The sequence below is a fragment of the Carcharodon carcharias genome, chromosome 9, assembly GCF_017639515.1.
Source record: "Carcharodon carcharias isolate sCarCar2 chromosome 9, sCarCar2.pri, whole genome shotgun sequence".
NCBI classification, from domain to species: domain Eukaryota; kingdom Metazoa; phylum Chordata; class Chondrichthyes; order Lamniformes; family Lamnidae; genus Carcharodon; species Carcharodon carcharias.
The window spans coordinates 123,960,553-124,032,641 of NC_054475.1; the positions used below are offsets into that span (position 1 = coordinate 123,960,553).

A 72,089-nucleotide genomic window follows, 5' to 3' on the forward strand; every position below is an offset into this window, starting at 1 on the left:
TTGTGAGGCCACTTCACACTCGCTTGGAGGAGGCAGAGAGTACCCAGGGCGCTGGCAGTCGGAAGACTGCTGGGGACAAGGACAATGCTCAGCTGATGGCTGATGATGGACCTCTGAAGTTGCCCATGAGGCAGCAGATGCTGGATGTCCAGCATGGTGTGCAGGAGGATCTGGGGGAGATGCATTCGGGCATGAGTGCCATGGTGCCTGCTGTTGAGGAGTCCCTGTGGAGCACGACCACTGCATTGACCCTCATGGCTGAGCACACTGCCTCTACCATGGAGAGAATGGCGACTCTCATGGAGAGGCTGTGCCATTGGCTCAATCGGGGGTCCCGGGGGATGCACTTGAACCTGCAAGCCCCCACACTGGCAATGACCTTAGTTGGTCAGTGTCAGTGTAGGAGATAGATTGGGCAGCCAGTATCCCAGCTAAGTGCCCGACCATCAACGCTGAGCAGGGAGGTCCAATGCGACCTCACGTTGGCGCATGAGCTGCCTGTCGTCTCTGCAGGCTCCTCTCAGGGCACTCCAGATGATGGCAGCACTGCCTCCACCCCTCTGCCAGTGACCATGGCACCTGATGAGGCTGTGGCGACTGGGGAGATGCCAGCTGTGGTACTCCCAGGCGGGGCCAGCACAGGCTCCACGGGGTAGAGGACAACTGACAAGGTCATCAAGGTCAATAGGACAGCAGGGTCAGCAGGCTGTCTCCAATGCCTGTGCCATGAGAGGGGAGCACCTAGAGGTAGCAATCGCAAATGTAAATGTAAAGCACCTTAAGCACAAGACGGACTTATCACTGGTGATATTTTGTTCCCCCTATTTTGCTTTAAATTTTTTCATGGAGAGATTAAAAACACTGGTTAATGTTCATTTCAACAAGTTTCAAATTCATAACTAAATGAGATGTTATTTTGTGTTATTGGCCTCTGAATGCTTCGTTTGTTCTGTAGGTGCAGGGAAGGTTATTATGTATTGATGGATGTGTGTCTCCTGAAACTTTATTGCAAAGACACAGAATGTATGTTGTTGGCCAAGGAACTGGTCCTCTCTGGGATTGAGTATGGAGCCTAAAGCCCTCATATGTGGTGGTGGTTCTTATTTGGTAGGCTAGCTGAAGGAGCGTTGGGTCAAAGCGTCTGGGTGTACCTGCTTCCCTGGAAATTACCCAGGTCAGCGTCCATGCCCTCAGCCCTCAGACTCATGACTGGACTCATCATCAGTTGCCTGTGCAGCTGCGTCAACATCCTCTTGCTCCACTGGGTCTCACCTTGCCAATGCCAGATTGTGGAGGGCACAGCATTTGACCACTATCAGCCGTTAACCTGAGATTAACTTTTCCATTCACGAATAGTGTTTGTAACGCCATCCCTAACGAAGACATTGAACACACTTGCCTTCAAATAAATTAGTCAAATAGGAATTCCGTTTCGCCAAAGGCTAAGTTAAAGTAGGTGAAAAAAAGATCTTCCAGCTTGAAGATGATGGGAGTTATTGGACTGAATGGCCCAGGCATTGGAAGCGCATTTTGAGAAGACCTATTGTTCTCTCTATTCCTGCCCTTGTGGAGGCATGGCTCCTATTGTATCGCAGCTCGACCTCTGTCCTTGGGTGGTGGAGAGGCATCATGAGCCACCTTTTGAGGGGATAGCCCTTGTCACCCAGCAGCCACCCATCCAGTTGGGCTGGAGCACTGAAGAGCCTCGGCAACTGGAAGTGCCACAGGATATAAGTGTCATGGGAACTGCCTGGGTAACTTGCACAGACTTGCAGAATCTACATCCTGTGGTCACACACTATCTGCACGTTCTTGGAGTGGAATCCCTTCCTGTTGACAAAGGCAAAGGGCTAACCCACTGGCACACCATGGATGGGGGGGAGCCCAGCAATCGCTGCGAAGCCTCTGGCTCACTCAGCCTGACTGGCCTCATCCATACAGTAAAGAATAAATGTCATTATCCACTTGAACAGAGCTCCTGTCACCAGCTTGACGCAACTGTGGACAGCTGATTGGGAGACTCCACAAAGATCCCCCACCGAGCCCTGGAAAGAGCAGGAGGCATAGAAGTTGAGGGCCACTGTGACCTTCAGAACCACTGGCATAGGGTTACCACTCCCACAGTTGGAACTGATCTCAGGCCCAATCATTTGACAGGTGGAGGTCGCTGTCTTCCCTGAGAGATGGAGCCTCCTTCAACTTTGCACCTCAGACATATTGAGGTAGCTGCATTGCCGCCTGTAAACTCTGGCAGCAGGATAGTGGCGTCTTCGGCGGCCCCTTCTACCATGGACTACCTGTTGGCCCTGCCCGCCTTGTGCCTGAGCCTCTCCTCCCACAGGTCCCTCCCCTGGAAGCTGCATTGGGACACCTGGCCTCGTCTCCCTTCTGCCCCTCTCCTCCTCAGAGGAGGTGCCCTCAGTGGAGAACACAATCACCATTACCAGGGTTTTAGAAGACTATCTCTTACCTGGAAGGGCCCACACAGTCTGAATCTCCAGGGGCCTGGAAGACACCAATGAGTCCTGAAATGATGGAGATCTGAAGCAAGATGAAGCTGTCCAGGTCACAGAAGCAACCAGCAGCAAGTTTGATCCAAAGCTCCACATTGTTTACATTGACAATGCCACTGACCCTTCTTATCCCGCCCATGGATGAGCTTTTTCTAATTGTGACTTGCCCTCCTGCCCGTATTGTCCGTGCGATGGCCGAAAAATTGCACTGGCCTCGTAAAGTCGGAGACAATTGGTGTGTCAAGGGCCTTAACTGGCCTCTCGATTAATGGCGGACGTGCCTCCGACTCCATCGCGCGCCCGCCTAGTGAAATAACTCGAGATTGTACGTTGACGTTGGCGCACTCGGCTGACGTCATGGCACGTTATTTCACGCTGGAGCGGGTCGGGTGCACGCCCACCCGCTGAGCGAAAAATTCTGCCCTATGTCTACTGGAGTCTAATCGCGTGGCATTACATTTAGTAGCGTTTAGCTGCACACTGTTCCCCCCATGCCATTCATTGAGGGAATCAGGAGTTTCCTGAACCTCGTTGACCGCACCCTGTGACCTAGACTTCACGGCACTCATATCATCCACATATCTCCAGTATTTGAGGCCAAAGAAGAGAGAGCTTAACCAATCAGGATGAGGAAAGAAACGGGCCATATTAGGGTGCACCGGAGGCATGCCTGCTCTTAATTGAACACTTTCGGATCGATAGCCAGGCACCTGACACACTGTGTGCGGAAAGTGAGGCAATCAGCAATCTTCTGGGAAAGAACCTTGGATACTTTTAACTTTATCAACTTCTTAACCACAACTGCATGATCAACCCTGTGAAATGCCTTTGACAAGTCTATTGTGATAATGTGGATTTAAGTGTTCCTGGCGGGGCCTAAGCTAAACATCAGTGAATGGGATATGGCTGAGTAAGTGCCGCTTGATAGCTCTGTTTATGATGCCTTTCATTACTTTGCTGATGATTGAGAGTAGATTTGGGGCAGTAATTGGCCAGATTGGATTTGTCCTGCTTCTTGTGAACAGGACATACCTGAGCAATTTTCTACTTTCTCATGTATAATTGAGCAAGCAGGATTATTAGGGAAAAAACAGAATAATGGGGCTAAATCAACACAGGCATAATGGTCTCCTGTATGATTCTATATCCAAGGGTATCAAATATGTTTACCTAGAGGAGTACAGTTTTGGTATGAAGCCTGTCACATAGCCACATTGCGACTGAATGAAGAGGCTCAGATTAGGCCTCTGGCCTAACATTAATACTAACATTGACCAAAAGACTGTGAAAAGTCCACTGTTTTTCTCTGGATTGTACCATGGTATCTCCTGCATCACCTGCGAAGACCGATGGAGCCTCAATTCAACATCTTATCTGAAAGAAAACTCTCGGTGCTGCACTGATGTGTCTGTCTGGATTTTCTCCAGGGTGGGACTCAGATGTCAGTGTGCTACTAACTGAGTCAGGGCCACCACCTGCTAACAGCTGAACATGTCACTGTCTGCATTAATAACTCATTTAAATGATTCTGAGAAAGAAATAGATATGGATATTTATAGAACATTTGTTGTTTGCACACACATGCACAATATGATGGGGAAACATTCTAATGTATCTATAATACCATAAGACCATAAGATGTAGGAGCAGAAGTAGGCCATTTGGCCCATCGAGTCTGCTCCGCCATTCAATGAGATCATGGCTGATCTGATGATCCTCATCTCCACTTTCCTGCCTTTTCCCCATAACCCTTGATTCCCTTACTGATTAAAAATCTGTCCATCTCAGCCTTGAATATACCTAATGACCCAGCCTCTACAGCACTCTGTGGTAAAGAATTCCATAGATTCACAACCCTCTGAGAGAAGAAACCCCTCCTCATCTCTGCCTTAAATGGGTGACCCCTTACTCTGAGATTACGCCAAATGGTCCTAGACTCTCCCACAAGGGGAAACAACCTCTTAGCATCTACTCTGTCAAGACCCTTAAGAATCTTGAATGTTTCAATAAGGTCACCTCTCATTCTTCTAAACTCCAATGAGTACAGACCCAACCTACTCAACCTCTCCTCTTAAGAAAATCCCTCCATATCCAGGATCAACCTAATGAACCTTCTCTGGACTGCCTCCAATGCCAGTATATCTTTCCTTAGATAAAGGGACCTAAACGGTTCACAGTATTCTAGGTGTGGTCTAACTAGCGCCTTGTATAGTTTTAGCAAGACTCCCAATTTTTATACTCGATTCCCTTTGAAATAAAGGTCAACATTACATTTGCCTTCCCTATTACCTGTTGAACTTGTATGTTAGCTTTTTGGGATTCAAGCACAAGGACTCCCATATCCCTCTGTGCTGCAGCTTTCTGCAGGCTTTCTCCATTTAAATAATATTCAACTCTTCTTGCTTCCAATGTGCATAACCTCACATTTTCCCACATTATATTCCATCTGCCAAGTTTTTGTCACTCACTTAACCAGCCTATATCCCCCTGCAGACTCCTTGTGTCATCTTCATCACCTATGCCTTCCCACCTATTTTTGTGTCATCTGCAAACTTGATGATAGTACATTCACTTCCCTCATTTAAGTCATTAATATATATTGTAAATAACTGAGGCCCCAGCACTGATCGCTGTGGCACTCCATTAGTTACAGGTTGCCATCCTGAAAATGACCCCCTTATCCCAACTCTCTGTCTTCTATTAGTTAGCCAGTCCTCTATCCATGCTAATATAATACCCCCAACACCATGGGCTCATCTGATTAAGTAGCCTTATGTGCGGTATCTTATCGGACGCCTTTTGGAAATCCAAATATATTACATCTACTGGCTCCCCTGTATCTATCCTGCTTGTTACCTCCTCAAAGCATTCTAAAAAATTTGTTAGGCATAATTTCCTCTTCATGAAGCCGTGCGGACTCTGCTTTATTAGATAATGTATTTCTAAATGCTCTATTACATCCTTTACAATAGACTCCAACATTTTCCCATTTTCTTTATCTTTTCTTTCTTTATCTGTGACTTCTACAAAAAAATAAATAATGCTTTAAACACAATTTCGTACAGCACAAATAGAAGCTAATCGGCCCACTGAGCACTCTGCGCTGTGGTTTGTGAGATCTGTACGCAGCAGCGAAACTTTATCCATCCGACCAGATACTAAGACCCTAAAACCTTAAATCCCACCACCTTAAACTGGGCCAACCTTCATCTAAAATTGAATTTGGATCCAATTGATGATAATTCATGGCAAAAGATGGATTTTCTTTAAGAGAACATTGCAGATGTAGAAGATGGGTCAGGTCAGGGCGTAGGGGGTGGGGAGGTGGGTGGCAGGATTGTGTCAGGTTGGGCCTTGGGGTGGGGAGGGTGGTTGGGTTGGGCTTTGGGGTGGGTGGAGTCTGGTTGAATCTTGGGGGAGGGGACAATGGTTGTGTCGGTCCTCTGGCGTTGGGGTGGGGGGCTGTTCCCTTCGAAATGTAGGCCCTTGGGAATGGGGGAAGTCCCTTGGGAGGGTCAGGGGAAGGTGCGGGTGACCCATGGGGGGTCATAGTCAGGAGGTCATGGGGCGGGTTGTTGGGATGGTGAAGGGAGTCCGGGTGGCAGGGGGTTGCGGGGGGGGTGCGCTGTGGGTGGTCAGTGTGGGCCTGTGCAATAGTTACCCAGAAGTTAGAACAAGTTTTAAGAGGTTTTAATTCTTCTCTGGACTTCTATTTTTTTTCTGGTTAACTATTGATGTAACACAGCCGAAAGCATCCAAAGTTTGCACTGTAAATCAAATTTTTGGTTGGTTGCCAGAGCAGGGCAATTGCCCAGGGGAAGTTTGCACTTCCGGGAAATTACCATGCAAATCTTACCTGTGAATGTCTGGTGGGGGTTCCCCAGTGCATCTTTGGGGTACCCCCACTTCCCCAATATGACGCCTTGAAGCTTAGAAGTTACGGCCCATTAAAACCAGGAAATCACCACTTAGCATCCACCTCTAATGATTAGTAGTTGCACCCCAGAATCACATTTTTTGTCTTTACTGATAGGGTGTGGGCAGCATTGACAACACTAAATTTAATTGTCCACATTGACTGTCCTTGGGAAGGTTCCTTGAATATAACCAAGTGGATTTCGAGGCCTTTTTAGGGACAGTTGAAAGTCAATGACATTGCTGTGGGCCTGAAGGCACATATAATAAGGGTAGCAGATTTTCTTCCCTAAGGGATATTGGTGAACCAGATGGGACTTTATGGGAGCCCAATAGTCCCATTGTTTCCACTACTAATACGAGTTTTTTTATTTCGGATGCATTTAATTAGTTGAATTTAAGTTCCCCAACTGCTGTGGTGAGGCTTGAATTCATGTCTCCAGATCATCAGACTCATGTCTCTAGATTAAAATAAACACGATACTATCATAGTCACATATGAACAGTTGATTGAAATGGTTTGAAGACTCAACTTTGCCTAAAATCAGTAGAGCTTTTTAAATAGGCAAGTACAAGATAGGTACCGATTAACCTGTCTAAAATAGTTAACATGCTGAGTACATGATAAGCGGCGCCATTGTAAGTTGTTCCTGTGGTGCTGGCCGATGGTCAGCCCTCTTGGCTGACATAAACAGTTGCCCGTGATGGTTGTGGACGGTGTAGGTGATGGCAACTGTGCCGCTACATAATCTCTATTCTGGAAAAACCTCATGAAAGGGTGAAACCGCGAGCGATGACTACACTTTACAATGGCATTCAATTAGATAGGTTACAGCTATCCTAAAATTTGACACATGTAAATGATCAAAGGAAATAAAAGAAGTGCTTAACTTTAAAGAGAAATTTACAGGAGAAGTTGTTTGATAAAGCAATAAAATAAGAACAGTGTAAAATTTGTCACACTGGATTTATTGCCCTAAATGGAGTTTCTTGTTGTTCCCCCAGCTTGAACAGCCAGATGCAGAGCTGCAGGCCTGAAAGACCAACTTTAAAAAAAAAACAGGACCCTCAGGCTGAGCATATGTACCACTTTTTTAAAAAGCCAGCCAGGTTAGTTTCATTGAGTTGTTGCACTGCTGTTTCCAAACCTCTGGGGAGTTTTGTGATTCTGGTTGCATTTGAAAAGCCCACCAGAAAACTATGAAGCTGCCTAAATGTCGACAGCAGAGCAGCAACTGAGGGTGTTTTTGCTTGAAAAATAGCAAGTGAAATCTCTATTTTAGAGCCAATTGGATGCTGGAGTTGGTGGGGGGGGTGGTGGGTGGCAGAGATGGTGTAGGGGTGGAGAGATGATTGGGGGAGATTGGGGTATTGGAGGGATGGGGGAGTTTGGGGGATGCTGGAAGTGTGGGGGGAGGCTGGGGGGTGTTGGAGGGGTTGGGAGAGTTTGGTGGGTGTTGGGTAGTGTGTGGGAAGTTGGGGGGAAAAGTTTGGGGGTGTCTTGTAAGGGTGGGGGGAGATTGAGGGAGAAGTTGGAGGGTTGATGGGAATGTTGGAGGCTGTTGGAGGGGTGTGGGGAGGTTGGGGATATTGGAGGGGTGAGGGGTAGGTTGGGAAATGTTGGGGAGGTGGAGTGGCAGGGATGTGAGGGGAGGTGGGATGGCAGGGGTGATGTGGGGTGGAGGTGTCACTTTTTTTGCTGTTGGAGTTTCTTATTCATTAATTACATACTTCCATTTTAGGCTGTAAATTCACAGTGTACACAGCAATTTGTATGACTGTTTCTGGGGGAAGGAGAAGCAATCCAGTTCATGAATTAAGGCCATACTGAATTTATGTACCATGTACCATTCCTCTCTGAAAAATTCAGGACAACAATTCAGTCCACTTTTTTCCTAAAAAGCTACTGTTAGTTGTCTAATTGACAAATTCTGGGCATAGTATCATTAGTGTAAAAGGGGCAGATGCCATTTGTAGTATACTATGGATTGGCACCAGAGAAATCTGAATGGTAAGGCTAAATTAGCTACTGAGCTGAATTGTTTCGTAGATGTCATGATTTCTTTGTAGCCACTTTCTGAACATCAGTTGATTGCTCTGTGATTAATTATCCTTACAGAATCAGCATTGGGCTTCCAATTTCACCATTGCCACAGTCGCTCTGCCCACTACATGCAGATATAATGAAGGAAAGACAAAACCTACATTTATACAAAACCTTTCACAATGTCTTGATCCATTTTACAGCTAATTAAATACTTTTGAGTTGTAGTCACTGGTATAATGTAGTCAATGTTATCAAATGGCAGAGCAGGCTCAAGGGGCCAAATGGCCTACTCTTGTTCTTAATACATGTTCGCATGTCATTCTGGGTGGATGAGATGTGCTGAGTTAGATGGCCTTTGTCATCCATAATTATTTTCCAAACAGAGAATGGAATCATGGCTGGAGTTTTGTTTACTTTGTTGCTAATGGAAGTTTGCTGTGAGTGGGCTTTGTGCTGTGAAATTGCTAGGACTGGAGTGTATAATGGGCTCATAGTGAACCAGTAACCTGTTTTAACCTACACGTAATTGTCAAGGGTCTTTTCTATTGACTTCAACCTTGTCTGCTTACCTATTATCCAACTCTATCTTGGTGCTTTTATGATCTTTTTGAGGAATGAAATATTATGATAAAGTAGTCTTGCGTAGTGGATATTGAAAAAGATTGTAGTGAGAAACATGTAAGGTAGCCAGAATCCCTTATGGAGCCTGACTTATGTTCCAAGCCGTACTCTCAACACAACAGGAATGAGTGACAATGCCAAGTAAATTATTAAACAACAATTTTATTGAATATAGAATAATAAATAATTATAATAATAGTATATAACATTTATAATTGATAATATAAAAAAGTAAAAAGAAAGAAAGATAGCTTTAATGAAAGGAGAAAGCACTTTATATATATCAGAAGAAAAGTACAAACAATAACCCAAATTGGTCTGTTCCTCGACAGCTTCCCAAATGGAAAACCCCAAATTGGTCTGTTCCACGACAGCATCCTAAATTGGTTAAATTCCCCCTTGGTACATACATTACCAAGTTTCTGAAAAGCCTTACACGGGGGTGGACTCTTCCGCCAGTCACGTTGATGTCTCTTCCTTCGTAGTTAGCTATTCCACCCTGGCTACAGCCCCGAATCCTAAAAGAAGTGTCCCTTAAGCCACATTTCTGGATCCACTCCATCACTGAGTCTTTACTCATACTTTCTCAAAACAAAACACTGGAAAAAATGAGTCCTTATCTCCTCACAGGCAAAGCAAGGCTTCATAGACATTGCCATATTCAGGTTTTTATGCATCTTTTGATGGTCTCTCCCATTTACCATCAATCAGGTTGTATGTTCATCAATCTCCTGATTCCACACCATAGTTGACCACCCCATATATAAGGCTATTTTATTGCCCTGGCTTGTAGTTCAAGGGTCATCGAATGTAATAAGGAAAAGGACTTCTGATAAATAAAAGACAACTTTAATTTTAGTAGTCTAGATTGAAAAGGGAAAACTAGGATATAGACCAAATACCAGCTGTGAATGACCAGTATGGAAAACAAGGTCTTGGGAAAACACGTCTGAAGTTAATCATATCACTAGTTTTTAAAAGATTTACCCACGGGATGTGGGCTTCACTGGCTGGGCCAGCATTTATTGCCCATCTCTAGTTGCACTTGAGAAGGTGGTGGTGAGCTGCAGTCTATATGCTGTAGGTACACCCACAGTGCTGTTAGGAAGGGAGTTCCAGGATTTTCATCCAGCCATGGTGAAGGAACACCGATATATTTCCAAGCCAGGGTGGTGGGTGACTTGGAGGGGAACTTCCAGGTGGTGGTGTTCCCATCTATCTGCTGCCCTTGTCCTTCTAGATGGTAGTGATCGTGGGTTTAGAAGGTGCTGTCAGATTACTATTGATTAATTAATCAAAGCACAATCACACTTAGGTTTTAAATCAATGATTACAAAGTAGTATTCAATAAAGATTCACTTAAAAATCAAAAGTAAAGCAGAAATAAAGTGATTGTTGGCTGTAGGCAATCAGCAGGGTCTTCAGACTTGTTGATAAAGAAAATACAGATAAAATTGTGAACCATTCAGCCTTTGTCGACTGACCTCTTAAAAGTTGTGTTGCACAGAGACACCTGAGGACCCCAAATCTTCTTACTGACCGTCGAGACCTATGTTGTTCAGTCATTTCATTCTGTTACTCAGGAGTTATTTGAACTTTCTACCCTGTGAGATTATTGATAAAACAGAATCCAATTACATTCCTTGTATGAAATAATTATATTGAATATATCATGCACCCAGGCAGGAGAAAGTCTTCTAATTCTTCTACAGAATGGAAAAAATCTTGTGCAGTTTCCTGGGTTGCAAGTATTGAATCTTTCCCCCAAATATGAATTTATGATTGCTGTATCCATATGGTGCAATGTGCAGAACATGTTAATGAGGGAAGAGGCAGTCATCAAAATCAGTGTTATCATCTGCACAATGTTACAAATAACCAATGGGATATTTTCCGATCAAAATAACAATAGTGCATGATGCTGATAAAGTAACATTTATACTCTCTGATTTGTTTAATCATCACGGTGCGATCACTTAGAGGATGCACACGAACTATCACTGCATTACATTGTTTTGTTCTTAATATTAATCACTCATGCTGCATGTATATCAGATGATATTTGTAACCTGATGCCAACAATGGATGTTATCATTCTACTAGTACCTTTCTGTGATTGATAAATAGATTGGTGAGTCAACCGGTGAATCGTGAAAGGAGGTAAAATATCATGCAAGATTGAGTGGGGGTTGGGGGTTGTGGAGAATAGGAGGCTTGGAGAGAGGAAAAGTACCAGGGCCCATGATTTTTCTCATTGGCCCTGCAGCAAAGAACCAGGGGCTGGAGCACTTGCTGTCACATGGCATTTGAGAGAGGGCATCTACATTTCCATGTGCAATAGAAAGTGTTAGTAATTTCAAAGGGTCACAAAAATAATTCTGGCCTTTGAAATTACCAGTGATTCATCTGAATTTCTTCTCTTCCCTATTTTACTGGCAATGTTCTCCAGGAGAGACAGTATTGGTAATAATCTGAGAAATAATGTTTCTATATGTGGAGTCATGGTGCAGAAAGAGCTGCCCAAAAGTTGACATTTAGGCTCAAACAATGAGAGGGCTTTGTGTCTAATAAAACTAATGTTTTCTTTGTGAGCAGCCTTGATGATACTGTGCTTTGAACTGAGGGAACAAAAAGCACTGCAAGTACAGATGGAGATCGATTAGTGACAAAAGGAAGCACAGAGACTGGAGAACTAAAGTTTCAGATTTAGCTCAATTGGTGGTTGTGGGCTCAACTGCCACCCCAGAGACATGAGCATTTAATCTAGGCTGACACTCCAGTACAGCACTGAGGGTGTGCTGCATTGTTGGAGGTGGTATCTTTCATATGAAACTTTAAAGTGAGGCCATGTCTGTCCTCTCAGGTGGATGCAAAAGATCCACTATGGTGTTTAAAAAAAAAATCTCCTGTGTGTTCTGACCAACATTTATCCCTTAAACAATATCTAAAACTGGTTATCTGGTCATTATTTCATTGCTGTTTGTGGGATCTGGTTATGCACAAATTGGAACACATGTTTCCCAGATTACAACCATGGCTATACTTCAGTGTAAATAACCTATTTTTTTATTTTCTTGGATTGTGGCCTTAAAATTGAACTGTGGCTGCATGGCTGCACTTGAAAGACATGTTCATTGGAATAGGATGAGGAATATCTACAATGTTGCTATCCTGGATCAGAAGGTGCCATAAGGAAAAGGATGGTGCCGGGAAGGAGTCCTGGACTGGGGAGAACTGCTTGATGACAGCATTTTAACTGGCTCCTGACCAGATAACCAGGGTTTGGTGTGGTAACAGTGCAGGCTGAACAGCTCCTAGCCCGCAAAGAGGGAATACCTGAAACTTCTCTCTCCTGTGTTTGTAAGATTCCAGCAATTCTGCCATAATAGCTAGCTGGCTATCCCTCACATCTCCATAACCTGCTTTCTCTGAAAACCCCTTTCAAGAGGAAAAGAGGAGAAACCATCAGTAGAGACAAAAAGTAAAAGTAAATTTTCCAACTGGTGAACCATAGACTGAAAGTGTTGAGAGACCACCTCACCTCATGTTATCAACAACAAATTGCAAGGAATTTGGAAGACATCAATCAAAATCAGCCCATCTACTCCTGTACTCCGAATTGGTGCTAGTGAATTGTTTTATCTCACCCTTAAAATCCATGTTTTGTATGATTTGTCTGTGTGTGTCTGTCTGTGTGTGTGTGTGTGTGTATGTATAAGGGTTTAAGAAGGGGTAGAGTTTAAGCCATAGAGTTAGAAGTTCTTTTGCCACTAGTTAAAGACAATTTGTTCAATAAACAGTTACTTACTTATTAAGTTTACAAGGCTGGTGCTCGTATTCTGTTGACTTAAATTAAACAACTAGAGAGGATTGGGTCAAACTGGCGGTTTGGTCAAAATTTCACATTTGTCATGGCTCGGGGAACAGTAGGGTTTGATATTACATCGCACTATCCCCAGTGAGTCATGAGATCAACGAGATCTTAATCGGCTGCAAAAGTCTTTTGGGACATCCTGAGGTTGTGAAAGGCACTATATAAATGCAAGCCTTTCTTTATAAGTTGGCCAATATTATCATGGTAGTTCTTGATGAGAAGATCAAGAGAAGGCAAGAGGCCATGTGGAGAATCCAAGAACAGGTACAGGACTAACCATGGCTCCTCTTCTCATCTTCACCCCTCCTCTCCAGGTTTCCACCAATGTCAGGTGCTGTATTTTATTTGCCCTGTCTCCAATATGCAATATTCTATCAGGTACAAAAGCCACTAAAGCTTTTTTCTTATTTATGTTGAAGAGAACATGAATATTAATATTATATACATGTGTTACATTATAGTCAAGCACATGGATTGCACAGATGTTATAAAACAGGGATCCTTCATTCCACTGGCATCAAACTTTTATTTTAAAAAATGGAAACGCTTACGTTAGAGAAATGAACTGTTTGCAATGGACATTTACAGCCAACACTCCAGTTCCATCTGGAGACTATCGAGACCGTAACTCATGATCTCTAATCAGCTAACTGCTTGGTTTCAGTGCAGGATATATAAACAGCCACTTCAGGATGACTTAGCATGGAGTGTGACTTTGAACAGAGTTTGGGGTGATTAAGGAGGTAACAGAGGAGGGGAAACAAGTGCTCTCTTGTTTTTGTCTTATTTAACTTTTCCACCATGTAGGGATTGGTGTTTGCTGTACCACAGGGATAGAAGCTAACTGTTTGGTGAGTCTCTGGTAAGTGGTTAAAGTGTATTCTATTTTTCAAGTTTAAAATGAATACAAACTGGTGGCATGGATGATAAAATATATTTTTAAAAAAGAAAATAAATAGATGAATAATATAATATAATATAGTAAATTAATTAATTAAAAGACATTAAGGATAGCAGGACTGGTGGTGTGTCAAGGCTGCAGCATGTGTGAGTTCCTGGATGACAGTGTAATCTAGGGCAAACATGTCTGTAGTAAATCCTTGCGGCTCGAGGAGCTTTGGCTCAGAGTCATTGAATTGGAGGCTGAGCTGCAGACACTGTGACGCATCAGGGAGGGGGAGAGTTACTTGGATGCTTTGTGCTGGGAGGCAGTAATGCCACTTAGTATAGGGTATTCTGATTTGGTCAGTGGTCAGGGACAGGGGTGTGTGACTGCAACTGAGGCAGGTAAGGGGACCCAAAGGGCAGGAGTGCAGAAGCCCCAGAATTTACAATTTTCCAATAGGTTTGAGGCTCTTTCAGCTTGTTTGGATAAAAGTGAGGGCTGCATGGTGGATGAGCTAACTGACCATGGCACCGTGGTACAGGAAGCCATTAAAGTGGGGAGAGCAAAAAGGAATGTAGTGGTAAGAGGGGACAGTATAGTGAGGGGGATTGACACTGTTTTCTGCAGCAAACAATGAGAATCCAGAAGGCTGTGTTGCCTTCCTGGTATGGGGCAAATGCTTAGGGCTGGAGAGGAACTTGCAGTGGGAGGGGGAGGATCCAGTTGTTGTGGTCAACGTAAGTAGCAATGACATAGTTAGAACAAGGAAACAGGTTCTACATAGTCAGTATGAGGAATTAAGCACTAACTTAAAAAGCAGAACCTCAAAGATAATAATCTCTGGGTTATTACCTGAGGCACATGCAAATTGGCTTTGGGCAAATAAAATTAGAGAGATGAATGCATGGCTCAAAGCCTAGTGTGGGAGAAGTTGGTTCCGGTTTGAGGGGCACTGGCACCAGTACTGGGGGAAGTGGAATGGCCTACACCTGACCCTTCCAGGGACTGATGTTCTAGAATCTGCATAACTAAGGAAGTAGAGAAGGTTTTAAATTAAATAGCAGGAGCAAGAGATCAGATTTGGGAAGATGTGGTAAATCAAAGAGTAGAGACAAGGCAAAAGAGAAAGGTACCAATATGGGAAATGAAAAACAGAACATGACAGGAAGGAATAGAGAGTACAAACCTAATGGTAAAACAACAGTGAAAGCTAGACATTACAAAAATAATATAAGGACAAAATGAAAGGCTCTGTATCTGAATGCATGTAGCATTCAAATAAAACAGATGAACTGATAGCGCAAATAGAAATAAATAGTATGATTTGATAGCCAATGCAGAGACATGGCTGCAGGATGACATTGATTGGGACCTGAATGTTGAAGAGTACATGACTTTGACGAAGGACACAAAGCTAGGAAAACGTGGAGGGTTGGCTCTGTTAATTTAGGCTGGTATTAGCACAGTAGAGAGGGATGACCTAAGTTCAGGAAACCAGGATACAGAAGCGGTGTGGGTCAAGATGAAAAATGTTACAGGCAAGAAATCACTTGTGGGACTGATTGACAGGCACCCTAACTGTAACTACATGGTAGAGTATAAAGGAATAAATAATGGAAGCTTGTCAGAAAGGTACGGTGATAATCATGGGAAATTTTACATTACATATAGACTGGAAAAATCAGACAGACAAAGGTAGCCCAGTTGAAGACTTCATAAAATGTTTTTGGGATAGTTTCTTATAACAGCACTTTCTTGAGCCAACCAGAGAGTAGGCTAAGCTAGATGTGGTATTGTGCAGTGAGACTGGATTAATTGATAATCTCATAGTGAAGGCACTCCGAAGTAGCAGTGATCATAATATGACTGAATTTTGCATTCAGCTTGAGGGAGAGAACAGTGAGTCCAAGGCTAGTATTTTAGCTTTAATAAGGGCAATTATTTGGGAATGAAAGCATAGCTAGCTAAAGTGAACTGGGAAATGAGGTTAAAAGCTAAGTTAATAGAGATGCAATGGCAGACATTTAAGGTGATATTTCAGAATACACAGAATAGATACATTCCAACGAGAAAGAAAAATTCCAAGGGAAGGACCCACCAGCCGTGGTTAACTAAAAAAGTTAAAGACCCTATCAAACTTAAACAAAAAGCCTATAATTGCGCAAAGATGGGTGGCTGGTAGAAGATTGGAAAGAGTATAAAGAACAGCAAAGAATGACAAAAAGACTAATAAGGATGGAAAAATTAAAGTATGGGAGAAAGCTAGTTGGAAATATAACTGAAAAAAGTAGAAGTTACTATAGATACTTAAATAAGAAAAGAATTAACAAAGTGAGTGTTGGTCCTGTAGCAAATGAGTCTGGGGAATTAAGAATGGAAAATAAAGAGATGGCAGATGAATTGAATGGGTATTCTGCATCGGTCTTCACTATAGAGGATACAAATAACAAGCCAGAAATAGTTGTAAATCAGGAACTGGAAAAGAGGGAGGAATTCAGGAAAATTACAATCACCAGCGAAGTGGTACTTTACAAAGTGTTGGAGCTGTGAGCTGACAAATCACAGGGTCCTGATTGGCTTAAAAGTCTTAAAAGAAGTAGCTAGTGAAATAATTGATGTGTTGGTTTTAATTTTCTAAAACTCCCTGGATTCGAGGAAGGTGCCATTAGATTGGAAAATAGCAAATGTAACTCCTTTATTCAAAAAGGGAAAGAGACAGAAAGCAGGAAATTTCAGGCCAGTTAGCTTAACATCTGTCATAGCGAAAATGTTAGAAGCTGTTGTTAAAGATATTATAGCAGGGCACTTAGAAAAATTCAAGGCAATCAGACAGAGTCAACATAATTTTGTGAAAGGGAAATCATGTTTAATCAATTAACTGGAGTTCTTTGAGGAAGTCACATGTGCTGTGGATAAAGGGGAACCAGTGGATGTACTGTATTTAGATTTCCAGAAGGCATTTTGTAAGGTGCCTCATCAAAGGTTATTGTGGAAAATAAAAGCTCATGGTACACGAGATAACTTATTGGCATGGATAGAAGATAGAAGCTAACAGGAAACAGAGGGTAGCTATAAATGGGTCTTTGGCTGGTGGGGCGTAACTAGTGGTGTGCCACAGGGATCAGTGCTGGGGCCTCAACTTTTTACAATTTATATAAATGACTTGTATGAAGGGATTGAAGGTATGGTTGCTAAATTTACTGATTATACAAAGGTAGGTAGGAAAGTAAATTGTGAAGAGGATATGAGGAGACTACAAGAGGACGTAGATAGGTTAAGTGAGTGGGCAAAGATCTGGCAAATGGAGCATAATGTGGGAAAATGTGAAATTGCCCATTTTGGCAGGAAAAATAAAAAAGAAGCATGTTATCTAAATGGTGAGAGATTGCAGAGGGACCTGGGTGTCCTAATGCATGAATCACAAAAGATTTGTATGCAGATATAACAAGTAATTAGGGAAGCTAATAGAATGTTATTGTTTATTGTGAGGGAAATTGATTACAAACGTAGGGAAGTTATGCTTCAGTTGTATAGTGAGACACAGGTGAGAATTCACCTGGGACATTGTGTATGGTATTGGTCTCCTTATTTAAGGAAAGATGTAAGTGCATTAGAAGCAATTCAGAGAAGGTTTAGTAAGCTAATATGAGGAATGGGCATAATTTATTACAAAGAAATATTGGACTGGTTAAGGTTGTACCTGCTGGAGTTTAGAAGAGTAAGAGGTAAATTGATTGAAACATATAAAATCCTGACATGTCTTGATAGGGTTGATGTGGAAAGGATGTTTTCTGTTCAGAATCACAGAATCACAAAGTGCAGAAGAGGCCCTTCGGCCCACTGAGTCTGCACCGACATGTGAGAAACACCTGACCTACCTACCTAATCCTATTTACAGCACTTGGCCCATAGCCTTGAATGTTATGATGTGCCAAGTGCTCATCCAGGTACTTTTTAAAGGATGTGAGGCAACCCGCCTCCACCACCCTCCCAGGCAGTGCATTCCAGACTGTCATGACCCTCTGGGTAAAAAAGTTTTTCCTCACATCCTCCCCTAAACCTCTTGCCCCTCACCTTAAACTTATGTCCCCTTGTCACTGGCCCTTCAACTAAGGGGAACAGCTGTTACCTATGCACCCTGTCCATGCCCCTCATAATTTTGTACACTTTGATCAGGTCGCCCCTCAGTCTTCTCTGCTCCAATGAAAACAACCCAAGTGTATCCAACCTCTCTTTATAACTTAAATCTTTCATCCCAGGCAACATCCTGGTGAATGTCCTCTGCACCCCCTCCAGTGCAATCACATCCTTCCTATAATGTGGCGACCAGAACTGCACACAATACTCCAGCTGTGGCCTCACCAAGGTTCTATACAACTCCAACATGACCTCCCTACTTTTGTAATCTATGCCTTGATTGATAAAGGCAAGTGTCCCATTTGCCTTTTTCACCACCTGACTAACATGCCCCTCCACCTTCAGAGATCTATGGACACACACGCCAAGGTCCCTTTGTTCCTCAGAACTTCCTAGTGTTCATTGAATTATTCCTTGCCAAATTACTCCTTCCAAAGTGTATCACCTCACACTTTTTAGGGTTAAATTCCATCTGCCACTTATCTGCCCATTTGACCATCCCATCTATATCTTCCTGTAGTCCAAGACACTCAGCCTCACTGTTAACCAACCAGCCAATTTTTGTGTCATCCGCAAACTTACTAATCCTCCCCCCCACGTAGTCATCTATGTCGTTTATATAATTGACAAATAATAGGGGATCCAGCACAGATCCCTGTGGTACGCCACTGGACACTGGCTTCCAGTCACTAAAGCATCCTTCTGTCATCACCCTCTGTCTCCTACAACTAAGCCAGTTTTGAATCCACCTTATCAAATTACCCTGTATCCCATGTGCATTTGCCTTCTTTATAAGTCTCCCATGTGAGACCTTGTTAAAGGCTTTGCTGAAATCCATACAAACTACATCAAGTGAACTACCATCATTTACACACCTGGTTACCTCCTTAAAAAATTCAATCAAATTTATTAGGCATGAACTTCACCTGACAAAGCTATGCTGACTATCCCTGATCTAACCTTACATCTCCACGTGGAGATAGATTCTCTCCTTCAGAATTTTTTCTAATAGTTTCCCTACCACTGGCGTGAGACTCACTGGCCTGTAGTTCCCTGGCTTATCTCTACAACCTTTCTTAAATAGTGGAACCACATTAGCTGTTCTCCAGTCCTCTAGCACCTCCCCCATGGACAGAGAGGAATTAAAAATTTGGGTCAGAGCCCCTGCGATCTCTGCCCTTGCCTCCCTCAGCAGTCTGGGACACAAATCATCCCGAACTGGAGATTTGTCCACTTTTAAGCCTGCCAACACCTCCAATACCTTGTCACTCCCTATATCAATTTGTTTAAGAACCTCACAGTCTCTCTCCCCGAGTTCGATACCTTCATCCTCATTCTCTTTGGTGAAGACGGATGTGAAGCAACATTCTAGCAATGTCATTTGATTCCACCCATAGATTGCCCCCTTGGTTCCTTATGGGCCCTACTCTTTCCCTGGTTATCCTCTTCCCATTGATATACTTACAGAATACCTTGGGGTTTTCCCTACTTTTACCAGCCAGAGCTTTCTCATATCCCCTCTTTGCTCTCCTAATTGCTTTCTTAAGCTTCACCCTGCACTTTCTGTACTTCACTAACGCCTCCGCTGACTTGCTTCCCTTGTACCTGCTAAAAGCCTCTCTTTTCCTTCTCATTGTAACCTGAATATCTCTGGTCATGCATGGTTCTCTAGGCTTGTTGCTTCTTCCTATCACCCTAGAGGGAACATGTTGAGCCTGTACCCTCCCCATTTCCTTTTTGAACACCCCCCACTGCTCTTCTGTAGTTTTCCCACAAGTAGCTGTTCCCTGTCTACCTTGTCCTTATTTTACTAAAATCTGCTCTCCCCCAATCCAAAACCTTTTTTTGCAACTTGTCTATTTCTTTGTCCATAGCAAACTTATCCTGTACCATGTTGTGGTCGCTATCACTAAAATGCTCCCCCACCACCACCTCAGCCACCTGTCCGGCTTCATTCCCCAGAATTATGTCCAGCACTGCACCGTCCCTTGTTGTCCTTCTACATATTGACCTAAAAAGTTCTCCTGTACACATTTCAATAAATCCACTCCATTCAAGCCCTTAACACTATGTCTATCCCAATTATTGTTGGTAACTTTGGACTTCCAAACCATTCTGGCTGGACAATTGCCAGTATTGGTCATGTGATTGGAATACCTAGTGTGAGGAACCCATCTTTAGAAAATTTGGAGGACATTGAATTTTGGACAGTCTTCCTCCTGAGTTATTCTTAAAAGTTTGTAACATTAGGGCTGAGAGAATGCCATTCTTCAAGAGACCAAGGGTCAAAATAGATGTCCAGCAGGGAACATCCCTTGAGGGAGGAGATACTTTGTATATCTAAGTTAACAAAGAACTGATTTGCCAGGCTAAAGACTCTTGCTGATTGGTTAAAAACACCTGGCCTAAGAGAAGTATTCTTTGAACATCTTAGTCTTTAAAACTCTCAGTGAGTATGAGAGAGGGAGAGAGAGAGAGAGAGAGAAAGAGAGTGGATGTGCCTTAGAAGCAGGCTGAAAGAAGAAGACTCTATCCCTCTCTCCGTCCACCTTTGTGTTAAACTTTCCTCAGCAATGTCTCATCAGAATAAATCATCTGCTTTTTTTTGAAAGGCTGCAAAGTTGTGATAAGTAAGTTTTCAAGGACAGTTTCACCAAAAAATCCATATGAAAGAGCTTCTGGATCTATTGTGACCAAAATTCTGTTAGATCAACAGTGTCAAGATCGCTTCCAATTTTATCTTTATAAAAGAAATGTTCCCATGCTCCAGCCTCTGCCGCAGATCGTGTTTATTTTGCCCTGTTTTGTGTGAGTGTATAGAGGTTTGAATATTTGTCATTTTTTAAAGGGGAAAATCATTACACTTCTAAACTATAACTTGTATATTAACCTGTTTATTAATGTGCTTTTAAAAAGTAGTTTGTTTTATAATACATAAATATTTTATGTGTTTACTGAAAGAAGCCCGGTTAGGAATAACGGTATCAAAGGTAAATAATTGGCCAGTTTTGAGGGTGAATTAAACATTTAAACTATTATTGTGACCTGTGGAGAAGTGGAGCTAGAATTAACTGTGCACTCCTCCCAACATGGTTCGTAACACTAGTTTTATCTAAATACTAAGAGCGACCAGGACAGATTGCAGAAGAACTGACAAGACAACAGTTGCAGAGAAAAGCTGTGTCATCTGTGCTATTTAAGAACCATTAGTTATCAGAGAACCAGACTCTGAAACTAGTTGCAAGCCATCAAGCAGCCAAAGTACTTAACCTGTTCCAAAGTTCCAAAGTTTCAAAGTTCACCTGAGAACCAATCCAAAAGGTATTTGATGACTGGAAACCTTGCAAACTGCTTCGCTTTACAAGGCCCTCGCTTCAACTTTAAATCACAAATCCATTCAAGAATCCACAGGCCTGCTACATGGGAGACTGGAAATCCTAAGTCAGAGACTGAATTAACTGCAATCTGTGTCTTTACCTGCATCCAATCTTTGTGTAGTGTGTGTGTGTGCGTGTATGTATGTGTGTGTGCATACGTGCGCATCTGTGCGCGTGTGCATGAGTGCGTGAGTGACTGAGGTCAGAGTCCTCCCAGATTTGCACTAGGTGCAGTAATGGGTGTGAAAAAAGTAATTTTACCCGACAGCTGCAATGGTGGGATTTTACATCATATCGTCCCATTCCTGGCGTGTCCCGCCTCATTAATAACGTGTTCATGGGCAACAATTTGGATTGCCGGTGGGCTGACACGGACGTGTCCGCCACACCATGACCTCAGCACTTCCACTCTTGAGGCACCATATTTAAAGCACACAAGAGTGCATCCTACTTCATGCCTTCAAACCAGGGCTGCTCTAGGCGACAGGTAGCCTCGAAAGCAAAGAAGACATCAGCCCCCAAATTTAGTGATGCCTCTCTGGGGTGCCTGCTGGATGCAGTGGAACGCTGCTGCAATGTCCCCTACTCTGCTCTGGCTGCAAGAGGTCCACCAGAGTCACCAGTCCAGCCTGGGAGGTGGTGTTAGCGGCAGTTGGTGCCACCAGAGCAGAGAGGAGGTCAACCACCTGCTGCAGGAAGAGGGTGAATGTTCTCATCTGTTCTGCCAGGGTAAGTCAACCACCTCATCATTCTCAACTCACACACTCACAAACCCATCACACATCCACAGGGATCTCACATCTCAAGGGACGATGCCAATAACTCTCACACACACCCTCACATCTCCATCAGGCTTATACCCTCTGGAGCTTGTGTCCTCATCCCATCCATAGCTCCGCTCAATGCCATGTGTCGTGCTCAAACTCGCTCCATCTGTTTTCATGCAGGAGAAGCTGGCTCATAACAACAGGGAAAGGTCTCAGACCGGGAGTGGAGTGGCCCACATTAGGCCCCTCACTCACTTTGAGGAGTGTGACATTGTGCTGACAGGTGAGGACATGGATCGTGCCTATGGCGACGGTGAAGTTGTCAGTGAACAACCTCGTGAGTATCCTTCACCACACCATCCCTCTCTCAACACAACTGTGAGCGCTTTCTCTCCTGCTTTTGACACTGCTGCCTTGAACTAAATATCTCTACTTTGGTTTACAAAGAGCTCTGCCAAACGATGGACGCCAACCAGTTTCTCAGCTCCATCTAGGTCCTCAACTCTAGCAAAGAGACCTCCTCCATTGAAGAGCTGGAAATAAACAGCCTGGAAGACTCGTCACAGCGCTTATCCACACCCTCCACCAGCGCAGAGACACACACCTCGTTGGGACCTAGATCTAGAGCAAGCTCAGGTTCACAATCCAGTGGTCACCACAGGGACACATGTCTGCAGCAGGAGGAGGCAGGTTCAGCCGAGCTCCCTGGCACTCGGAGGGCTGCTGGGAAAGAGCATCTGTGAGATCCGAGTCAGGTGACAAGCCTCTGGATTCAGCCTTTCAACTCATCATGGAGAGCTTTTTTATTCATTCACAGGGTATGGGCTTCGCTGGCTGTGCCATCATTTATTGCCCTTGAGAGTGTGGTGAGAGTCAGCAGAACGTGGGCAAACAGAGCTGCTGGAAGTCCTGAGTGGCACGTGAGTTGGAGAAGTGCGTCCGCCTGCTCTCTGATGAAGTGGTGCCCATATGTGCGGGTATGGAGGTCTCATGGGAAGGGTGCAGGACACCATGGAGACACTGGTCTGGCAGAACTTGGAGATGTGCACATACCTGCACTCCATCGTGGTAGCCATGGGTGAGCTTCTGCAGTGGCAATGTAAGGGGGAAATGGAGAGCCTAGATGTCCCTCCCAGTGCTCCTTCCCCTCAAGGGGTCAGGCCGGGGCTCTAGGGCACCCGAAGGGAGGAGGAACGGCAGCTGGACACCCCTGGGACGTCCATTCAGGAATTGCAGAGGCTGTCCACTCCCTCCGAGTCCCTTTTGCCTGTGACTCCCTTAACCTCATCCTCTGTCACTGCAGAGGGAGCAGCTGGCCCACAGAAGGACAGCCAAAGAAAACTAGGGCCCCCAAGGCCTTAGGTCTCCAGAGGACCCACGTTGAAGTCATCAGAGGCAACAGGGCCAACCATTTCACAGGCTGTCTTTACCTGTGCTGTGGATATCAGGACAGCACCTAGAGGAAGCAGCAGGCCTAGAAAAGTTAAGAAATTCTGATCAAGTGGTTGCATAGGTGAACACATTTTGTCACCTTACAATCTGAATAATGTGTAATATTGTCTTTTAGCTTCAGTGACAGGCTCTGCGAGTCTTCCCATTGCATTCCCCCCACTAACAGTTCAGCTGCACGCAGCCAGACCACGAGTGATTCCAGAGGGTGTGTGTGTGTGGCAGGGCCTTTCGGAGCCTTGTGCAAGCACTCTCCCACACACGCAGACCCTTCATCCATCACACTCATCTCAATGTCCCGAGCATTTTCAATGCTGCCTGCTGGGGCTCTCTTTCAGTTGTCCATCTGAGCTGACCTGCATCTCCACCCACCCAATGATCACACTCCCGTCCAACACGAGGCTCAGTTCACTTTCAATCCTTTCCCCTCCCCCAGGCACCCATGTCTGTTCCTCCATCACTGTTGATCACAGTTCCTGACATCACCTTCTACCTCCTGACCATCGCCTACCAACCCAAAGCCTTGTCTTTCCAGGATGCTCAGGTGACTGTGCACATTCCCTACCTTCCTGAGCATCCCATCCCCATCCACATTACCTCCCTGACCTCATCCTTCCCACCCCCAGGATCCATGTCTACCTCCGAGTCCCCATCAACCACCCTTCATCCCTTCCACTGCCACCAAAGCACCCTCACCCTCCCAGCCTTCAGCTCCCTCTGCCCCTTCTAATACTCACCATTCCCTCCTACCACTCCCACCCTCAGTTGTCTCCCCAGGAGGCAGTTATTGACTCCACAGATCCTTCCCTTGCCCGTTCACCTGGACATCTCCCCCCACTTATTCTCTCCTTCATCCTTACTCCCTCCTCCCCCTGGACACCTTCTGAATTCCCTCCTCTCCCTGCTCACCATCCCCCCCTCTCCGCCCAAAAATTATGGGACTCAACTGGGTCCCGCACCATGACCTTTCTCATGGAGATGCTTGCAGCCCCAACAGCACTGATTGGCCGGCAGCTCTCAAGTGCAGGGCTTCCAGTTTCGGGGGTCAGACACCCCACATTCACCCCGTTAAGGCCGCCCGCTGCACATTATTGCTGCAGGGCTGCCTTTTCTAATGTCGGTTGGCTTGCTGCTGACTTTTCTACTGTGGGTGGCGGGGGTGGGGGGTGATATATATGCCCAAGAAACTACCTCCCCGCCATAAAATCCAGCCCCATGATTTTATGAAAGGTAAAAGCTACACTGAAGCAACCATAAACAATAAATGAGGTAAGAGACAAGCAAAGACTTATATTAATGGAAGGTAAAGTGGAAATCCAGTGGACTGGGAGAGATATAACAAGAAATAAAAGCACGCATAGAAACTAATGAGAGGTGTAAAATGGAGAAAGAGATATTAATGCTAATAGTAATAGGTATTAGAAATGTATTAAAATAAAGACAATTCTAAAGGAGAACATGGGTCTATTAAAGACACATGCAAGGCAAAACTATAAATGGACAATAAGGAAGTGGTAGATTTATTTTAAATGAGAACTTTGTGTCCATTTTCACAGTGGAAAAAGGTGACAGAATGCCACAGGAACCTAAAAATAAACCAAATGAAGGAACCTATAGACTTGTCAGTTTAATGTTAGTTGTGGGGAAGTTACTGGAATCAATCACGGGGGAAAGAATGACCAGGTACTTGGACAAGTGTAAACTGCTCAGAGAAAGTCAACGTGGATTTTTGCAGAGTAAAAGGCCCGACATGCCGATGCGCAAAATGACACGAGATGACGTCGGGCATGCGTCCCAACGTCATCGCGCGTCATTTCAATATTGCGTTTGGCGGGCGTGCGCTGGAGGCGGCTGTGTGCCTTCCAAACTGCCAAAGGCCTATTAAGGCCATTGAGAAAGTCATTAATATCATTAGCACCACTGCCTGTCCAACCTTAAAGTTGGAGGGCAGGCGGAGGGGCCAAGTGGCCTTTGCGTTTTCCAAGAAACCTCATCTATAGGCGGGATGGGTTTTCCTGAAGTTTTTATAAAATTAATAAATAAATTTGGTAAACTTGACAAACATGTCCCAGCTCATGTGACATTGTCATATGAGGGGACATGTTTAAGTTATTTTTTACTTGAATTTTAAAAACTTTTATTGCCAATTCAATCTCCCTGAGGCAGCTCCATGCCTCAGGGGGATTGCTGCGATCTTTTGCATGCATACGCGAAAGAATGCAAGCCCTGACTCTCCCTTCTCCCCCTGCCCGCACAGGTACTGCTACAGAACGTGCATTACATGGGCGGGCCTTAATTGGCCTGCCATGTAAAATGGTGGCATGGAGCCGATCGCTGGCAATGATTGTCTCCACGCCTGCCCCCACTCACTCCCACCCAGCCTGCCCAACATAGGTAAGATTCAGCCCCATGTCTGATTAATTTGGCTGAAAGTTTTGCGGAGGTCACTAGCGTAGGGACAGGGGTGTGTCTAGGGACATTGTCTTATTACAATCTCCGTAGAGACAAATAACTTCTAAAAAAAATATTCAAACTTCCAGTGAATAGCTGAAAGGATGACATGTCAAGATTTTGTTTTAAGACTTTTATTGGAACAAACAAACTAAAAGCAACATTGAATAAACACTATTTTTATAGACTAATTATACTTTAGACTACAAAACTGAACTTTCCCTTTTTACCTTTACCACAACAAAAATATCAAACTATGGTTATCCTTCACTCTGGGCCTTTAGTAGACCTTGAATTCTTCCACAACCAGTCCAAAGTGATTTGTATATCCCAAGGGTTTACTTCCATTCTTCTCATAGAAACATACATACATTTCCTTTCCTAGCCTGGTGTGATGACTCAATGGAGTAGACGGGTTTCGTAAAGAAACAGTAAAACTTTTATACGGAGACATCTAGGAGTGCTTGCACCTAGACCCGATCCCTCGTCCGAAAAAACCTTGCCCCCCCCTGGATTTGCCTATGCTAAGAGCTCACTATTCGAAGCCCCTTTAGTACATCACCTGACCAGTGATTGACAGGAAGGGGGGACAATACATGCAGTTATCACATTTCCTCTTCCTTTACTTATTTTTATAATTACTCTTTGCAAAACACATTTGAACATCCAACAAACATATATGCAATTTCAAGTGATTATAAATCACGTCTTTGAGATGTTCTTCTTATACGGATAGAGTGGCGTAGCTCTACTGCTGGAGGTTCCTGAACAGGATCGACAGGATTTGGAACTGCAGTATGAGACACATCATTAGAACTGGGCAGTTCAGGATTTGGCACCTCATCTGAAACATCTAGAATGTCTGTCCCAGGTTGATTGCACATCTCAGAAGTCAATGGTTCAACATTAATCACAGGTTGATCAATTGTTGGAATGTCATAGATGTGATCTATGGGTTCAACACCACCTGATTCTATCCCCACTGGAATTGGGAAAATAATGGACCAGTCTCTGAAACAATGGCTCCCAGAGCCCAACAAGGTCCACTGCTGAAATTTTCCATGTATACTGTGTCACCGACACTGAATATGTGAGCCTTACTGTGTAAGTCATGGTTAAATTTCTGATTATTCTGGTTCTGTGCTATCTTCCTCTCTAAATTCGGAAACACCAAGTGTAAATCTGTATATGACATTTCATGAATAACTCTGATGGTGTTGAACCCATGGTCGAATGTGGCGTTGTACAATAAGTTAAGAGAAACGGGGAATGCTGAGATTCCAGAGTGCCTTTCGATAACTTTTTCATACCAGACTTAAAAGTGTGTACAGCCCCTGCAACTAGACCATTCGATGAGGGATGCCAAGGAGCTGTCTTTATATGAAGGATTCCAACTCAGACTCATAAATTCCTGAAACTCAGTGCTGGTAAAGGCTGTACCATTATCGGAAACAACAACTTCAGGTAGGCCATGTATGCTGAAACAGTGATGTAGTTTCTTGATAGTTGCATTTGATGTTGGCGATTTGACTTCATACACATCAATCCATCTTGAATGTGCATCAACAAGATACCTAAAAATGGTCCTACATAATCGATATGTAGTTGAACCCAGGGTCGACCAGGCCACTCCCTCGGACGCAGGGGAGCTGGAACAGGCAACTTCTGTTGTTGCTGACACTGGAGACAGTGCTTGACCATGCTTTCAATGTCACTGTCAATGCCTGCCCACCATACATAGCTCGCACAAGTATTTTCATCTTTGATATGCCTGGATGCGTACTGTGAAGCTTTGTCAAAAATGGTTCTTTCTGTTGTGATGGGATCACAAGTCTTGACCCCCACAACACAATTCTGTCTTGACAGCTTAATGCCGAATTTCTGATATGGAATGGTCTCAATTTTTCAGATACAGGTGAGTTTGGCCATCCTTGCAAAACAAAGTCTCTGACTTTCAACAATATTGGATCTCTGTTCATCCAATTTCTAACGTGTTTCGCACACACTCAGGCAAAGAATCTAAGAGATTCATTAATAACAGTGACCCTTGTGGAATGGGGGTATTTACAATACTATCTGGTGACAGAAGACAACTGAGTGCATCTGCATTTGCAACATGTGGCCAGTGAGGTATATAAAAGTGTATTCATACACAGATAATGTCAGAGCCCAGTGTTATGTTCTTGCTGATGCTATTGGCAGAATGGCCTTGTCCTCGCTGAATAAGCCCGTTAATGGTTTATAGTCCGACACAATGGTGAAATGTTATCCATGTAGGTACTGGTGAAACTTTTTTACACAGATTATTACTGCTGATCCCTCTTTTTCTAACTGAGAATAGCCCTTTTCAGCTAGGGAAAGGGTCCTTGAGACATAGCCAATGGGCCTTTCTGATCTATTTTCCATTTTATGTGATAAGATGTCTCCTACCCCATAAAGAGAAGCATCACATACTAACACCAGCTCTTTCGATGGGCCACGGTGCACCAATGAACACGACAAATGTAGCAATTTCTTTGCTGTCACAAAGGTTTCTTTCTGTTGTGAACCCCATGACCAATGATGATTTTTTTTCTTTTAGCAGTGAGTGTAATGGTGCCACAACAGTTGATAAGTTATGTAGGAAGCAGCAAGAGTAATTGATCATATCGAGGATGGACTTGAGTTCTGTTATATTGGATGGTGATAGTGCATCTTTACTGCCTGAACTTTATCTTGCACAGGGTGCAAACCCTGGCGTCTACTCTGTGACCTAGATAATTCATTTCTGATGCTTGAAATGTGCATTTTTCCCTCTTTAACTGTACACCAGCTTCCATGAACCTTCTCAGCACCTCCTCCAGGTTGGCCAAGTGTTCAGCCTCAGTTAACCCAGTGATGAGAACATCATTCAATCACTCATGGAAGTCCTTGCAGAAGATTCTCCTGTGTTCTCTGAAAAATAGCTTATGCCGCTAAGACTGCAAAAGGTAGATGAGTGTGCTGATAGAGACCCTATTGTGTGTTAATAGTCACATATTCACTCAACGTGCTATCCAATTCTAAGTGTTGATGGGGTGTGGCTCTTATCTAATTTCATATATGACTGGCTGCCTGCTAGTTTGTGTATAAGTCATGTGGTACTTGTCTCATTTTGCTACTTTATTTACTGTCAACTTGTAGTCTCAACATATATGTATGGTCTGGTTGGGCTTGACAATTGGAACTATGGTCGTGGCCCACTCAGAGAATTGGACAGGCTGAATTAATCCCAGGCTTTATAACCTGCACAGCTCTACATCCACCTTCCTTTCAGTGTATAAGGCAGGGGCCTGGCCTTGATGAAATGCGGTGTTGCCTGAGGATCGACATATATCTCAGCATGCATGTCTTTCAACTAGCCTAATTCATCCCGAAAAACCATGGTGTATTTCTTCAGAAGATCTGGAATTCTGTCTGATTTTAAGTGAAATATCTCGGACCAGTCGGGTTTTATCTTCTGTAACCAATCTTGACCTGAAAGACTGGGTCCCTCTCCTTTTATGATTATCACAGGCGGTTGGGCTGTCTGTTCTTTGTAACAGACTGGGACAGTGGCACTGCCCTTGACTTGAATAGATTCTCCTGTGTAAGCTCTTAGCAAGCACCATAGTTGAGGCACCAGTATCCACTTCCATATGCAGTGGCTTCACATTTACTTGTACTGTCACCATAATAGGCTCAGTTTTCACAGCAGTTACATTGTACAGGAAGTACACATCAGTCGCAGCTTCAGCCTTTGCTGTCACCGTTAACTCTATCGTGTTTGTTTGCTGTCTTTCAGTCCGCCTCATCTTTGTTCAGCATTGCCTAACTACGTGTCCCTTCTTATGACAATAACTCTGCCTATCTGAATTTATGAGTATCTGCTCCATGGTCACCTCCACATCCAAAGAAATTTTGTTTTGAAGTCGTCAATAAAGCGTTTCTGCTCGGCTTCTTAATGTTTCTTACAGTGGCCGTTGAATCGCACTTTAATTCTGCAGGTCTGGTTTTCACACCACACTCTGTGGCAGGTTCCTGCCCAGCATGAAGCACGGCTTCATTATCCATGTGTTGCAAAGCCTGCAAGTCTCTTGCAGCACTTTCCATGGTGAGGGAGATTTCTAGAGCGCGCATCAAGTTGATACTGATTTTGGCGAGCAAGCAGTGCTGTATGGCATTCTCCTTGACTCCAAATACCAGCCGGACCCACAGTATATCGGTTATTGTGTCCCAAAGTTGCAGTATTCCGTTAACTACATGAGATTCGCCACATAGGTTGCGATGGACTCCCCCGAGGCACGAACGCTTGAATTAAATTTAAAGCGTTGCATTATTGTGGATGGTTTTGGCTGGAAGTGTGCTTTCACTAGGTCCACTAACTCATTACACAACTTGGAATCGGGCTTGGGGCAGTCAGGTTGCGAATCAGGTTGTACGTTTTACTGCTACATCGCTTTTCGCTTTTCTTTAGTGTTTATTTCATTTGTAAATTCCGAGGCACTCAACATATCGGCTCCAATCTTTAATTTCAGCGGCACATGGATTGATTCTTCCAAACGGTAGCATGATTAGTGAGTAGTTTTTAAAATTCGATTTACTCACAGTAACAGGGCAAGGAGCACGGTTGAAGTTGATCTTATCCTTATCGCCAAAAGTGGTGACCCAATGGAGCAGGCAGGTTTCGTAAAGAAACAGTAAAACTTTATTACAGGGACATCTAGGAGTGCTTGCACCTAGACCTGATCCCTCACCCAAAAGAACCCTGCCCCCTGGATTTGCCCACGCTAAGAGCTCACTGATCAAAGACCCTGCAGTACATCACATGACCTGTGATTGACAGGACGGAAGGACAACCTATGCAGTTACCACACCTGGGGCAGAATTTTCCTGTTGGCATGTGGGAGTGGGACCTGCACACCAATGTGTGGTGACGTCGGGCAAGCATCCCGATATCATTGTGGGCCCGCCGTTAATTAACGGGCTGCTTAAGGCCCTTGAGGCGCCAATTGATGGCGATTTTTGGCACCCGTGCGATCTTTGGGTTGGCACACGGGCACAACGGGCAGGTGGGTAGGACACATTTGCATAAATCTCATCCAGGGGTGGGATAAGAGGGCTCACTGGGGTCACGAATGTGCTCTCTTAAGTATTGATTTTTCAAAGTTACTGATACTTGCCTCGGTGATCTGCAATACTTCAAAACGCATACCAGCTGCTTGGACTGGACTCACAACCTTCAGGTTAGCACTCAGCAGTGAAAAATCTTTTTTGGGCCATTCCCTTAGTCTGGGAATGGGAGCTGAACTCTCCATTGGAGGCACCTCCTCTGAGGAGGAAGGGAGGGCTAGAAGTGGGAGGAGGCCAGGAGTGCACATTCAGTCTCCAGGGGAGCCACCTTTGGGAGGACAGGCGCAGGCACAAGGGGCGCAGGGCCAAGAGGTAGTCCAAGGTGGAAGGCATCGCAGAAGATGCCACTATCCTGCTGCCAGGGTATACAGGCAGCAAAGCAGCTACCTCAATATGACTGAGGTGCAGTGCCGAAGGAGGCTCCGTGTCTCAAGGGAGACAGTCAACAATATCTTTCAGATGATTGGGCCTGAGATCGCCTTGAACTGTGTGGGTGGACACCCCATGCCAGTGACTCTAAAGGTCACAGCTGCCCTCGATTTCTATGCCTCTGGCTCCTTCCAGGGCTCGGTGGGTGATCTTTGTGATATCTCCCAATCAGCTGTCCACACTTGTGTTAAGCAGGTTACAGACGCTCTGTTCAGGTATGGATTGACCTTCATCCACTTCCGTTGGGACTAGGCAAGCCAGGCTGAGTGATCCAGAGGCTTCACAACGATTGCTAGGTTCCCCTGTGTCCAGGGTGCAATAGACTGCACACATGTGGCCATCAAGGTGCCAACAGGTGAGCCCGGTGCCTTCGTCAACAGGAAGGGCTTCCACTCCATGAACGTGCAGATAGTGTGAGATCACAGGATGCAGATTCTACAAGTCTGGGCAAGGTACCCAGGCAGCTCCCATGACACCTACATCCTCAGACACTCCCAGGTGTCGGGGCTCTTCAGTGCTCCAGCCTGGCTGGATGGTTGGTTGCTGGGTGACAAGGGCTATCCCCTCAGAAGGTGGCTCATGATGCCTCTCTGCCATCCAAGAACAGAAGCTGCGCAGCGGTACAATAGGAGCCACGGCACCACAAGGGTTGTGGTGGAGAGAACCATCGGTCTTCTCAAAATGTGCTTCCGATGCCTGGACCGCTCAGGGGGCGCACTCCAGCACCCCCAGATCATGTGTCACTGATAATGGTTGCATGCTGCGCTCTAAACAATCTTGCGCTGGAAAAAGGGGACACGGTGGATGTTGAAGATGTAGACGCAGTGGCTGCTGCTGCACACGATGAGTTCAGCAGTGAGTCCGAGGATGAGCACGTACAGGAGAATGCTGAGGGGGTAGACACTGAGCCAGGCATACTCCAGGGAGACAGGGACACCCAAGAGGCTTTAATCCAATGAACCTTTAATTAGCACACCACATATGGACCTCTAGGACAAACCTGGGCTGCAGGCTCCATACTCGATGCCTGAGTGCAAAATCTGCCTGAATAGAAACAATAACTAAGGGCCTTGTTAATAAAGCTGAATGTCCCACAAATCACCCATAACATTGTTGGAAACCATCCACACGCAGAAGATAAGAGGCACCCTCAGCCATGGTGACATGTCTGAATTTAATATTATAACAAAAGGAACTTAAGAAAACAAAATGACAAGGGTGTTAAACATCACACCAACTCAAAGACCTCACTGCAGGCCAACACAAAAGCACTAGTGATAAACCCATGATGTGCCTAAAGTGCCTTATGTTCACATTTTCGGGTGCTACGTCGTGGTGCTGCTCCCATGCTGGGAGTGGTATCTGAGACAGGCTGCTCACTCTGCTGCCCTGTTGATAACCTTGGTGGCCGTCCTCTAGCCCGTGGAGCCTGTGCTGGCCGCGCCTGGGAGGGAGCTGCCAGTTCCACAGTTGGCATCTCCCAAGTCATCGCAGCCTCATCAGATGCAATGGTCACTGGTAGAGGGGCAGAGAAGCTGCTGTCCTCATCTGGAGTGCCCCGAGGTGTGCCCACAAAGATGACAGGCAGCTGCTGTGCCGATGTGAGGTTGCTTCAGACCTCCCTGCTCACCATGATGGATGGGCACCGAGCTGGGAAACTTGGTGCCCAGACCATCTCCCACACTATCACTGACCAGCTGAGGTCAATGCTGATGTGAGGGCTTGCTGGTCAGGAGCACATCCCCAGGAAGCCCTGATGGGTCTCCTGGAGGATACTCTCCTCGAGAGTCACCACTTTCACCATGGAGGACGCATGGAGCTTGGCCATGAGGCTCATTGCATTGGCAATGGTCTGTGTAGACTCCTCCACCACGGACACCAAGCCACGCATAGCCTCATGTATCTCCCTCAGATGCTCCCGCACACCCAGCCGCATTTCCTGCATTTGCTGCGTCACAGACGACTCCAGAGGCACATCACCAGGCAATGACTGAGCATGTGCCTGGACTCCGGCAGTCATCCGACCGCTGGCACCATGGACACTCTGTCTCTGCCAGCTGTTCCAGCGACTGTAAAGTGCCCTCACCACTGTGCCCAGGAACACAAGCCAATGTTCTAATTCCCACGGAGGTGATAGTATCTGCACTGGTGTCTGCCTGGCAGCGATGGTGTGACGCTGGTGAGTCCAAGACTTCAGAGCCCTCAGGTGAGAGGGGGTCTCTGCTGCTCCTCCACCCGGCCCTGCTCCACTGTTGCTGAAAGGAAGATCAAGAACATTGGATCAATTAACGTGGAGACAACTTCAATGTGCATTCCTGTCCCCCAGATCATTATGCACTCATCCTTCCATAAGTAATGGTCAAGCCATGTTGCAAACTTCAATCACTGAACATTCAGCACTGCCATGGCTGTTGGGAGAACAATGATGACCTCACTACTGGGCAAACATACCTACCCATGGCACCCCAGCCTCACCGACGCTGGTGGACCTGGGCATATGGCGCCTCTGCAGATCTAGGGCCTCCTGCTTGAAGTGGCTAAGCATCGCCACCTGGGCCAGCCCTCCGCCAGTCATCACCCGCTCAGTGGCATTATGTGCATTCTTCTCCTGAAGAGCAGAGAAGAGCATTGATTAGTGCTAGTTGTACCTGGATTCTCTTTGCGGATGGCCCACCCCAACCAGAGTGGGACATTGCAGGGCTCCAGTCCCTCCTCACCCCGCTGCTGCTGAACACTCACAAAGATGCTCGGCCTGTTCCCCCCCATCCCCCTTGGCCAAATGCTGCCTACATCACATTAGGCACCACACGGTCTAACCTTCCATAGCAAGGAGACACAAGCACGTGGAGTGCAGAGGGCAGCAGATTGATCAGTGCCAATGCCACCTTGAAGCTCCCCTCCCAGCATGTCATCACCCTGACTTGGACATGTCCTGGAGTTCCAGCACTGCGCCCAGGTACAGCTCCTCCAGTTTGCCCCCAAAACAGTCATGTGGGTCTCAGTGTACCACATGCTGTGGGTGCAGAACCCATCTTTTTGCCACCCTGTCAGGGTGACCTTGGCATGGGCAATATCTACTGGTCCATCCAGCGAAGGACACATGCCGTCAATGATTAACGCAGTCACTGCATTCAGACTTGGTAAGATAGGATTAAATGTGAAGGTGTTGGATGGGAAAAAGGCAACCTTTCAGTGAGATATGAAGGGATCAGATCTAAATTAATGGGGCAAAAAAAGAAACAGGACAACAAATGAATAATGAGGAAACTTCATATATGAGATAGGTAGAGTGGAAAATTGATCATTCCTACAGTGTGCATTAAAGGGATTGTTGATGAGGGACTTGAGATCCTGGCATTACTTGCATCAGAACAATAAGGACTAAGATGAAATACAGTGAAGCATTATAATAATATGTAGGTAGCAGCTATCAGGTCTTGTGTGGCTCAGATCCACATTAGGGAACTTAACAAATTTGGTATCAGGAAGTCAGAGATGTACTTCCGTGCACGCTGTAATTGCTGCGTGACTTCCTGCCTTGACACTTGATATTTTTTGCATTGTAATGTACATTGTCAATTGGTGTTTGCTTGAAAGCTGTGTTCTGGAAAGTAATGAGGTTTTGGACTGTAGTCAATTATAATTGCTGAAGGAATAGAATATAAAAATGGGCAAGTGTTGTTGCAACTGTACAAGGCATTGGTGAGACCGCGCCTGGAGTACTGTGCACAGTTTTGGTCCCCTTACTTGAGGAAGGATGTAGTTGCACTAGAGGTGGTTCAGAGGAGGTTCTCTAGATTGATTCCAGAGGTGCGGGTCTTGTCTTATGAGGAGAGATTGAGCAGTTTAAGCCTATGCTCGCTAGAGTTTAGAAGGATGAGAGGAGATCTAATTGAGGTATATAAGATGCTAAAGGGGATAGACAAAGTAGACGTGGAGTGGATGTTCCCCCTTCTGGGGCATTCTAGAATGGGAGGCCAAAGTTTTAGGCTAAGGGGTTAGAGATTTAAATCAGAGATGAGGAGGAATTACTTTTCTCAAAAGGTCGTGAATCTGTGGAATTCACAACCTCAGAGTGCAGTGGATGCCGGGACTCTGAATAAATTTAAGGAGGAGATAGATAGATTTTTAATTAGTAACGGGTTGAAAGGTTATGGGGAGAGGGCAGGAAATTGGAGTTGAGGCCGAAATGAGATCAGCCATAATCGTCATGAATGGCGGGGCAGGCTCGAGGGGCTGAATTGCCTACTCCTGCTCCTAGTTCTTATGCTCTTATGTTCTTATAATGGAAGCAACAAGTTCAAATAGGTTTATACAGATATGTAGTAGCAAATAATAGCTTCAGCTAGCAACATATCAGCAAGTGAGAAACATTTCTGTAATTCTAACCATGATTATAATTATTATTACAATAACAAATCACATATAATTAGCACCTTTAACAAAGTAAAACATCTGAAGGTGCTTCACAGGAGCATTACCAAACAAAAATTGACTCCGAGCCACTTAGGACCATATTAGGACGTATGTAACTAGGGGCCTGGCCAATGAATGGATTGCTTACTGGCATCAAGGCAGAAAGCAGGGGATAAAGGGTAATTATTCAGAGTGGTGGAAGGTGGGAGGTGATGTTCCACAAGGATCAGTGTTGGGGCCACAGCTGTTCACAATTTACATTAGCAATCTGAACATTGGAATCAAAAAAACTTTCTAAATTTGAAGATGAAATCAAATTGGGGGACAATCCATATTGATGAGGACTGCAATAAATTACAGGAGGCCATTAATAAACTTGCAGGATGAGCAAATAATTGGCAAATGAAATTCAATACAGATAAACATGAGGTAGTACACTTTGGTAGGGAGAATGGGGAGGTCATTTATTACTTGGACGGTGCAAGTGTAGGTGGGATAGAGGAAAAAAGGGATCTTGGAGTACAAAAACATCAATCACTAAAGGTTTCACCACAGGTTGGAAAGGCCACAAAAAGCAAACTAAAAACTAGGCTTTATTTCTAGTTGGAAAGAATTGAAAGTAGGGAACTTATGCTAAACCTGTACTGAACTTTGGTTAGACCACACTTAGATTAATGTATGCAGTTCTATTCTCCATATTATAAAACATAATATACAGGCTGTGGAAAGGGTGCAGAGAAGATTTACAAGGATAATACGAGAAATGTGCGGTACATATATCAGAAAGGGATGAACAGGCTGGGTCGCTTCTCTTGAAAAAAAGGGTGAGGAGTTACCTAACAGAGATTTAAAATCCTGAAAGATTTTAATAGATTGGATATAAAGAGAATGTTTCCTCTTGTGGGGAAAATCATAACTAGAGGACATCAATATAAAACAATCACCAGGAAATCCAATAGGGAATGCAGAAGAAGCTTATTTACCCAAAAAGAATGGTGGGAATGTGGAACTCACATTGCAGGGAGGGGTTGAAGCAAACTGTATAACTGCAATTAAGGGGAAGCAATACATGCAAATGAGGGAGAAGGGAATAGAGGGTTACGATGGACAGTTCAAATAAGAAAAGATGGGAGGAGGCTCAAGTGAAGCATACATACCTGTTTCTGTGCCATTTATTCTATGAAACCCTTTGTGAAGGCACATGTTTTTAGGAGTCACTTGAACAAGGAGAGAGAGGTCGAGAAGGAAAGAGTTGTGTGGGGGACGGTGGGGGTAGGGAACTACTGAACTTTGGCTGAGGCAGCTGAAGGGAAAGGGAAGTGACAATAAATAAGGAAATAGTGAACTTCTACTGATCCAAGTACGAAATGGTGTTAACTCCACTATATTAAGTTTCTAATTTCAACAAGACTCTTTAAACTGAGTATGAAGTTCTGTCTTGAGCTGTTATTTCCTAAATAACAACTTATATTTATATGTCAGCCCTCAACATAATAAAATGTCCCAAGGTGTATGTCTGAAAGCAGGATTTGACATTGTCCTACATAAGAAGATATTAGGTCAGATGACCAAAATCTCAGTCAGATAGATTTTAGGGAGTTTCTTAAAGGGAGAAAGACAGGTAGTGGAATATGTGGGTTTAGAGACTGGATTCCAGAGCTTAGAACCAGCTAGGCCATTGAAGGCAGAGGTAGAGTCATTAAAATCGTGGATGATCAAGATGCCAGAAGTAGAAGGGCTACGGAAATTAAGGACAGGAAGGACCTAAGCCTTGGAGGGATTTGAAAACAAGACTGAAAATTTTAAAATTGAGGTGTTGCTTAACTGGTAGCCAATGTAGGTCAGTAAGCACAGGAGTGATGGGTGAACAAATTTGGTGAGAACTAAGACACGGGTAGCAGAGTTTTGGATGATCTCGAGTTTATGGTTGGTAGAATGTGGAAGACCAGTTAGGAGAACATTGGAATGGTCACGTCTGGAGGTAATGAAGGCATGGATGAGGGTTTCAGCAGCAGAGAGTGGGGCAGAGTTGATGTTACAGAGGTGGTCTTAGTGACAGCTTGGAAATTTGACTAAAAATTTATCTTGCGGTCAAATATGACACTAAAGTTGAAAATTGTCTGGTCTTCAGCCTATTACAAGGGAGATCAATGACTTTGGTGGGTGAGGGAAATGGTGGGGACCAAAGGCAATGACTTCCCAATATTTAATTGACAGAAATTTCTGCTCAAACAGTAAAGCAGTAAACAACATGGCAATTCAGAGACAGTGGAGGAGTTGAGAGAGATGGTGGTGAGGTAGAGCTGGGTGTCATCATAATACTTGTGGAAACTGATGTGTTTTTGGATGATGTCACCAAGGGGCAGTATGTAAATGAGAAATAGGAGGGGACCAAGGATAGATCCTTGAGGGACACCAGAAGTAGCAATGTGGGAATAGGAAGAGAAACCATTATTGGTAATTTAAATAAGTAAGAATGGAATCAGGTGAAAGCAACCCACCCAGCTAGATGACAGTGGAGAGGAGTTGGAGGAAGATGGTTTGGCCAATCGTGTCAAAGGATGCCGACAGGTTGAGAAGAATCAGAAGGGAAAATTGGCCTTTGTCACAGTCACAAAGGATGTCATTTGTGACTTTAAGAGCTGTTTTGGTACTGTGGCAGGGGTAGAAACATGGAGGGATTAAAACATGGAGTTCCAGAAGAGAAGGAAATAGATTTGGCAGGCGACAACATATCCAAGAAATTTGGAGAGGAAAGGGAAGTTGAAGATGGGACTGTAGTTTGCAAGGATGAAATGGTCAAGGTTGTTTCATCATTAGTAAAAAGTGTTGACAGCAGATTTAAAGGAGAGACGGACAGAACCTGGGGAGAGGCAACCTTTAACAATATCGGCTAATATGGAAGCCAGGGAGAGAAGTTGGGTGATCAGTAGTTTAATGGAAATAGGATCGAGAGAGTGGATCTCATGGACAAGATGAGCTCAGAGAGGGCACGAGGGGAGAAAGGAGAGAAACTAGAGAAAGATGCAAGTTCAGGGCTAGGCAAGGAGGAATTTCAGAGGACATTTGGCCTGGTGGGCTAGTGCAATGGTTAGAAGTGGCAGAGGCAGCTGATTGGATGATCTTAATCTTGGAACAAAGAATTCATGAACTCCTCACACTTTGAGGTTGGAGGAGACAGGAACTGATTTTAAAAATATAGCTTGCATGAGAGAAAAGAAGTGGGAGCTTAACTTTGCTTTCCAGTATGATCAGGCAGGGCAAAAGGAGAGCCAAAGGCTACACAATTTGGTATTTTGAACATGGTGAAAAGCTAGAATCAGTGGAGGTCCAAAAAGATTTGGGGGTCCAGTTGGGCAGATCATTAACATATCATGAACAGGAACAGGAAATAATCAAAAAGACAAATGGAATGCTGGTCTTTATATCCAGAGGAATAAAATACACGGGAGTAGGAGTCATGCTTCAGATCTAGAAAGCCCTGGTTAGAGCAGTTCTGGGCATAACACCTTAGGAAGGATGTATTGGTCTTGGAGGTAGCACAGCATAGATTTTAGATGGACAGACATCTGGATTCCAAGGGTTAACTTATGAGGCAAGATTAAACAAACTAGGATTGTATTCCCTATAATTTAGAAGGTTGAGGGCTGATTTGATCGAAGGTTTCAAGATATTAAGGTGAACAGATAGGATGGATGTAGAGAAACTATATCCGTTAGGTGAGAAGATAGGACAAGGGGAATGGTCAAAAAAAACCCAAAAATCTTCCAGGAATGAAATTAAGAAACAGTTCTTCATGAAAAAGTTGGGAGAAGTTTTGAACTCTCTTCCACAATTGGCAATTGATGCTTGATCAATTGTTAATTTTAAAACTGAGATTTATAGATTTTTATTATTGAAAGGTATTAAGGGATATAAGGAAAAGTTGGACTTATGGGGTTGAATTTTACAGGCCACCCAGGGGCAGAAAAACAGGCGGTTGGACTGCCCGCCTCCAACCCGCCATGATTTTACAGACATCAGGAGGCTTCAGGTGGCCTGCCTGCCCTTGCCTAATTGATGCCCTTAAGTGGGCAATTAAATGGCGAATTATGGCTTCATCCCACTGCAGCTCTGATTTAACTGGCAGAGGGAAAGGCCTGTGCCAATGTGTAGCCTGGCCTGCTGGTCAATTAAAGAGGGGTGCCTCCTTTCAGGCCCCCCATGCCAACTGGAGGAAACAATTCTACCACAACCCCCCACCCCCCACACGTCCACAGTGCCCACTCCCACCCACATACTGGGTTTGGGAGCATCCATCTTCCTCCCAGGTCTCTTACAATACCGATAGTTGCCACTGATCCTGGTGTGGTGCAGAGTTGCTTGGCCAGCAGCTCTATGAAGCAGGATATTCTCCTGGAGCTGGATAGATATCCATCTCATACTAACTGAAAAGTTAAAGTATGGTGATTTGGCCAAGTGAAGGCAGGCTTGCCACCGAAATTTACATTGGGGTGCAGCCTCAGTGTTTAATCCAGCCCATGGTGTTAGATCACAGCAGTTATGATCTCATTGAATAGTGGGGCAGGCTCAAATGGTAAATAGCATCCTGCTGTTCTGTTGTTTTATGTTTCTATACTCAGGGAACCACTATGTAACCCTTGGATCCCATGGACCTCCTGAGTTCAGCTAATCCAACCATTGAGGCCCTCCAACTCATTGCTATTTGTATTTCTATTTCTCACTGTCTTATTTTGTGGGCTTGGGGGCTTGGATAGGCTGTTCTTCATGCTAAGCCTCATTGGTGAATGCATTCTAATCAGAAGACCAAGATCTTTAAACCTGAAATATATGACATTTATTGGGAACATGGAGTAAAATTTAACAAAGGACTCCAGAGCTGGACAAGTGTCTCAAGCCTTGGTCCTCACTCAAATTGAGGTGAAAGCATTGTTCCCAAAAGACCCTGGTTGGATATGGTCTCCTGTGAGAGCCCTTCTCCTCCTCCTCCCCCTTCCAGCAACTTGCCCTGCTCTGCATGGCCTCTCCTTATTATCCCAGTCATACTCAATTTCCAGAAGAAACCCTACCAGGCCATGTGTGTCTGGAAGCTGCTTATTTCCGCACCATGTTTTGACTAAACAGAAAAATACTTCAACATTGGACAGTCCACTCCCTGTAAACTCTTAGAATAGATAAGTTCCAATAACATTTGGAATTACACTAGAAACTGCAATGGATAACTAACCAATATGTAGTTTCCTCCCAGAACATGGAGGTGAGAGACATTATGCCATCTTTGAAACTTCTTCAATGGCATCTCGTCATATTAGCCCCCACCATTATCACTAGTCTGAAGAATCCTGCTTTGGATGTCACAGGCTGAATTCTCCCATCCTGCCCGTGGTGAGTTTCACGACGTGCGGGAATGGACAATCTAGTGGGAGGCAAAAAAAAATCAGAAAACCACCGTCATAAAATCAGGTTGCAATTCTCCTAACAGTGTTTTCATGGTGGCTTGGTTATTCTGCTGACTAGTGGCGCAAGCACCATTTTCATTCATTAGCCTGTCATGAACGGTCATTAAAACAGCTGCTTGCTAGAATCTTGCCACAGCTCCCAACCTTCTGTCATGCCAGTGGGAAATTATGTTGGTGTCAAACCCATTTGAAAAGTCTGGCCTCAGTTCACTGGTAACTTTGAACTGAGTGGAACATACCTGCCATAGCACTGCGCTGGTCTTGTTGAGATGAACACCCCTCTCCTGGGGCTGTAGGGTTGGTCTGCTCCTTCTCTTTGATCTCATTGTCCCAAGGAACACCGCTGTGCTGTGGCACTCAACCAGATCTCCACTTTCAGAGACTAGCACTTCAACCGGGGGTTGGCTGTGAGGCGAGGGGTTGGACTGACGAACATGAGGGGAGCAATGGGGAGGGAAGACTGAGGAATGACAGTCAGGGGAAGGGCAAACACAGGGGGCCTCTCTTGGGTCACCCTTTAATCTCTTGTTGCCGCCGGACTGAGCAGGATTCTGCTTAGAAAAAAAGAGGAAGACCTCCTTGCGGTGAAAGCTACTGAAAGCCAATGGCTTCATTAGCACTGTTAAAGGGCTATTCATAACTCAGTGGCTTCACATCACAGCCGCTGCTTTTCAAGAGGAACACATAGGAATGTAGAATTTGGGAATGCAGGCAATAGTGAGGGATACATAGCTGTATCATATATGACATTCCATCGATGAAGGCCTGTCACGTATTCACCAGATATGACACTCCTAATGGGCCAAAGGGCACCCACTCATTGCCCATGAGCAACTGATTAATGAATATGCCACATCAGAGATTGGAGCACAGAGCACCTCATTCCCAGTCATACTCAATTTCCAGAAGAAACCCTACCAGGCCATGTGTGTCTGGAAGCTGCTTATTTCCACACCATGGTTTGACTAAACAGAAAAATACTTCAACATTGGACAGTCCACTCCCTGTAAACTCTTAGAATAGATAAGTTCCAATAACATTTGGAATTACACTAGAAACTGCAATGGATAACTAACCAATATGTAGTTTCCTCCCAGAACATGGAGGTGAGAGACATTATGCCATCTTTGAAACTTATGTTGGGTCACTCATCTCACTGAAACTTTAGCCTCCCACGCAGGACTTAAAATGCTACATATCTGCAATGCCACCTTAGTCGCCTCGATGTGTGTGTTAGTGTATCTGGGACAAGGTGGCATCAGCCACCATGCAAGTTGGGCAGGAGAAACTATGGACCCTTACAGTTTCCAAACGTGGCATCCTCTGAGCTTCACTTTCTTACCCCTTGAATCATTAATGTCTTCACTGTTTCCTTTTGGAGAGAAGGCAAAAGCTGATATGGACCCAGGGCTTAATGCTGCCTTTGTCAGGGTCCTAAAACAATGGAGGAGGTGAAGGAGGGAGAGGCGACTCCACCTGCAGCTCCAGCAGGAGGGACATGGTCAAGCAGAGCCACAGCATGAACAGGAGGGTCAGGAGGAGAGACCCAGACAATGGGGGAGACTTGCCAGACCTACGGTTTATCGTAGGAGAATCTCCTATTTACAAATGAGTGAGAGATAATGCTGTGCACGTTTGTGCTTGTCACGAGTTCTGGTACAACATATGTGCCACATTGTTTGTGAAGACCTGATGCCACATGGAGTTGGAGGGTATCCCCTGCCAGTGGCTTTGAAGGTGACTGCTGCACTCAGTTTCTTGGCCTCTGCTTCTTTCCAAGGATCAACAGGGGACCTGTGTGGCATCTCTCAGTCTGCAACACATTGACGTATAAACTAGGTCACAGATGCCCTTTACAGGAAGGCCCATCATGTCAGGTTTGCCCTGGATAAAGATAGCCAAGCTGTGAGACTAACCGGCTTTGCCGCCACCTCAGGATTCCCAAGCGTGCAGGGTTCAATACACTGCACCCATGTGGCTGTACCCATGGCAGCAAGCCCTATTGTTTATAAACCACAAGGGCTACCATTCCATCAATGTACAACTGGTGTGTGATCACCAGAACACATATTGCATGTTTGTCACGGTAACCCTGGGAGTTGCCATGACTCCTACATCCTAAGTCATTCCCAGGTACCTGAGATTTTCGAGGGACCATTACGCCTACAGGGATGGCGGCTTGCGGCTAAGAGGTACACACGGAAGCGTTGGCTGATGTCACTGGTGCATTGCCCTCAGAGTCGCTCCGAGGGCAGGTACAATGCTGCTCACAGCTGCACACGCTCCCTTATACAGTAGGCCATAGGGCTTATGAAAATGCATTTCAGATGCTTGGACCGCCCAGGTGCCTCACTACAATACACTCCCGACAGAGTTTCCTGCATCATCACAGTGTGTTGCGCCCTTCACAATCTGGCTATGCTAAGAGGTGAACCCCTGCCAGAGGATGACCTGGATGAGGATGACAGCTCGGAGGGTGAAGATCCAGAGGCCCAGGAACCTCAGGAGGCTGCTGAGGGTCAGAATGAGCGTGATCACATCATGGAGGAAGGAAGTCGTGGGAGACGTGCCCATGGTATGTTAATTGCTGACAGATTCCGGAAAGAGTAAAGTTAACTCTCAAAGTCATTTTCTTTCAACTCAGGGGATGTCCACCCACTTGCAGCGAGAACGAGTCCTGCATTCAAAATTGCGCTTTCCAGCCTCATGGTGAGAATTTTTAGCTCGGCAAACAGGGGCGGGGCCCGCTCGCCGACGTGTAAAAGGACACATGGTGTCACCACGCGTCATTTAGATTTTCAGGTTGGTGGGCGCGCAGCCGACTTGGCTGCGCGCCCGCCGACCTGTCAGTGGCACTTAAGGCCATTAATAAGGTAATTAAAACACTTAATGGACCTGCCTGTCCAAACATAAGGATGACGGGCAGGCGAAGAGCCCCAGGTGGCCTTCAGAAAAAGCATGAAATCTTAACCAGGGGAGGGATGAGGTTTCATGAGGGACTTAAAATGTTCCAGAAATTTTTAAATAAAAGTAATGAACATGTCCCAGCTCATGTGACAGTGTCACATGAGGGGAGATATCAATAATTCTTTTCTCACCTTTATTCGATGTTTGAAACCTGAGCCGATCCCTCTGAGGCAGCACTTTGCCTCAGGGAGATCTGTGCGCTCCTTCACGCGCACGTGCAAAAGAGTGCACTCCCGGTTCAGGGAATTCCCCCCCCTGCCCACACAGGGAGCGCATGGCCCAAACTGGGTGGGCTTTAATTGGCCCACCCATGTAAAATGGCAGCGCGCCCCCGACTGGGGCGCCAATCAGGAACGCGCCCGCTCACGCCCACTCCCGGTCCTGACGGGGGGACGGTCCTGCCCCATGAATCGTCAGGCTGTGATCTTTGCTTTGATTCATGGGGCCCTGCGAGTGAACTCACTCTGAGACCTGGGAGTCCACTTAGGATCAAGAGCAGTGCAAGAGAAGACTTGAAGGCTTTGCCATCATCTAATGATGCAAACACTGCTATGACTGAGATGTGGACATGCCTGGGGGCTCTCCCTCCTTGTGCATGTCTTTTCTTCTGTCTCTACCACTGAGGAGACACACATGCCGCTAGAATATTAATGCTGATGAGCTGCCCTCACTCAATGGTGTTCCTTGAGGAAAAAGGATTAGAAAAGCTTACAGCACACACTTCACATAAAGAATTAAACACATTTCCCTGACAGCACACAAAGGGTGTAGATACCAATTCAACTGAGGCTGACATCACAGGAATGTGAATCTCAAAGCGGGATACTGAGTGGGAGGAAGGTAAACCTTGAAAATAGAGGATTCTAAAGCACAAAATCACGACGCCTTCAGTTGGCAGGAACATTCACATAACCATCAAATGTATTCATAAAAATGCAAATTAATTACATGTCTAGCACATCCGTGACCCAAAATACTTATTCTACTGGTATGTCTGGGTGCAGCCCCGACACCGGCTGCAGAGGTGGAGACAGGTCTGCTATGTCCTGATGTCTGTGATGACCTTGGCAGATGTCTCCTGGTGGCCTGAGGCCTGGAGCACCCTGGCCTGATAAGGGTCACCTGCTCAGGGGCAGAAGCGCTCTTAATGACCTAAGAAGCTGGAGTGGATGGGGTCACAGGCAGAGGGTATGTGAGTGGCTGCACACCCTTGGAGCGTCCTGAGAGGAGGTACCCGGGGTGTCCGGCTGACGTTCATACTCCCTGTGGGTGCCTGAGGGCTCAGCCCTGACTCCTGCAGGAGATGGTGCACCTGGAGGGAGATCTAGGTACCTCGTCCCCATGTTGCCCACATATTGATGGTGCCCATCAGCGTGTGTGGCCATGGAGTTCAGGGCTGAGCACAAATCCGGCAAGACCTGCTTGGCCAAGGTCTGCATGGTAGTTGCCAACCTTTCCATGGTGACCTCGGAGTGCTCGCATGTCGGAGCCATGACATCAGACAGAACGTGGACGGACTCCATCGATCGCTTTAAACTGCTGAGTGACTGTCGAACCTCTGCCTGATGTTCCACCGCCGCCTGTTGTTGTGTCTCCAGCATTGAGATAGCAGCAGCTTCCAGAGGCTTATCATCTGACTCAGGCTGAGCGGGTGGCTGATCTTCAGCAGCCCTCCTGGTGCTGGAGACCTGGGCTGTCACTGCCTCCGACTGCTGTGGGACGTGTCAGTGAGGTGTTCCCCAGAGAGTGAGCCCGAGCCTAATCTACATTTGTGCCCCACCAATGTGTGTGTATCTGAGCTGGTGGAGGGTGCGTGTGAGCGCCGTGATGGTTCTCCTGGAGCTTCCTCTTTGGATGTAGTCTGGAGGCCTGCACTGGGGCTGGACTGGCTTGGGGACCTCGATCTCCTGGTGCCTAGAAAATAACAAATAGAGTTTCAGTTAATGAGCATGAGCTAGATAAGACTGCATGTGATTCACTGTGAATGTCAGGGTTTGATGAAGTGATGGAGCTGTGATCCGTACCAGGTTGGTTGGAGAGGCCGATCTCCCCTTCCCCACAGGAGCAATCCCTGTCCTCCCCAGCCAGCTTGGCTGCAGCCTTCTCGAATTCACGGAGGGCAAGGATGTCGGCTGTCCCTCCTCTGGTCTGCACTCTCTCACGCCTGTTGTGCGCCAGTTTGGCCTGTGTGAAGAAGAAGGAAAAGCATGTGATGAGGAGGGATGGTACAGAGGTTGGGTGAGATGCATGTCCCCTGTGTGTGGTGAGCCCTCCCCAGAAGGGCCAGAGGATGGAGTGTGAGCAACATGATAGATGGGATGGTGGTGATGTGAAAGTCTTGGTGAGAGAACAAGTGTTGATATGTGTCCATCACTAATATTGTGTGAGTTCCCTGAAGAAAGCAGATGTTTCAGTGCATGATACCATGGTGAGAGTTTGATATGGGAGTGTATTGAAGGATGACTTACCCTGGTGGAGTGGATGAGATCGTTCATCCTCTCCCTGCACTGGTGGCACTTTGGGCATGAGTGCCAGCTGCACTGACCTGCTCTGCTACGGTGTCTCAGGCCTGAGAGGTGAGGCTGCTGTACTTTCTGCAACCATCTGCGGAGTAGAGCAAATGTCATTGTTCCTGCACCCCTCTGAGCAAGGCCTAGAATGTCTGGTGGGTGAAGCGGGATGCAAATTTCATGCTGAGGCTCTCAGCCTTTCTCTTATGGGTTACGGACATGTCTGGTGGGGGGCTGGAGAGATTGAGATTGCGTTAGACTGGCGGTTAAATATGGCGCCCAGACCTTTGAACCCATCAGTGGGCGGCGGGCGGATGAATTAATTCCTGGTCCATCAGATGATTCGGAGCAAAATGTACCTCTACATAATTAATGAGGCTCCAAGCGCAGACTCTGGTGCGAATTGACACCATTAGTGTCGGTGGGCTGGGAGAATTCCCATGAAGTAGGCTTCGTAGTCTAGAATATATTAACAGCAAGTCTTTATTAACTACTCATAAATATGTACAATATTTACAGTAGAGGGTACAGGTATGGAGCTAACTCCAGTCTAGGTCTTTACCCATCTCAGACTGACCCTGGCTCTGGGTCATATGCTCTCTTACCCCACTGTGTAGGTGGTACTGTACTCGGTCCCACATTAACCCTTAATGTACCAGACCCTACTACTACCACTACTACCGCTACATAATTTACTTGGCAAAGCCTTTGCTGCATCTAAAAAGTCGATAATCTGGTTAATCTCTAAATATTCTCATGCATAGTCAGTGAACATTAAATCTAGCCCATGTTTTTGATACATTGGAAAAGATTTTAGATCTGAAGGGTTAAAGTGCCAGTGATGTAATATCAAATGCTTGCAAAACCAGGGGAAGTTATTTACTACAAGTCATGTGAACAGTTTCGTTCTGAGCAATTATATTGTTGCAGCCAAGCTTCAATTATTTTACTGGGAGATGACATACCAAACGAGAACTTGTTTAAATAGCAAAGTGGAAAAAGCCTTCTTTAGGTCCATATATCTGAATTATTAGTTGCTGTTGGGAAGAATTGATAATAAATATACTAGGGTCAAGAGTAATATCTGTGTTGACATCGAATTCTCATTAATCCTCCATTGATTGGAAGAGCTCAGATTGCAGACCTAGCTAAATCTGGTAAGTGCAATTTGCAAATTTTGTTTAACGTTTCGGTTTTCTTTTGGTACTGTTTTGGGAAAGATTTCAAATAAGTCACTTTAATTGCATTAAGAAGGACTTAATTAAATTTATTGAATGTTTTAATCAGAAATCATTGGGCTGCTTAGTTTCAATGATGTTAAACATTGTATGACAATTCATATTCATGTCTAAATTATCACTGGGAGGAGGAAATTTTAATCCTAACTTCCCTCCCCCCCAGAGCAAGTAGGACAGGGGTAGTGGCTAAAATTTCAAAAATCTGAAAGCTGTCTCCAACCTCTACCTCGAATGTGCCCATATCACCCTGAATGGAGGCAGGCTGTCGGGGGTGAGCGGTGGGCAACTAACCTGCATGTGATGTGGGTTAATTATTTAAATATATTAATGAAACTCTGTGTCACATATTTCACAGCTATTTAGACTTAACAGCTGTGAGCCAAGTTTTCCGGGGGAGAATTTTCCGCTCGTTGGGCAGGCACGCGCCTGAACCGACTGAGTGTAAAATGACGTGTGGTTATGTCAGGCGAGCGTCCCGACGTCATCGCGCACTCGAGCGATATTTCGATGGGCAGGCGCACGCCGTTGTTGGCAGCGTGCCCCCCGGCAATTACAAGGCTTATTAAGGCCATTAAAAGGGCAATTGAATGAAATTTTTCACTGCCCATCCAACCTTGTGGTTGGCGGGCAGGCGAAAAAGCCAAGCGGCCTTGGCATTCTTTAGGAAACCTCATCCATGAATGGGATAAGGTTTCCAACAACAAATAAAAATAAAATAAAAATTTCAAGATGTAATTAATAACATGTCCCTGCTCGTGTGATATGAGGGGGCATGTTTTATGACTTTTTAGACATCTTTATTTTTATTTTTCAAAACTCTCCATCTCCTTGAGGCAGCTCTGTGCCTCAGGAAGCTTTTCCAGTGCGCTCCCGTGCCCATGCGTGAAGTTCCCTGCTCGCCCTCCTCCACCACCCCCAACACTCAGGCAGTGCTGAACGCTCTGGTGCCCATTTCACACTGGGCGGGCCTTAATTGGCCTGCCCAGCGTGAAATCGTGGTTCGACCCCGATCATGAACGGCGGTCAGCACCCCCGCCAGGCCCTGCCAATCCAGCCCGATAAGGGAAAAATCCACCCCCCGGGCTCAGAAAATCTGGCAGCTAGAGGGTGGCGAGAAAAGATGGAGCCAACCGGCAAGTGGGCTTCCATATCTGCTTGTGAGCTGGGAGGAGCAGGAATGCTTTTCTGGAGCTCCTTCAAGCTAACCTGTGATTATCCCCTTGATCAATCTCCGTCTCCGTGGTGTCTTCTACAGCCCACCCCCTTCACGATAATTTCAACGCTGACCCACCATCCCTCTCCCAATCTGCTAGCTCCCTCCTGACCTGTGCCCTCCTCCCAAGTGATGATCTTTCTTGACACACGATCTCCTCCTGAGCCATGAAAACCCCTCAATTGTCAAACTTTCTACTCACCCATGATTCCTCAACCCATAATGTCCCTGATTTGTAATGCCCCTGTGACCCACTATATCCCCACTACCCATGCTCTCCCCCTACCTGTGATCACATGCCCGGGCCTGCGATCTCTCTGCTAACCTCTCCCACCTTTTGTCTTCTCCACAATGTGGCTATTGCCATCCAGTGCAGGCCTACTCACCTGATCGCCAAACTCTCAGCCTGATTGACTTCCAGCTGGGAAACTACTGATTCCCTCACACTGTCCCTGACCCCCAGTTCCATCTCTGCCTCCCCCTGCATACAGTGCCTAAATTTCAATTAAAATCACAATATAAAATCCTTATGGCGACAGTAACACCCTAATTGGTTTGCAATGTCATTGTGGCCAGCTTCCAGGACAGAATCCTTCAATTCTGAGAGTCTCATTCTAATTTCTCTCTCTCTATTTCTCCGTCTTCCTCTTCACGGCTATGATTCATGCTGGTGAATGGTTTCAGCACAGGACTTGCCACAGAATTGAAATTCTTGCACATCATCCCAACAATGACCTTCCAACGAGTTGATTGACAAAACATGCGACCTCCACTGTAACCGCAAAAACTTCTGTCTCCAATTCATATGGCACCTCCTAATCAACTATGACTCCCTGCTCATGGAGAGCATATGGGAATTAAAGGGAGGCACTTTTCTCTTAAAGCTTGGCAATGTCAGGCCTCCCCACAGCTGGCAGAAATGGGCAAATGCCACCGGACAGAAGCAGAACAATTTTGTGACCGAAATTCTGTGGTGTATTCACACTGCTGATTGTTCATTCATGCTTCTAAATACTGGTGATACTTGGTTCCTCCTAGCTCAGTTACGTTGGCTGGTAACCATGGAAATAGTTATTATATTTGCACGGATGCAATATTACAAATGAGTGAACAGTGTCATTCAATGAGTCAGTGGTGTCACAAGACAGTGGAGCTGGGCTTAGCTTCGATTCTGCTATTTTGCAGAATGGGAAGATAGCTGAAAAATTTCAGCAGGTGTAACAGGTCAAACACCCTGTGAAATGTCTTTTTAATCAAGGAGATCAAAGTATCACACTCAATCTCCCAATTTGCTTTGGAAATAAAGGAAAAAGGGTGGTTTAATGGAAAGCTTTTACTGTCTCATTGTTTGATAATATTGGATTAAAAATCTATAAAATTCTCTGTCATCATTTGTTAAAGTGTCCAATAAAATAAGTGTTTTTGCTCTTGCCCCATCTATTTTATGCATTTCTCACTCTGCAGTAGTGGTTAATTTGGCTGAAATCTGGTGCTGAGTGCTTAGACAGGCCAATGCACAAAGGAATGGGCAGGAAAGGCAATTGCACAATGAAACATTGGGTTGACTAAAAAAAAATCAAAGTCCATCCACTTCACCTTCCACCATTCTGGTAGTGGTTTGATACCAAAATAGTGGAGATGTTAACTAACTGTGCTGATTAATTGCTATCAATTCATCAACAATGGGCTCCGACAAGAGGCAAGAAGATCCCCAGTGGTGGAAAGCTATGGGGCCCATAGTTCCAAAGTCACCTGACCCTCCCGTGCTATACGTATACCTGTCATGTCTCAAATGTACTGAATCTCAAATATTATTTTCTAAAAGAAATCTAATTTGTAATTCTGCATGATATAATTGCAGCATTACCAGGAAAGAATGGAGGATGACTAACTGAAGAGCTGTTATAGACTTGGTGGGCCAAATGGCCTCCTTCTATGCTCTATTATTCAATGATTTCTAATGCAGCACATGGTAAACTCCATTACGCTTCATTGAGGCTCCGTGGAGGAAATAGCCCTTTTAATTTGCTAAATTCTTCAGTTAATAATTTGAAACATTTTATTCAAGCTGAGTTGATTGGAAACGCTAGGATAGGGCAGGGTCCCGGGTCGGGGGGTCGGGGGGGTAATTTTCAACTTGGTCCCTTGGGTGGTAACTGGCTGGAGTGGATTGACCAACTCTTTATAGGCAACTCATTGGATTTTTGACCTACTTATTTTGAGTGAATGGCATTTGCGCAGGTTTGTAAGGAGTGCTTAATCCACTCCTCCAGATTGCTGCCCATTGAGCCAATTGAAAATTGGGAACTAGATCCAAACCCCAACAAGATTCACTTGGCCTTTCAGTCCTTCAGTGGATTAATTGAGCAGAGTGAGCCAGAGTCCGCAGGAACTGTGTTCAACGCCTGCCATCCTGCCATAGGCACCTTCTTTGGGCTATTGAAGGGAGCGCAGAGCTGCCTTGTGCTTTTCTGATTGGCATGATATAAGTAAGTCCAACTCTCTCTTCACAGAATCACACAGTGCAGAAAAGGCCATTCAGCCCATTGAGTCTGCACCAACACGTAGCCCAAGACACTCAACCTCACTGTTAACCACCCGACCAATCTTTGTGCCATCCGCAAATTTACTAATCCTACCCCCCACATAGTCATCTAAGTCGTTTATATAAATTATGAATAATAGGGGACCCTTCGAGGAGTATTATTAGCTGATTTTCAAGCAGAGTCACAACATAGAAGACAACCGTTACAAGTGATAAGCCCAGCACAATTGGCATAGAGAATGAGTGCTATGGCCGGTCTCCGACAGTGGGAGGGAGCATCAGCCAGCACCCACCTCAAGTCAGGCAGTAAGATACAAGTAAGATACTGACCTGCCATGGTGCATCTGCTTCAGTGGGTGCTGGGAACTTAAGAGTCTCTGCTCAACAAGTGAACTAAACCCATCAAAAAAAAATGCGGACTTTCTCAGCCAACTGTCTTCCTCTACAGCAAATGTGTTACAGACTGCCATGCCAGAGTGGAGCTCCTGAGCCACACCAGGTGATGCTTAACATAGAGTTGCCTACCACAACAAAAAGATCATAAGACCATAAGAATTAGGAACAGGTGTAGGCCATTGGGCCCCTTGAGCCTGCTCCACCATTCAACACCATCATGGTTAATCGGGCTTGGCCTAAATAGCCAAGTGGTTATGGTACTGGTCTTGTAACCCTAAGATCAAGAGTTCAAATCTCACAATGGCAAACTATGAAACAATGTAACTTCATCTGAAACAGATGGAAATAGGTTTACTCAAAAGAGTATCAAGAGTTCAAATCTCACAATGGCAAACTATGAAACAATGTAACTTCATCTGAAACAGATGGAAACAGGTTTATTCAAAAGAGTATCATGGTTAATCGGATTGAGGCCTTAATTCCACTTCCCCCGAAACCCTTGACTCCCTTGTCAATCAAAAATCTGCCTAACTCAGTCCTGAATATATTCAATGATCCAGCCTCCACTATTCGTACAAGGCAGAGAATTCCAAAGACTAATGGTCCTCGGAGAGAAGAAATTCCTCCTCATTTCTATCTTAAATGGGAGACCCCTTATTCTGAAACTGTGCCCCCTAGTTCTAGATTCCCCCACAGAGGGAAACATCTTCTCGGTATCAACTCAGTCAAGCCCCCTTAGATCATACACGTTTCAATATGAACATCTCTCATTCTTCTAAACTCCAATGAATATAAGGCCAACTTGCTCAACCTTTCCTCATAAGATAACTATTGCATACCAGAAATCAGTCTCATGAAACGTCCATGAGCTTCTTCCAATGCAAGTATATGTCTCCATGAGCTTCTTCCAATGCAAGTATATGTCTCCTTGAGTAGGGAGTCCAAAACTGTACTCTAGGTGCAGTCTCATCAAAGCCCTGTATAGTTGTAGCAAGTCTTCCCTACTTTTATGCTCCATCTCCCTTGCAATTCATGTACAAAGACACCCAGGTTAATTTATGCTGCAACACTCTGCAATATCTCTCAGAATATTTTTCTGATTTTCTATCCTTCCTGCCAAAGTGGACAAGTTCACATTTTCCCACATTATACTCCATCTGCCAAATTTTTGCCTATCGTCTTATAGACGGAAAGCTGTATCAAAATTCTGCAGCAGCACCTCGCAAAGCTGCAAGCTCCACCACCCAGAAGGAAGAGTGCAGCAGGTGCAGAGGAACACCAACACTGCCGAGTTCCCCTCCAAGTCACAAGCCATCCTGACTTAGAAATATATCATCGTTCCCTCATTGTCACTGGGTCAAAACCCAAGAACTCTCCATCTAACAGTGCTGTGGGAATACCTTCACCACACGACTATTGCCCAGGCCCCTTGCTCTTGGAATTTGATACATAACCACCTCTTGCTTGGTTTTATTCCAATGATGGTGCAACATACTTTAAGTAAGGAAGTTTGAATGCCAATTTCTTAAGAAGAGGAAGTATGATGTCAAGTTAAACTGGGGAACTTCTCAGAGCTGTCCCCCATTTCGCCACCTTAACCATTTCCTAGAGTTTGATGATGACCCTGTTTCACACTTCCAGCAGATGTGAATCAGTGGAGCAGGAGAGGCTCCAGGAAATTCCTTGCCCCAAGAATTTGGAAGGCATCAATTCATTAAAGGTGAAATGGAACCACGAATATTCTAAAGCTGGATACTGCTAAATCTTACTGGGCATATGCAGAAATCTTTACAGCAACTGTACAAATTCATCCCCTCTCTTACCCTATTCTTTGCTGAAGGCAAGGCAATCCTTTGATGCCTCTCTCAATTTCAGCTGTCAGTTTAGCTCATTTCTGAGCACTCCGCTTTCAGGTTAGAATGTTGTGGGTTCAAACCCTACTTTTAAGGGTGACGCATTGTTAAGGAAGTTAAGGTGTGATGCTAAGATAGAGCCCTGTCCACCTAATCAGGTAATTGTTAAAAATCTCATGAGGGAGGGCCATGAGATGCCCTGGCCAGCAAAACATTTATCTGAGGCTGTATTTCGAAGCCTTGGTGGGTGGGGGGGACGGGACGGGGGAGCATGGAGGCAGGAAGGCCCAGAATTGAGTGTCGCTGGCTGGCGTACTGGTTCTCTGCCACCAACCTGCCCCTGGGCATTTTCCTGGAGGTGAGATTGGAAGGGGGTGAATGCAGCAGGGCTATCTGCCTAGAAGTGGCAGATGGCCAATTAAATCCCTTTAAAGGCCGATTTGAGATATTTTTAAATTTAAAAGTCTGAAAGGTTAGACACAGGACACCTCCATCTCTCCTATTCACCAGAAAAAGCAGCCTGCTGCTTCTTCCGAAGTGGGGGTTGGGCAGAGGGGCTCCTATTGACCCTTTGAGAGCCTGCGGGCCCTGTGGCAATTAATTCACCAATGCAAGAGAAACATTGCCAGTTGACTGCTCTCCCTATCAGTGAAGACATTTGATCCCGATTTGACCTTGACTTTGGGGTCCCACAGCCCACTGGGAAAGTCCCGTGCCTGCTGTCCCTGGGATCTTGCTTTGTGCAAATGACTACCATGTTTGCCTACCATGACACATTTAAAGGGATTGATAGTCTGCACTGTATAAATGCTAGTTCTTGCTTTCTTCTCATAGGTGTCAACTTGCATGAAACATTAGGGGTGGAACACATGCAGTCATTGCTGGGGATGGTAATTGGCTTCTCCTGACCCATTCACTTGCCTTACTACCTGATATTCTGCCTGCTTAATTCCCCAAGTCCTGTCTTTTGCTGCCTGCCTTTCTGACTTGTAGTGCTCTCCCAACAATTGAGACTTCCACCTCCCACAGCTGTCGAACTCTATGTATTACAGTTGATGGTCAGTGTGTACATAAAACTGAATTGCAATGTTATCCATGTTCAAGACTGGCTCAGTCACTGGTACACGAGTATGTGTCATTTCAAATTACCCATTCTCTACTGAGACCTTCAGCTGCCACGACTGCTCTTCAGATCTCAATCAGCTGACTTAACTGGATGAGATGTTAAACCAGCTCCCGTCTACCCTGTCAGGTGGATGTAAAAGATGCCATGGCACTATTTTGAGGATTGAGCAGGGTGTTCTGACCACCATGATACCCCTCAAGCCAATATCACTAAAGCCGATTTTCTGGTCATTGTCACTGCTGTTTGCTATGTGCAAGCCGGCTGTGACATTTCCTACATTGCAACACTGGCTATGCTTCAGAAAGTACTTCACTGGCTGTAAAGCACTTTGGGACATCCTGAGGTCCTGCACAATATGGATGCAAGACTTTCCTTTCTTTCTTTTTATAAAACTGGTTCAAATTCGAGATTGTTGGTGGAAGTGAACCTTGATTGTCCTTGTCTCAGTTGGGTAGCTTTGCTGCCACACCTTGCTGACCAGTAGCCCCACCTGTTCAAACTTCAATCCAATTTTAGGCATTGCTTCAAATCTCCCTTGACCTAGGAACCATGGTGATTAATCAGGCAGGAGTCTGGAGGGTGGCAAATTTGAATAGATTAAATACAGCCATAAACCCACACAAAAGAAAATAAGCTCCTCAGGCTGGAATGCTTTGAAATATTAACACTGAAGGAGAAATTGCTGCCCCAAGTTGATGATTATGTGCTTCAATGGCCATTCTTTACACCTGGGCTTGAGCAGCAAGTATTAGTGTGTGCTATTCGACCATGGGGACACCAGTGTAGAGGTTGGTCTTACCTTCTTTCAACATTCATAAAGGGCCATTATTTATGGTCTGGTGTGAAGGTATTGAGGGTAAAGTTCAGCAGGAGCTCTTCACACTCATTTAGCTGCTGAAACTTTAGTTGAAGTTCAGCAGTTTACACGTGGAAGTGGGTTTCCCATTAAGGTTTTGTTGGTAGGTTGGAAGAAGCTACTAGGAAATTCACTGCCCGGTCATGATTTATCGTTTGTGGTTTTGTCACTCTATTTCCTGAATGCTCTCACCAAATGTAATTACTCTCAATGTCACCCTAGAAGTTCAGATTAAAATGACCTTTAAATGTGTCATTGTAGGCAAATATGGAAGCCATTTGCACAAAGCAAGATCCCAGTAGGTGTGGGATTTTCCCAAAGGGCTGTGAGACTCCAAGGTCAGGGTCAACTGGGGATCAAAAGCCTCCTCTGTTAGGGGGAGAAGTCAACTGGCAATGATTCTCCTGAATTGGTCAATTAATCGCCACAGGGCCAGGGGGCTCTCAAAGGGTCAATAGGAGCCACACCACCCAACCCCCACCTCGGAAGAAGCAACAGGCTGCTTCTTCAGGTGAGTAAGAGAGGAGATGAACTGTGTCTTACCTTTTAGACTTTTAAATTTAAAAACATCCCAAATTCTTACAGGTACAAGTTATTATTGTAATAGATTTCTGATGACTCATTTATCATTGGCTTCCATTTGGCTAATAGACAACTTTGTGTCTTAACAGCGCTTGTCATGTTAGCTGAAGGCTTCCTCACTGCGATTGGTTACAGCCATCATCAAAAGGAGTGGGACAACCAGGAAAACTATGTAAACTCCAGGAGGAAACCTAAGCCCAGAAATAGCTCTTGGGAAGAGTGCTTCACCTCATCAGAACTCACAAAAAGCCTTGAACATGAGCAGTACAACGCAGAGGAAAACAGTCAAAGCAGATTAGCTTCCTTGGGCAGCACCATTCATGAGAAGGGAGAATCGCTCCAGTTTCAAAGTGAAAAGGAAGCAACAGACGTGCAGACCAGGGCGCCCATGTTTGACAGAAAGACCTCTGACAACTTAGACATACCAAAGTCTTCTAGGGGCAGTGAAAGCGATTTAGATTTGTACCGATCATGGTCCGCCACTTGTCAGAGTTACACAGATTTACAGATCGGAGGAGATAATGTTACACCCAACAGTCCTACAAGCTTGTGCTACTTTATGGGTCATGATTATGAAAGCTGCAATTGGCCCACCCTTCGGCTTGGGAACCAATCTGTGTGGCCAACCATACCTGACTCTTGGTGTGAAGGCCAGCAATGTTCTGGAACAGATGCATTCTTTAACAGTGACAAAAGCATTGCCCTTCTGAAAGAACCATTGTCCAATTCTGTGCTCAACAGATACATGGAGAAGAAGATTACAGAACTATATAAGCAGTACCTTGAGGACAACATGACAAAGTGTGCTTCTCCAACAAAAATACTGGGCTCCCACTTCCTGATGACCAACATTGATCAAATTAGTCTGCAGATTTCTCATGAGAAAAGTATGGAGCCCACAAAAGCTAAGGATATTGTTCTAAACTGCCTTCTTAGTGTTGCATGTGCAACCAACTCATCGGATATCTGTACCCCTAACTTGCAGATATCAAGCCAGCAAACTGATAAGCCACCCCTATGATTTTAAACTTGCTTATCAGCAGAATTGCATTCCAGATTATTTTTATTTTGGAGCAACTTCTGAAATCTGCCTTGTGCCTCTAATTTAAATGGATGATCTGTCCAAAGCTGTACAGCAACATTCAATAATGTCATGAAGACACAAATATGTTTCCTGGCTCTAAGTACCAGAACCAAACTAAGCTGTTCAATTTAATGATTAATGAGGAATGAATTCTCTTACTGTAGAAATTCATTTGAATGTATTGCACTGAATTGGATTTTTCAATGTGACTCATTGCCTATCGAATTAAATCAGCATATTAGATAATATCTTAAAAGTAAGTGGTAGATATATATTTTTTTTATTCATTCATGGGATGTGGGCTTCACTGGCTGGGCCAACATTTATTGCCCATCCCAAGTTACTCTTGAGAAGGTGGTGGTGAGCTGCCTTCTTGAACCGCTGCAGTCCATGTGGTGTAGGTACACTCAAAGTGCTGTTAGGAAGAGAGTTCCAGGATTTTGACCCAGCGACAGTGAAGGAACGGTGATATATTTCCAAGTCAGTGTGGTGAGTTACTTGGAGGGGAACCTCCAGGTGGTGATGTTCCCATCTTTCTGCTGTCCTTGTCCTTCTAGGTGATGGTGGTTGTGGGTTTGGAAGGTGCTGTCATCTAAGGGGCCTTGATGAATTCCTGTAGTGCACCTTGTAGATAGCACACACTGCTGCTACTGTGCGTCGGTGGTGGAGGGAGTAAATGTTTGTGGATGTGGTGCCAATCAAGTGGGCTGCTTTGCCTTGGACGGTGTCCAGCTTCTTCAGTGTTTTGAGAGCTGCACTCATCCAGGCAAGTGGGGAGTATTCCATCACACTCTTGACTTGTGCCTTGCAGATGGTGGACAGGCTTTTGAAAGTCAGGTGGTGAGTTACTCATCGCACGATTCCTAGTCTCTGACCTGCTGTTGTAGCCACGGTATTTATATGGCTAGTCCAGTTCAGTTTCTGGTCAATGGTAACCCTCAGGATGTTGATAGTGTGGGATTCAGCGATGGTAATGTCATTGTTCATCAAGGGGCGATGGTTGGGTTCTCCCTTGTTGGAGATGGTCATTGCCTGACACTTGTGTGGCATGAATGTTACTTGCGACTTGTCAACCCAAGCCTGGATATTGTCCAGGTCTTGCTGCATTCGAACATGGACTGTTTCAGTATCTGAGGAGTTGTGAATGGTGCTGAACCATATACAATGTGCTTTGGACTTTATCTCATTGTTCCAACTCGAAAAAATCTGATGAGTAGAATTACTAACAATTTTAAAACGATACAATGGGTTATTAGTGTGCAAATACTTAATGAGTTTTTCTGACATAGGAATGTTACCCCACATTGTTTAACAGGTTATGGTTGCCAAAACAGTCCTGAAAACACTAATTTATTAACGGCAGGGATGGGGTTAGGTGGAATGGTGAATTCAATTCAGCAGGTCAGGTTGCAGCTTCCTTGCATCGAATGAGCTTCCAGACTTTTACCTATAGAATGATAGATTCACAGAACCGTTACAGCACAGAAAGAGGCCATTCGACCTGTTGAGTCAATGGAGGCTTTCCAACTAAGTAATGCAGATAATGCCACTCCCCTTCCTTCTCCTCATATTTCTTTTCAGATAATAATCCAATTCCCTTAACTGAACCTGCCTAAACCGTACTCTCAGACAGTGCATTCCAGATCATAACCACACATTGCATGAAAAAGTTTCTCCTCATGTCACCATTGCTTCTTTTGATAGTTACCTTAAATCTGTGCCCCCCCCAACAGCACCCCCCATTCTCAATCCTTTCAGGCCCCTTATGATTTTGAATACCTCTATCAAATTTCCTCTCAACTTTCCCTTCTCTGAGGAAAACAGTCCCAACTTCTCTAGCCTATGTAATTGAAGTTCCTCATCCATGGACCCATTCTCATGAATCTTTGCTGCGCACTATCCAGTGACTTTCCTACAGTGTGGCATCCAGAACGGGACATGATATTCCAGTTGAGGCGGAACCAGTATTCTATACAAGTTTAACATAACCTCCTTGCTTTTGTACTCCATGCCCCTTTTAATGTATGCTTTATTAACCACTCTCTCAACCTGTCCTGCCACCTTCAATATATGCACATAACTTCTTTATTCTTCTATGGAATGTGGGCATCACTGCCAAGACCAGCATTTGTTCCCCATCCCCAATCACCCTTGAACTGAGTGGCTTGCTAGGCCCATTTCAGAGGGCAGTTAAGAGTCAACCACATTGCTGTGGGTCTGGAGTCACACACAGGCCAGACTGGATGAGGATGGCAGATTTCCTTCCCTCATGGGCATTAGTGAACCAGATGGGTCTTTATGACAATCGACAATAGCTTCTGGGTCACCATCACTGAGATTGGCTTTATAATTCCTTGAAATTCTTTGAATTTAAATTCCACCAGCTGCCATGGTGGTATATGAACGTGTCCCTCAGAGCCTTAGCCTGGGGCGTCTGGATCAGCAGTCCAGTGACATTACCACTACACCATTGTCTCTCCACACATAAGTCCCTCTGCTCCTGTACCTCCTTTAGAATTGCATCCTATAGACCCTATAGGAAGAGTGCAGGCTAGCACTGTAGGGGTGCTGAAGACTGCAGACTATCAGGGGAGACTTATCAGTTAACATGGACTCCAGCATCCAGCCTCAGTTGTACCCAGCTTCACCATTTCACTCACTCAGGCCACTAAGGTTTCCACTTCAGTCAGTACTTGGTTCAGTATATATCGGATGTCATAGATGGAGGTATTTATCTCCAAGGTCAAAGTTAGCTGCTGAGGTTGATGTCTCCAGGGGGGTCATAACATTGCAAACATAGTGCTCATGTTTCACCACCTTCAGTCTACAGATTATTGGCCTCTCCAGATGGGGCCTTTCCTTTGGAAGTCCATCCTTCTCCAAGCTTTAGGCTGGGGAGATCCAGGTGACTATCTCTCTGCTGCTGCTAAGTAGTGACTGACTGTGATCCAGCTGCATTTGGGGTCTGTATGGTCCAGTTCTGTGGTGTGACTGCAAGGCTTGATAATATATCTACTGTGCAGATGGTGTATGGGAATCCAAATTGTATACATAATACATGAGAGGCAGGATCATCAACACTGATTTGATGTATTCCTGGAGGTCATGTGACATTGTATCATGTGACACCAGATGATTATGATTCAGTCACATGACCTTCGATCATATGGTATCAGCCCACAGTTTGCAACTGTTCCTGCTTTGTTGCTCCACAATTTAGAACATAACCTTGACAAGTAGATGATGCATACGGTTGAAAAATTTCATCTTTGTCTCTGATTTCAAAACTCAAACATTGATTACATATAAAATGAAATGTTTTTGGACTAGCACCAGAGATAATAAAAATATATTTCAAAATCAGACACACAAGTGTCGCCAGTTCATCAGGCTATGTCTTTTCAATGCTCTTGTTTCTATGCATTTCCTGATTATTTATTACAGGATTAACATTCTTGGCCACTTCTTTAACAGATAAATAGTCAACGAACCACTTGTGAAGTGCAAAGAAGTGTTTTTTCATGTGAGTTAAGATTGGATCCCTGCTGGTAAAGCTGAAGACATCTGAACATATTCAAGGCTGAGTTGGTCAAATGTTCAATCTATAAGGGAGTCAAGGGTTATGGAGGATGCAGGGAGGAAAGTGGATTTCAGGCCATAATCAGAGCAGCCATGATCTTATTGAATGGCGGTGGAATAGGTTCAAATGACCTACTCCTGCTCTCATTTATTATGATCTTATGATCCTACAGTGCAGATCAAACTCACCCAGCCGAAACTGAAATTAGCGATTTTATTTGTTATCATTAAATAGAAGTGGCAAGTTAACATTTCCATTTCTTATAAGTGGTAAATCGCCAGTCAAATTTCAATATTGCAGTGCTTTCAAAGATTTGGGGGATTTTGTCTCTCACATCAACTTGTTACAGAGTCAGTCCCTGCAGCATCAGAAGACAGTTCAGGAAAAACCTGTTAGCTTTAGCATTCACTAAAACAACAGCTGGGCCTCTCTGACATGCTCACTAATTCGCTCCATGAAGTCACTTGAAGAAAACCCTCATCATTTACCCAAGTAAATTCAAATGTTTCTCAAGATATTTTGAAATTCTCTTTCCCAAAATGCAACATTTTTCCCAGGATATGATAACAGTATTCCGTGGATTTTTTTGAGATGCAAGGTTTTAAATGACAATTTATTCAGAGGGGCTGCTGAATGAAGAAAGACAACTCAGTAAGACATTCTCACTGGACATACATACTTGCACCATTTGAAGTCTGTGAGGGGTGCAATTGGGAAAACGTGCTGGAAGTTGCGTTGCTTTTGATAAGGTAAAGCTGTGCATGTCTCTGTGAAAGCTAACTGAAGAAACCAGCCAATCAGTGATGTCCATTGACTGCTGGTCACAGATCTTACATATAAACAACAGATCCATTGACTGAAACTGTACTTATTTAAAATGAAATTAAAGTAATTGCATTATCAGTATGAGAAACAGACCTGAGTGAGTCTTCAATTGTTTGCTGGTCACTGCAACTACAGGTCATTCATGATAGAGTAATGTGACCAAGGGTGCCTGTATGCCTGGAACTCTGGGGTGAAATGTGAACACCCATGAATGGGCATGCAATCGGTTGAAACCCGGCATTTCAACCTGGGGTGTTTCCAGTTCTGTGGGCAGGAACTAGTTTTGGTGAATTGGCTTTTGAACTAGTGTAAAAGATGCTGGAAATGTGGGTGCAAAAGCTTATGGGCACAACTGCCTTATGTTTTAAATTCCACAATCTTTTGTGCTAATTTGGTCAACTTTGTGATAATATCTGATACTTGGTTGGAAACCAGGCCAATATGCGTTATCCACCATGTTTGTAGCAAATCACTAGAGCAATGGTACAAGTTATTCAACGTTAGTTGTTGCATATTTGATGAAGTTGTCAGTATAATCACTAAATGAATGCGTGTTGCACTGGTGAATTGCTTGTTCCTTCCACATATAAAGGGCCCTTTCTGTGGCTGCGCTAAAGTGTACAGTGTACACTGTTTTCTGGGTAGGAACATCCACCATTAAGTCCCAGGATCATTGAGATTGGACTGGGGAGAAGCGCTTCTGCAGCAATACCAACATAACTACACTGAAAGAGGCAACAAAGCAGATTATGTGCATGCACAAACTGCTCATACAAAAACTGAAACTTCCAGTGGCAATGCTTTCAGAGGCCAATAGCCAATTCAGGGAGACTCTCGAGTAAAGCAGGAGGGTTGGCAATGTTGATTATGGATAACATTATCAAAGGGCATGATTTTCTGGTTGTCGGGCGGGCACGGCAATTAAGGGCCAGCCAGCATGAAAGGCGCACTGAGAAGCTCAGCGCTGTTGGGGTGGGGACGGGAGGAGCACGAGCTCTGAAGTCTGCGCAGGCGCTGGGGAGCGTGCACTGACAGCTCCCTGAGGGCACAGGGATGGGGTATGCACCTGCCCACGGGACATAAAATCCTGCCCATAAAGACAAAGACAATTTAAGAATGATGGAGGAGGAATTCAACTCACAACAGGCTGCTTTTCAACTGTAAAACACATGGCCAGTAGTTGGAAATCAGGGGGAGGGCACCTCAACTGCCCTTTTTGATGTCTGGGTGATGTGATTTTCAGGCCTGGGAATGAGACAGCAATCTGCCTGAGACCAGTATTAAATATACAAATTGGGGTCTATACCAGTTGTGGGACCCTGACTGCATGATTCCAGGCAGAAGTAAGTGGAATTTGCACTGTACCAAGCGTTGAGTGATCAAAAGCAATGGCTGGGCATTGCTCAATGCCAATAGGCCCAAGGTAATTTTTATTTCATTTTCTGTGTGCCCAGGTGAAACAGAATTGCTGCTTTGGAAGCTACCCATCACTCCGCAGTTCTATTTGAGGCCCCCTCCACCCCAGGATCACCTCACACCATTCCCCACCCTCTCATCTAGATAAGACTTATGGTCGGCTCCATATGAGAGCTGGTCCAGGGATAGGATTCCATTTTATGCCCACAAGTCAAAGTTCTCTAGCTCTTAACTCACAGGATCAGATATAATAATTTTAGTGGCTATCATTCCTTGGGGATTTTACAGCCGAAACCATTCCATGATAGACCCTTCAATCAATGTCTCATACGACGTGTAGGCTGAGATTTTCTGGCCCCATCGTGGTGGGACCCACACAGGAGATTTAACGGCCCAACCAAAAGTCCATTGGCTTTTGATCCCAGCAGTGGGTGGGGCCAAAAAATCCCACCCATAGTCTTGCATGCCCACTTATAGATATAGAGGAGATGTTTCCATTTTCAGGGTAATCCAAAACTAGGGGCCATCAGTGCAAGATAGTCAATAATAAACTGAATAGGGAAATCGGGAAAACTAGCTTTGCTCAGAGAGTGGTCAGAAAGTGGAATTTGCTACCACATGAAATGGTTGAGGTGAATAGCATAGATGCATTTAATGAGAAGCTAGATAAGTGCATGAGGGATAAAGAAATGCAATAATATGGTGACAGGGTTAGTTGAAGTAGAAGAACATGGAAGGGATTTTCCAACCCCACCCACTGCCGGGATCGTCTGGTCCCACCAAAAGTCAGTGAGCTTTTGGCAGGGCCGCTGAATCTCTCGCTGCGGGTGCCATCACGATGGGTCCGGAAAACCCTGGCCAATGGGTGGCAGGAAGCATGTGCAGTGGATCATAAACAATGACATAGCCTAGTTGGGCTGAGTGGCTTGTTTTATGCTGTAAGTTCTATGTAATTCTCTGCAATTTATTGAAAGTAAGGCTTGTTTTTATTCCTGGTGCCATGGTATCTCTTTCCTTATCTCCTGTCACCTTTTTCAACAACAACTTATATTTATATAGTGCCTTTAATGTAATGAACCATCCCAAAGCACTTCACAGGAACTTTATAAAACATCATATGACAAAGAGCCCCAAAAAGGAGATATTAGGTCAGATGACCAAAAGCTTCATCAAAGAGGTAGGCTTTAAGGAGAGTCTTAAAGGAAGAAATTGAGATAGAAAGATGGAGAGGTGTAGGGAGGGAGTTCCAGAGCTTGGGGCCTTGGCAACTGAAGATGCAGACACCAATGGTGGAGCAATTGGGAATGCACAAGAGGCCATAATTACAGGAGCGCAGGTATCTGAGAGGGTTGCGGGGCTGGAGGAGACTACAGAGGTATGGAGGGGTGAGGCCACAGAGGGATTTGAAAACAAGGATGAGAATTTTAAAGTCAAGACATTGCTTGACTGGTCAGCAAGCAAAGGGGTGACAGGAGAATGGGACTTACTGTGAGTTAAGACATGGGTTGCAGAGCTTTGGTTGACCTCAAGTTTACAGAAGCTCAGCCAGGAGTGTGTTGGGCTAGTCAAGTTTGGAGGTAACAAAGGCATGAATAAAGGTTTTAGCAGCAGATGAACTGAGGCCAGTGTGAAGTCGGGAAATTCTAGAGATGGAAATAGCCGGCCTTAGATATGGCGTGAATTGTCAATGTATCAGTAATTAAATTGTTATTGGACCTTGACAATCTGCTTGTTGACTGGCAATTACATTGTTAAAGACAGCTGCTTGTTAAAATAGGAGATGAGCATTGGTTCACCCATCAAAATAGTATAAATGGGCGCAACTGTAACACTCTGGTGTGGAAGGGACTGGAAAGGTCTGTTGCACTGAAGAGCTGTCTTGAGAATAAACCAGCTTGAGATAAAGGACTAGCTTTGGACTCTTTCTTCCATATCAAGCACTTATTGTGAGTATCACAAATATATTGTTGGAGCCTCACCTCAGGATCAAATATGACACTAAAGTTGTGAACAGACTGGCTTAATCTTAAACTGTTACTAGAGAGAGTGATGGAGTCAATAGCTAGGGAACAGAGTTTGGAGTGGGAACTGAAGCCCTCAGTCTTCCTGACATTTAACTGGAGGAAATTTCTGCTCAAATAGCACTGGATGTTGAATAAACAGTCGGATCATTTAGAGTGAAAGCATTTAGAGGTCATGAGGTAAAGCTAATGATGTGCTTTCAGAGGATGTTGCTTGGGGGGTCACAGCATGTAGTTAAGAGATAGGATGGGGCCAAGGATTGATCCTTGGGGGACAGCAGAGATAAAAGCTTGGGAGTAGGGAGAGAAGCTATGATTCTGTGGCTATGAATAGATTGCTAAGAATGAAACTAGGTGAGAGCAGTCCCACTCAACTGCACAGCAGTGGAGAGGTAATAAATTTGAAAATGCTGGGAAAAAAAATCAGCACGCCTGGCAGCATCTGTGGAGAGAGAAACAGAGTTAATGTTTCAAGTCCAATATAACTCTTCTTTGAAACTCAAGAGTGGAGAGATGTTGGAGGAGGATGGTGTGGTCAGCCATGTCAATTAAGGCTACAGACAGGTTGAGAAGGATGAGGAATGAAAGTTTACCTTTGTCACAGTCACACAATGTCATTTGTGACTTTGAGAGCTATTTCAATACTGAAACAGGGATGGAAACCTAATCAGGAGGATTCAAAAATGGAGTTCTGGGAAAGATGGGAATGGATTTGAGAGATTGGGTGATCAACAATTTAGTTGGAATAAGATTGAGGGGACAGAAGGTGGGTCTCATGGACAAGGTGAGCTTGAGAAGACATGAGAAGAGATAAGAGACTAGAGAAAGGTACAAGTTTAGGGTGAGAACAGAGGAATATTAAAGGAACTTTAGCCAGGTGGGCTGGGGAGGGAGGGACATGGCAGAGGGAGTTATTGGAATAGTTTCAATCTTAGTGACAAAAAAATTCCATGAGCTCCTCTTACTTGTTAGTGGATATAAGTGGAAGGTGCAGGGGAAAGGGGTTTAAGAAGACAGTTTGCATTAGAGAAAAGAAGCCTGGATTTATCTTTGCATTTGAGGATGATCCTAGAATATTGAGTGATTTTAGCAGCTGAGAAGAGAACCCTATAGTGCGTTATGTGCTTCAGCCAAATCTGGGGTTGGATGGTTAAACCAGTTGTCTGCCATATCCTTTCAAGTCTGTATCCCTTGGACTTGAGGGAGCAGAAATGAGGGCTGTACCAGAGGGAATGGCCTGGGTGAGAGAGTAACGGTTTTACTGGGAACTAGAGCATCAAAGATGGTGGTGAGGGTATAGTTCAGTAAGTCAGTAACTGCAGAAATGTTCTGGTGAACAGAGGGCCAAAGGCTGGATAGTTGGGAATTTGAAAGCACAGTTGTAAGTGAATTGGAGGAGTTTTTTCCGAGGACAGGTCCAGAAGGAGGCTAGATATAGGGCAATCTGAGTGGAAAGTGATGGAAGGAAGTGATCAGAGATGGCCTTAACTGTGATTCATCTGATAGAACTAGCAAGACCGTGTGAGATGGAAATCAAGTTCAAGGGGTGACCATGGGAATGATTTGGGGAGTTGACAGAGGGAGATTTAGGAAGGATAAGTGGCCAATGAATTCAGAGGAGAGAGAACATGAGTATTTGAGATGGGGGTTGAAATCACTGAGGATGAGTGGTCATTCTGTGCAGAGGCTGAGGGAGGAAAGTAGTGAAGAAATCTCAATGATAAATTTTTTATTGTACTTGGGAAAGTGTTACAGAATGATGATTTTGAAAGAGGTGAGAATGGTGGAACAAGGTGAAATGCTCGAAGGAGGAGAAAGTGCCAGAGAAGTAGGGGGCAGGTATGCTCAAGGTGTGTACTTGTGATAAGTGCCGAACCATCACTGCAATAGTCCTGATGGGTTAGGTTGTGGAAGATGTAGCCAGGAGTGAAGGCTTCATTAGGTGACAGTGTCATCAACCTTTAGCTAGGCTTCCATTAAAGCCATGATGTCAATGCAATCATCCACAATAAGTTCATGGATAGCAAGGACTTTGTTCGTAAGTGAGCAGATGCTGGAGGGACTTGAGTAGAGGAGTAATGAGAACTGATCATCTGGCAGAGTTCACAGGGTCAGCAGTGGGACAGATGATTAAAAACAAAAACTGTGGATGCTGGAAATCCAAAACAAAACCAGAATTACCTGGAAAAACTCAGGTCTGGCAGCATCGGCGGAGAAGAAAAGAGTTGACGTTTCGAATCCTCATGACCCTTCAACAGAACTTGACTGCAGTGTGTACCAACTACAAAATGCACTGCAGCAACTCGCCAAAGCTTCTTCAACGGTATGTCCTGAACCTGTGACCTCTAGCACCTAGAGGGGTTAAGGCTAGCAAGCATGGGAACGCCACACCTCAAAGTGCCCCTCCAATTCACACACCATTCTAAAGTTGAAATATAGTGCCATGGCTGGGTCAAAATCCTGAAGTTCCATATCTAACAGCACAGTGGCAGCACTTTCACCACACAGACTGCAGCAATTCAAGTCAACAGCTCACACCACATCCTCCAGGGAAATTAGGCATGTGCAATAAATGTTGAGTTTGCCAGCAACATCCACACCTTGAGTATATATAAAAACAGATGTGATGAATGGGGAATATTAGGATGATGCTCAGGAAAAACATGTACTCAGGAACTATTTGAATCCACTCCAGAGGCTCGAGCACATAATCAAAGCTGACACTTGCTGAGGGAATGCTGCACTGTTGGGGGTACTGCCTTTTGAAGGAGACAAACCAAAACCCATCTGCCCTCAGGTGGATGCAAAAGTTCCCATGTTTCTGTTCCAAGAGGAGTAGGAGAATTCTCCCCAGTGTCCCAGCCAAAAACCAGCATCACTTGAACAAAGTGGGGGTGAAATTCAGCACTATTGAACACAGGACAGGCCATTTTGCTCAATGCTAATAATTTTTCAAGGGGCTTCTTCAATCAGTGATGGCCCCGAATGAACATACATCAGGATTCTAATGCCTTGGGTGACCACCTGGGCTGCCTAAAAAATGGGCCTAACAATTTTGCAGCAGACCAAGTACAAATGCAGATTGGGTGCGTAGGCCGTCTTGTTACTACATGCATCAGTATAAAATCCAATTTACACCCAAACAACGCGCACAATACAGACCAATTTCCATCCTATTGCCTCATGGCTACAGCACAAGACTTAAAAGAGTATCTTAAACAAAGGCAAGCCAATTCTGATTTTAAACCATCTGTAAATGTAACTCACTTCCAAATCTTTATCCATAAATTCCAAAACCTGGCGCAAATCTATCCCTCTTGGAAGTTGATGTTGGTCCTCCGCTGGACCTGGGGCAGAGTTTTTCGCTCTGTGCAGATGCGCGTCCAACATGCTGGAGCGTAAAACCGCGCGCGGTAACATCGGGTGAGTGTCCTGTTGTCATCACGCACTTGTGAGATATTTCGGTGGGCGGACACAGGCGAGAGCCTGTAGTGCGCCCGCAGACAATTAAGAGGGCTATTAAGCTCATTAACGGTGCAATTAACCTGGATTTTTCACTGCCCATCCAACGTTACGGTTGGTGGATGGGCAAATTGGCCAGGCAGCCTTTGTATTTTTCAATCTAAGGGCGGGATGAGGTTTCCGAGATTAATTTAATAAAAAAAGATAAAAATGTTTGCACGCAAATTTCAACATCCATGTGTTTAGATGGCTCATTCTGATGTGTGGGCATTTTTTCTGGATTTTTAAATCTTTTTTATTGAATTTAAATTCTTCAGCTCCATGAAGCGGCTTTCTGCCTTCAGGGAGCTTTCATTCTGCGCTTCCCACGCTGCCTTTAGTGCTCGCCCTCCTCACTCCCGACCTCTGACAGCGCTGAGTCTTTCAGCGTGACTTTCGTGCTGGCTGCCGTTAATTGGCCAGCCCGTGTGACATCGTGGTTGGGGGCCGATCGCGGGCGGTGAATCATTTCCTGGCCGCTCCCGGGCCCACCTGCTGCGCTCGCCTGACAAACGGAAAATCCTGCTGCTGATTAGGGCTCCAAGATTGCCCGGAAGGAAAGCAATCCCAGAGGGAATGAATATTATCTTTCAAATGTTGGTCCTTCAGCTCCCTTAGGAGTGTTCAAAGTGACACAGGCCTTTGGGTCATCAGCTTTGCTGCAGTTCTACAGGCATGGGATACTCACTCGTATCGAAATATCCCAATCACTGAGATTTAGGGTAGGGTTAATGCCCTGAAGTGTCAGTGGCAGATGAGGCCTTTTTGACAACCTAACACTAGTCATTGCACCTCAGCTTCGTTGTATGTGAAGCACTATGGGGCATTCCTGAGCGGTGATGAGGCACATTTTAAATACACAATCTTCTTTCAACACAATCAGCAAGGAACATTATAGGATAAGCAGCAGAAAACCGACAGGTCAAACACCGTTTGTGCAAGAGCATTTGTAATTTTGAGCAGCTTAAAAATTACTAAAGTTTTTTAAAAAAAAAATGACACTATAGATCCCGAGAATTTTATTTAAATTTTATCCATCCCTCAATAACAATGTTAAAAAAAAGTCTAAAGGCGCTTTACAGAAAAGTTACCAAAAGAAAATTGACACAAAACCAAACACTGGGGGCAGAATTTTATGCTGAGTGGGCAGACGCGCTCGAGCCACTCGAGCGTAAAATGACACGTGATGATGTTGGATGAGTATCCTGCCATCATTGTGCACTTGTGCTATATTTTGCTTGACAGGCACACATGAGAGTCGGTGCCATGTCCGCCATTAATTAACAGGCCAGTTAACACCCTTGACAATCCAATTGACAGCGATTTAATGTTGCCTGTTCAACTTTTCGCTCGTCACACAGGCAAAACAGGCAGGTGGGCAGGACACAATTTGCAAAACCTCAACCACGGGTGGGATAAGAAGGGTCAGCAACATTGTCAATGTGAATAATGAGGAGTTTTGGAGCTAACTTGCTGCTGGTGGCTCATTGGTACTTGGCAGCTTCATCTCTGGTCGGGGCTTCATTCTTAGCATTTCCAGGTTTCACTTCTGGACTCATTGGTGTCTTCCAGGCCCCCTGAGGTTTCAGACCATGTGGATCCTTCCAGGTATCAGACAGCCTTCCCTCACCCTGGTAATGGGGATTGTGGTCTCTGCTGCACCTCCTCTCAGGGGGAAGAGAGGAGCAGAAGAGAGAGGAGGCCAGGTGTCTCAGTGCAATTTCCAGGGGAGGGACCTGTGGGAGGAAAGGCACAGGGCCAACTGGTAGTCCAAGGTGGAAGGGGCGGGTAGAAGATGTCATGATCCTGCTGCCAGTGTTTACAGGTGGCGATGCAGCTATCTCAATATGTTTGAGGTGCATTGCCGAATGAGGCTCCGCCTCTCAAGGGAGACAGTAACCTTCATCTGTCAGAGGATCGGGCTTGAGATCGGCTCCGATTGTGTGGGTGGACACCTCATGCCAGTGGCTCTGAAGGTCACAATGGCCCTCAACTTCTATGCCTCTGGCTCTTTCCAGGGGTCAGTGGGGGATCTGTGTGGAGTCTCCCAATCAGCTGTCCATTGTTGTGTCAAGCTGGTGACAGGAGTTCTGTTCAGGTGGGTTTTGACTTTCCTTGATTTCTGTACGGACAGGGCCAGCCAGGCTGAGCGAACCAGAAGCTTTGCCGCGATTGCTGGGTTCCCACGCGTCCAGGGTGCCGTCGACTGCCATTAAGATGCCAGTGGGTCAGCCTGGTGCCTTCGTCAACAGGAAGGGATTCCACTCCATGAATGTGCAGACAGTGTGTGATCACAGGATGCTGATTCTACAAGTTTGTGCAATGTACCCAGGCAGCTCACATGATGCCTACATACTCAGACGCTCCCAGGTGCCGGGGCTCTTCAATGCTCCAGCCCGGCTTGATGGATGGCTGCTGGGTGACAAGGGCTATCCCCTCAGAAGGTGGCTCATGATGCCTCTCCGCCATCCAAGAACAGAGGTCGAGCAGCAGTACAACAGGGGCCACACCTCCACAAGTAACATGGTGGAGAGAACCGTAGGTCTTCTCAAGTTGTCCTTCCGAAGCCTGGACCATTCAGGGGGCGCAGTGCAATACCTGCCAGAGCAGGTGTCACTGCTAGTGGTTGCATGCTGCGCTCTCCACAATCTGGCATTGGCAAGGGGGGACCCACTGGAGGAAGAGGATATGGAAGCAGCTGCACAGGCCACAGATGATGAGTCCAGTAGTGAGTCAGAAGAGGAGCACAGTGAGGAGAACACAGAGGGTGTGGAGGCAGACCTCGGTAACCTCCAGAGAAGCAGGGCCATCAGAGATGCCTTGATCCAATGCTTCTTCAGCTAGGCTACCAAATAAGTGCTACCACCTCATGCCAGGGCTGCCGCCTCCATCCTGGATCACAGAA

General features: G+C 45.1%; 1 protein-coding gene across 1 annotated transcript; it reads left to right on the forward strand.

Moving 5' to 3' along the window:
- Positions 1-47,873: 47,873 nt before the first annotated feature.
- Positions 47,874-58,097, forward strand: LOC121282216 (TLR adapter interacting with SLC15A4 on the lysosome-like). The gene is made up of 2 exons (XM_041195812.1): positions 47,874-48,105; positions 56,847-58,097. The coding sequence occupies exon 2, from the start codon at positions 56,855-56,857 to the stop codon at positions 57,776-57,778; it is 924 nt and encodes a 307-aa protein (XP_041051746.1). The 5' UTR covers positions 47,874-48,105; positions 56,847-56,854; the 3' UTR covers positions 57,779-58,097.
- The last annotated feature ends 13,992 nt before the right edge of the window (positions 58,098-72,089 follow it).

What these genes read in the sequence shown, in the direction of transcription:
- LOC121282216 (XM_041195812.1), top strand. Translation starts at nt 56,855, where the DNA reads ATGTTAGCTGAAGGCTTCCTCACTGCGATTGGTTACAGCCATCATCAA.